This window comes from Ixodes scapularis, unplaced genomic scaffold (genome assembly GCF_016920785.2).
Source record: "Ixodes scapularis isolate PalLabHiFi unplaced genomic scaffold, ASM1692078v2 PGA_scaffold10__122_contigs__length_95168666, whole genome shotgun sequence".
Taxonomy (NCBI): domain Eukaryota; kingdom Metazoa; phylum Arthropoda; class Arachnida; order Ixodida; family Ixodidae; genus Ixodes; species Ixodes scapularis.
In genome coordinates this window covers 27,596,332-27,668,420 of record NW_024609836.1, presented here as the reverse complement: position 1 = coordinate 27,668,420, position 72,089 = coordinate 27,596,332, and the positions used below count along the sequence as shown (strand labels likewise).

Below are 72,089 nucleotides of genomic sequence, written 5' to 3'. Positions count from 1 at the left end.
AAATTCAATCAGTGGAGCTTTTAGCGAGAACCGCTTTCCATGTAGCCAGCAAGCGGCAGCCCCGATTTTGGGTCTTCCCCAGAGCATTGCCGTCCGCTGCTCCTGTTTCGCACACGCCTGCCGTTTTTCTAATGCCGTCCGCCCGCGGCGGATGTGTGGCGGGCGTCGGCGTATCATTAGTACACCGGGTGTCATCATCTGACAAGACTCAGCAAAATTGTCCCCGTTCCGCTAAAAGCGCCGCAATTAACGACCTTAGGAAAATTAACGAGCTGAAAGCGTAGGCTGACAACCCTTTTTCCTTAATCCTCCATTCGGCCACTTGTCGACGCGTGCTGGAAAAAGAGAGAGGGGGGATTCCTTTCTTTGTCAATTTACTCCGAGGTGGGTTCGATTAGCCGGCGCTCAACCAGTGCGCTTCCAAGTAACATCATTAGGAGCTACCCTCCAATTACGTAATGAAGCAACGCGAAAAACACAAAAAAGAGAAGTAAACTGTGGGCCACAAAGGGGCACTGGTCTAAAGTGAGACAGGGGGACGCTGCTCCCCAATTAAGCAATATTCTTCCGCGTTTCTTTTTTTGCTCATCTTGTTTGTATGGTATTCCTTTGTGATTTGATAGGATCAACTGAAGAGTCGATTGAGCGTAGCTATAGGCCTTTATTTATTTACAGAAACAACCTGGCAGGGCCGGAGCATTATAGCAGGGAAACACAAAATAAACACATAGTCACGTAGATAAATACAATGGCAAAATACATTAAATACTGTTCAAGAAATAAAATACACAAACTCTTGAATGTTAAAAATTTAGGAACGCCCCTTATCACCCGGGCTAAAAATCCTGAGTCATTGAGCTGTGGGCGCATGCGCAACATCTGATAAACCTCACAGCAGAGCAACGGCACACGTTCAGAAGGCGTACCACAGCACAGTAGAAAAAGGTGGCAGAGCGCAGAATGCGACTTTTGCGAAGGTCTGTACTCCTACGCCACTATTCAAAGTAGCCAATCAAGCAGTGCCAAATGGGCATCGTCATAGCGCTCGTAGTCTTTCTTTAATTTACGTACCACCGACTAAACCAATTACATACAGTAAAAGCGTCGTGACTCAATTTTATTGCGAATAATTGGTTTCACCGTTGATTGGCGGGGAGATCGAACTATAGGGGCTGCCCTGATCCGTTTGTTGTCCCCCGACCTCGAGGTTTACCCAACACAAAACCTGTCGACATGCCCACATACCTTGTGGGCATGGCTTCGTCATCTTCTTCAATAGAGCGTGGGGGACAGTGCAAAGTAAAAAAATGCTAACAATAAACAAAGTGACGTTTATTATTATAGTTAGTCACAGGTTAAGATAAGTTATCTTGCTGGTAGGAGGAAGTAGCAGGAATGCCGAAGAAAGAAGGAGGTTACCTCCTCTCCTCTCCAGCATTCCGTCTGCTTCCTCCTCCCCTGACCTCCTTTCCCCCGAAAACATTTCATAACCTGTAACTGTCTATAGACCTTTTCCACAAGGGCGCCGCCATCTTGAATTGTCGTCACTTCCAGTATGGGCGACGAAAAAAAAAGTAAAACGTTTCAACCTGTAACTAGTAAAAAAATAGAGGCGAGCCAAAACGAGAATGTGTGACGGTTAGGCTTATATCCTAAATGTCTTCTATTGGCGTGGCAACGGCAAAGTTACGTTTTCGCCCATACTGGAAGTGACGTCAATTCAAGATGGCGGCGCCCTTGTGGAAAAGGTCTATAGTTTAGGATCTCTCCCGAAAGTAGCCGTGTACTGAGCTGAGCATTGTGCATGCTGCATTGTTTGTGAAGGCCGGAGTGGTAAGCCCGTCCTCCCTCTGGCGACCGGAGAACACGAAGTCCAGCCGAACACTGACACGGCGTTCGGCTACGTAAGCCAAACGCTGAGTCATTTTTTTTTTTTTGTTGTTGTCCCTCTCCGTGTAGTTCTTAAGTTAGCCGCTTGGAGCACCACGGTCTGATCTCCTCCCATCCGTAGACCTGGCAGGAAGAAGCGGAAACTGCGATCTTGCACCGACCATTCATCGTTAGGTGCGCTTGCGGAGTGACGGACCAGCCATGATGACTGCATTCCTGACTTCCTTGTCCCCCGTGCGTGGCCGAGTTGGTTGCGCGCGCGGCTCTACACGGATGGACCAAATTCAAATCCCGCCAGCGTGTTTCTTTGTTTTGCTTTAAGGTTTGTTTCATTGCTGGAGAGTTTTATTACATTCTACTCAGTTATCGTGTGGACTAGTTAAGAGCCTTCTTGATACTAATGCAGGCATGAAAGCATTCGCTTCGCGCCGTGTCGCTTTAGGCTTACAGTAGCGCACTTTTTTGATGTGCAGTTGGGGTAGCTAAGAAGACCGCCGTGATACCCCTTTACCTATAGCCATTTATACAGTCACGGGGAGCTTCAAATATCGAGAACAGTTGACAAAGCCCGCAGCAGAAGCAGGCGGCGGGGTCCCTGCCATTTCGCCACACAAATAGGCCCACTAGAATACTACAATTATTCCAAGAAGCGCTGCAAAAACCTTCGGATTTAAGAGAAAAACGAACGGAATTCGCATGTTTACTTTAGTTAGCTTCTTATTTCTTCGTTGATTGCGCAGCGAGAAACAGCAATAGTACGGCATCACTTCCCCATAGCAGCGCCCTGTCCCTTACCTCAAACATGGGTCGCTATGTTTGAGGGTACGGGAGAAAGTTGGCGAGACGTCCGACAGACGGAGCGCAAATCTGGATAAAATTAAAGCCCCTTGATAAATGCGTTTTTTACAAGTACCGCCAACCATTGTTGTGGAAGCGCGCGAGACACGTGCCATGAGCGGGTGCTCCGCCGCCATTCGCTTCCAAGGCCCGCTCATTTCAGTGCTGCGCCGCCATTTGCTTCCAAGGGCCGCTCGAGACATGGGCCTCGTGCACTCGCGCATTTGACGCTACTTGCAAGACAAGCGCAAACACATTGAGGGGCTTTAGATAAAATGCCATATCTGAATGTGCGAGTTCACAGTGCGTGCTCGGTCAGAGTGGCTACTGACACCGGCAATATTGATGGTGGAAAATGGACTTTACGAAATTGCCCTCAGCGACCATACACTAAGTTACAGCCGCAAGTGAATACACCCTATTGTGCTTCCGTTTTCGTAATAGTCCTCAACAATAATCCCTCCATTTTCCTAGAAATTCCGCCTCGTCACCTGCTATTCGTAAAAGTATTACTAAGTGACATCGAGTTTTTTTTCCCTTACTAAAACATAAATAATAAATTTGCCTCTCCCGATATGAGTGAGACTTTTTAAAGGAATAGGAAGACTACGTTAATTGTGTTTGCTACTTGTATTTGTCTTGCGCAAATTCCCGGAAAGAAAGAATCAAAAATGCATTAACTGATCACGTGCCCTGATGATTTCTTTTAAAAATATAGTTTAGTATTTGAAGTAACTACGGAACCCTACACTGGAAGGATCATTTCACGCCTATTTTAACTCGCATTAACTCGTTTTTAAAGACAATATGAGGAACTATTACGACGCTTCATTAGCCAAGTAGTGTCCTCGCTTCTCTAGTTTTTTTTTTTTTTTTTTTTCTAAATCCTGCAATCAAAAGTTTATTTAGAGCCCTCGATCCAACCCCTCGTATCACTGGTACAACTCGAGCCCAGAGCCCCTATTATGCTTCCCGAAACGCGCCTCCAGCTGGTTTGTTTACCATGTCCCCAATAAAAAAAAACAACTAAACAACACTCTAAAAAAAAAAAGTGCCAACTAGCACCTTTTAGGGTTCTTTCGCTTGTCCAATGTGCGGCACCCTTAAAGGTGCAGAAAAGAACCAACAAAAAGGGTTCTTTCTAATGAACCCTATTTCGAGGTTCTTTTCGGATCGTTTATTGGTTCTTCTTAATGAACCCTATTTTTGGTTCTTTTCAGAACGCTTCTGGGTTCTATTTAACGAACCCTATTTAGGGGTTCTTCTAAGATCCTTTTTCGGTTCTTCCTAATCAACCCTATTTCGGGTTCTTTCCCGAACCCTTTTTGGTGCTCTTGATGAACCCCATTTCGGGTTCTTTCCAGAACCCTTTCTGGTGCTCTTAATGAACCCTATTTCGGGTTCGTTCCAGAACCCTTTTTGGTGCTCTTAATGAACCCTATTTCAGGGTTCTTTTTGTATCCTTTATTGGTTCTTCTTAATGAACCCCATTCGGGTTCTTTCCAGAACCCTTCTTCGTGCTCTTAATGAACCTTATTTCGAGGTTCTCTACGGATCCTTCTTTGGTTTTTTTTTATGAACTCTATTCCATGTTTTATTCGGAACCCTTCTTGGGTCTTTCAATAAATCCCGAGTTCTTTAGATTATGTTAGCGTTATTTTAGTAAATCATATTTTGTAATTCTAACCCTCTTTTACGACATATCAGTTTTTTTTACATTCCTAGTAAGATTTCAGTAAATCGGATTTTGTATTTCTTGCTCCACAAGGTGAATTTTTTTCTACCAACCAAAGTGTCTTTAGATTGTTCATTAATCGCTAGCACAGGGCCTTTTCGACAGTTTGACAAACATCAGTATGGCCAGAGTCCACACACTTCATTCCTGTAGTAATTAACTAGGTGACAGGCAAAACGTAAAGATCATGTCCAATCATATATTTTATTGAAGTCGCAAAAATTGATTCTTCTGTTCGCAGTAAGAAAAACTAACAAAATTCGAAACAGTTTCAAGACGAGACGGATATCACTGCCAGCAATGTGCACACAGCTTCTACTGTCGTTCTGGTGCCGCTCACTGTCAGGACACCGTCCAAAAAGATGTCAAATTTATTTTCGTGGAGATGGAGTAGTGGCATCAGTGTCCGGACTTCCTACAACAAGAAAGCAAGAATATAAACACATGTATTTTCCTCTGTATAATTATGCTGCGAATTACTTATTCGCCGCGCGTTCAGATCAATTATAATTGTATAGGTTTCACTAAGCATTTTATTTCTCGTTTAGCCTTACGCTCTAAAACATACCCGCAGATGTCATTTCCTTTAAAACATTTAGTGGGTCAATCAGTGCGATCTAGAGAGCGCGACCAGCGGATGACGAAGCGCCCCCTTCGAAGCCCCTTTCGCTACAGCACTGTGTAAAAGCGAAATATGGCACGCAGCATCAAGTGTTTTCTTTCCAACCAAGAAGTAGTAAAGGAATAAAATCGGAAGTCAATGAGTTACAATATATGTACAGTACACTCGTAAAACAATGCCCAACGTGCCACCGCATTTTCTCTGCTCTTAAAAATGCCCGTGCGTCCACTTCCCCTGAGAATACTCGACGGGCCGATCAATGCAATCTACGAAGAAAGCTCGGCCAATGGAGAAGCAGAAAATATGTTTCGACTTAAAAATGAAGACTGTAACGTGACACTGAGCGTGAAGTCAGTACGTGAAACGTCATGCCAGTGACATCTCTCGCTTCATTCATATGTCTAAACATGCTTTGGCCTTTTTATTCGCCGAGCTCTCTTCGTGGATTGGTGTGATTGGCTTCTCGAGTGTTCTGCGGGAAAGTAGATGCACAGGAATGTTTCAAGCATGTTTCAAGAAACGTTGGTTTTACCCGTATTTAATCCTTCTTGCCCTATAGTCAGTAAGAGGTTAAGAAAAAATCTACGAGCTGGAGAGGAGGAAGCGGACAGAAGCTTGTAGGGGAGAAGAGAAACCTTCTCTCCATTCCAAGCCTCCATCGGCTCTCTTCTTTTAGATTTTTCTTAACCTGTCATTGACTTTAGTCGCTTATATTTTCTTTAAATTAATTTCAGAAAATAAAGCAAGGATTGATTTATATTACTAGCTCGTATATTGAAAATATAACCCTGACAAGCTTGCATTACCATCTGTGACAATGCACTATACTCGGAGGTGACTTGGGCAACTTTTGTTTTGGCAATGTAGTCGAAGTTGAAAACGCCCCCGCATCTTGAGCGTTAATCAAGGCTATGCACACGCACTCTTCACTTCAGAAACGCCACAGAAAGTTGTTTCCAAGTATAATTTAACCCTGTCTTAAACGAATGGCGTCGATAAGCGGTCATCAGTTCGTAATGAGGTAGTAAGTTAACCCAGCATATTTATGGTGGACGAAGGTAAACCTCTGCGTCGTCGCAGTCTGAAACTTGTGAGTGATTACAAAAACGCCGGCTAAAGTGTACCTTCAAGCAGCTCTTCGAGGTTCGAAGTGACGTTCTTTTCATTTGAGGAACACCTGTGTAGAAGCTGTAAATGCCTCCATTTTGGCTCTCATGTCCTCCGGATGTCTTTGCCGAACGGCAGTTTAACGTCTTGTAGTAACTGAAAAATAAACAACGAATCGAGAGTGTTCCTAGTTTACAAAAGTACATTTATGCGCTATAGATTTGTACACATGGATTGCTTACACACACACATACACCACACACACACACACACACACACACACACACACACATATATATATATATATATTAACTAAATGACCACTTAATGTCACTATAGTGGAGTAGGGCTGGACGTCAATTAAAATAATTTCCATTTATGTTTTCTTTTATATTGATTAGTTAATCGATTTATAGCTCGCGCTGATCTCCAGGCAAGATATTGTATCTCAGAAAAGGCCTAGAACAACCGATTTTTTTCCTTGACAAGTTTTTACTAGGTCTTATAAGGGGTAGTACATAGCAACTTGTCATTGTGCCTCATACAGAAGTAAGGCATGGCTAACATTTAAAATAAAATGTCTGTAGATATTTGTACAATAACAAGTTCAAATAGTAACTTGCCATTGTACCTCATACACAAGAAAAGCATGGCAAACATTTAAAATAAAATATTTGTACGTTATTATTCAAACTTCAAACCATTCCAGATAATAGTCATATAAAACACTTAAGTAGCCATGAGAGACAATTGTGTTATAAACACACAAAATAATTAAATGAATATTCTTCTTACTTTTTTTGTTTATAAGACTTTTCGTAACTCTAAATTCAACCAATATGCCGATTAAACTCACTTGATTCAAAGTAAAACAATAGTTAATTAACCGGAATGTTAATGAATTCACTGCCTAGCCTTATTACGAGGTAGAATTATATCATTTAGCACGTATCAAAAGCCCTTATCTTATTCACAACCGATAAAACGGGTAGTAAGAAACTTTTGAAGTCCTGATGATCTCTAAAAATCTCGAAACTTTAAGACTAAATATAAAGAAGAGAATATTGAATTACCATTCCGGGAATCGTAATTGCCGGAAATTCCTCAAGGACTCTGAGGTCTCCAGCCTCGCTGAGGATAAACTCTTGGCAAGACTGAAACGTTCGTATTATGCGGTCTTGTATCAGGTCGACGTTCAGAGGCGCTTCAGTTCTCTCTTCGTTCATGAGCACAACATGACGGAGAGCGCTCACGGCGTCTTCACATTTGTGAGTATCAACGAATCCCTAAAACAAAAACAATTTGTTACGTTGATGCGCCGTTTACGCATGTAAGCTATTTACATAATAGTTGCAGCACTGAATACAGGACCAAGTAAAACAGTTATTTTTATCAAACATACATCCACATTTGTGCAAACATAAAATGCACAAAAAGTTCGCGCCTGTCGATTTCCGCACAACACTCCGAGAGCCAATCGTTGCGACCTGCGAAGTCCGCTCAGCGAATGATGACGGGGAACATACGTTTAGACAAAGAAATGCAGTCTGCGCTGTTACGTTAAGCAATGCAAGCGGGACGTTTTGCATACCTTAATGTCACAGCGCAGACTGCATCTTTGGCCCTAACCAAATGTTCGGCATCGTCATTAGTTGAGCGGTGCCGTAAACTGCAGTGATTGGCTCTCGGAGTGCCATGTCCCTGGCCAGTCAAAAAACGAAAACGTTTACAGCACCTATTCGCTCACGTTTATTGGGGCCATAAATAGGGATGCATTAGCTAATTATAGCCCAGTAACATAAGTTTTTACATTTACGAAGAGATATCATTGCTCATTTCATTCGCGCGGTAAATTCGAAGTTCTGTTCTTGAGATCTTTCTGGCGGAAAGCTTGAACTCAGTATTTTGTCATATTATATAAAGTCAGTATTGTAGTAATGAGATCAGTGTTCGCTTCAAAAACGGTTTTTTTCTTGTGTAGTTCAGCATACAAGACTGTCAAAGTAATGTTTTTTTGTTTTGTTTTGTTTTTTTGCAACGTGCTTGTTTGGACAACTTCAAGCCAAAATAGCATCAAAACACAAAAAGTTCCCCGTCAGCGCCATTCGACGGAATGGCGCTGACGGGGAATGACGTGTCTGACAGCGCTCCCCCGAAGGGCGTATGCGGCGCGTGTGCTGTGCGTTTCTACGGGAAGCAACAGTTCCTCATCTGCTCCGCCGGTTGTAACCGGCGTTTCCACTGTAAGTGCATAAACGTAGGCCAAGAAGATTACAACGTTTACATGGCAAGTGGTAAGAGGACCTTTAAGTGCACGGGCTGTACCAGGAGACGCAGCCTGTCACCAACGAACGCCGGCACGAGTTCTCCTTCGGGTGATGTGAATACTACTGACGCAACGCTGGACGAGGATGCGCTCACCGCACTGGCTGGAAACTTCCCCCCACCCGGTCTGTACGTGTCATCGAAAGCCTGTCAAGCAAGCTCGATGTACTGAAGGCTGAGATCATGTGCCTCAGGGCTGATAACAACAGTCTTCGTTCAGTGGTACAACAACTGCGGAAAAACGTCATGGAAAGGATGCCACTCCCGTCACCCTCGCCGCCCCTGTACGCCTCCGTGACCGCACATTCGTCTGTCGTGTCATCTGTCGCGTCATCCTCGAGATCGACTCGGGACGCGCCAATTCCATCGTCTGGGCCTCCTTCAACGCGTGAGGCTTTCGACGCATCTCCCCGACGGCCTGCTGGGACCACGAACCCGGAAATACTTTCTGGAAATGGTGCGCATGCAGCTACCGAAATCACCGACGATGACGGCTTCACCATGGTTGGACCAAGACGACGTACCAAGCCGTCAACTGGAACAGCTAAAACAAAAAAGGTGACTGCTGTTCCTCGGTCAAAACGCCCTTCAGCGTTGTTTGTTTCTAGGCTTGCTCCGGACACGAGTGTCGCCGACGTGATGGCACTAATCGCTCCTTTCTTAGAGGGAAAGCCAGTCATCTGCTCCAAGATGATAGCTAAATTTGATTCCTACTCTTCTTTCCACTTGTCAGGCGACGAGTCAGTGTTTAATGCTATCAACAATCCTGAAGTGTGGCCAGAGGGCAGCATTTTTCATCAGTTTTTTGGCCGACTTGACAGCTCCCGTGTTCACCCTGTTAGCGAGGTAGATAGTGGAAATGGCCCAGAAGGTTAGTGTTTTCTATCAGAATGTAAGAGGCTTACGTACGAAGGCTGTCGAGTTTATGTCAAATTTGGTAGGTTCTCCGCACAATATTTTTTGTCTTTCTGAAACGTGGCTTTGCAATAGTTTACCAGACACTAATTACTTCAGTCCGAAATTCAATGTACATCGCCGAGATAGAGACTATTCTTGTACAGGGCAGAAGCTAGGCGGTGGTGTTTTGATTGCCTGTGAAGTCTCTGTTGCCTCGCATAGAAGGTTTGACCTTGAATCTTACTCGGAATGTGTATGGGTGGAAATTAAGGCAAGTGACGGTTTTAATTATCTTTTGGGTACGTATTATTTTCCGCCTCTTTCTGACCAGACAGTTTTATTGAGCATTTTGAGGCAATCAGAAAACAAATTAATTTCGATAAGTATCGTGTGCAAATATATGGAGACTTTAATTTACCAGGTGTTGACTGGGCACTTCAAAATGTGTATAGCAACAGCATCACAACTAACAAAGCATCTTCGTTATTATCTTTTATAAACTTCTGCGGGCTCGAACAGCACAATACGATACAAAATAGCGTAGGAAATATTCTTGATCTTGCTCTTTCGAATATACCGATTTTAAACTTGAGTCCTGCCTTCGATCCCCTTGTACAGATCGATGTTTTTCATCCACCTTTTATTGTCCAGTTTTATCTTCCCTTCAGGTCACGAGTATCGTGTATGCCATCAAATTATTGCTTTTCGAAAGGTGATTATATGAGTGTTTATAGATCTATCGAGAATTTTGACTGGAGCAATGTTTTTGCTATGTCGGATGTCGATCGCGTTAGCGAGACGCTTACCTCAGTTACTAAAGATGGTATCGATAGCTTTGTGCCTAAAAGCATAAACAAAATTTCCATCTATCCTAACTGGTTTTCGCAAGAACTTAAAGTATACCTGCGCAAAAAAGAACATTTTCACAGACTCTTCAAAAATACTGGTTATACACTTTGGTACACCAAATTTAGCATATATCGTGCTTTAGCAAAAAAATTGTTCAAGCGTGATAAACGTTTTCACCTCGATAGCGTTGAGAATAGCTTGATTCGTCGACCAAATAAGTTCTGGCAGTTTGTAAAACACCACACGCGCGATGCAAGTCGAGGCATCTGTTTACGTGATGATGTAGTGCACACACCGGCCTATCATTCGTCGCCTGATGACGTTGCAAATATTTTTGCCGATTATTTTAGCAAATGTTACACTAGCTGCCACGGGTCTTTCCAGCCTGGTGACGATAAGATAAGCTGTCATGACTTCTTGCATTCCGTACAAGTGGATCATGTCGAAATTGCGGAAGCGATAAGAAAATTAAAACCAAAGTTTTCAAGTGGTGTTGATGGTATACCGAGTTTTATAATCAAAGGATGCGGTGATTTGTTTATTCCCATTTTAAAGCACATATTTAATCTTTCGCTTAGTTCTGGGGTCTTTCCATCTCTTTGGAAGAAATCAGTTATTGTTCCGATTTTAAAGAGTGGTGATGCCTCGGTTGTTACGAATTATCGTCCTGTTTCTCTGCTCTGTGGGTTTTCTAAGGTTTTCGAGATTGTGGTACATACCCGGATGCTCTTTTATTTCCGTCAAAAATTAACACCTTTGCAGCATGGGTTCCTGAGTGGTAGGTCTGTCCAGGCTAATTTGTGTACTTTTCTTGATTTTTGCGCTCCATTTGTTACAAATAGGGGGCAGGTAGACACAATATACTTTGATATGACTAAAGCTTTTGATAAGGTCAGTCACAAATTACTCTTGCATAAATTATTTTTATATGGTCTATCCCCAGAGTTATATCAGTGGTTCCAGAGTTACCTGTCACTCCGCTCGAACTCTGTTCGCGTTGTTGATAGTTATTCCCATAGTTACTTTTCAACGTCAGGTGTTCGACAGGGGTCAATCCTGGGCCCTCTCTTGTTTTTAATATTCATAAATGATATAGTATCTTGTGTCCAGAGTTCCCAGTTGTTACTTTTTGCTGATGATATCAAGTTGTTTAGAATGATTCACTCTCCTGTGGACTGCGAGATCCTACAGCGTGATGTGTCCCTCATTTTTCAGTGGTGTGAACAAAATCTATTATTGCTTAATCCTGCAAAAACAAAGGTCCTATCCTTGTGCCGACGCCATGTGCCTTTCAGTTTTACTTATCATCTTGATATCATGACAATTGAACGTGTACTGTGTGTGAAGGATCTTGGCGTGTACGTTGATAGTGCCTTGTCTTTTAGAAATCATGTATCTTTTGTGGTAGGAAGTTCTATGAGAGTTCTGGGAATCATATCACGTTTGTCGAAGAATTTCAGGAGGCCTCATTGTTTGTTACATCTTTACAAATCTTTAGTTAGGTCACGTTTGGAATTTGCCTTGGTAATATGGAACTCAATATCTAGGGCACAGGCCTTGATCATCGAAAATGTTCAAAAAAGATTGATTCGTATTGTTTACGATTGGTACTTTGAAAGGCGCTGTTATTATGACTATGAATACATACTTAGGTCATTTTCGCTTACACTCTTGTCTGAAAGGCGAACGATTCATGATTTTGTATTTTTGCATAAGGTTGTGAATAGTGTAATTGATTCGCCATCAATGCTCAGCAAAGTTAATTTTCATGTTAACTTACGCCATACTAGACATCCCGTATGCTTTGATGTACGTTCACCTTGTTGTACTTCACCGCTTTCTCGGATTCAGACATTATACAACAGCATTGCTCCTAAGCACCTCGATTTCTGTACATCCATTTCATTGTACCGCCATCAGTTGAATAACCTTGTAATTTACTGATAAAATTTTGTTTGTTTATTTGTTTTTGGGTGATGGTAATATACCAACGTGTTTCTAGGATTGAACAGGTGCACCAAAGTGAAGACCGCTGTGGTTGTTTTTGGGCACTGAAAATAAAGTCATTATTATTATTATTATTATTATTATTATTATTATTAAAACAAATTTCAAACGACAAGTAGCTTAATTAATAAGAAGCCGCCCGCTGTCCTACTTGTTCTGCCTATGCATCAAACAATTTCTGACAATATTGAGCGCTACTGTACTTATAGCAATTTTTAAGAGAAATTACAAATAGTGCCTGCTTAAAAAGTTTTACCTTGAAATGATGAACAGGCCGACTACAGTTCGTTTTCAAAAAGCCACCTGCAGACGTCTCCAATCGTCCATGTGCTCACGTCCACTGACATGTTGCAAGTGATGCTAAGAGGAAAAGGAGGAAGGTACTTCCTTCTAGAGCTTCAAACCCAAAGGGAGAGGATGTCAAACATTGTTCCGATCCACCACTCGGACGAGCGAGTGCTGGCACTCCCTCGAGCAGCGAAGCTAGATCCTGTTGGATACCTTCAGCGACCCATCCCTGTTCACCGCTAAGCTGACAGCGTGGTGGGAGGTACGTGCTTGCCGAACCAATTAGTCCCCTGGTTTTTATCACCTGAAACCTTTCTCTGCGGTTGTGAGCACGTGGTGCAAGACAGAAGATTCACTGGTCAAACGAGCATGACGATTCCAACGAACTGTCAGCCTAGTGGTGATCAGATTAGCCCCCGAAACGTCGCTTTTGAACGCATTATGGCTTATCCTCTGGGGTGCCGTTGAGCTGTCTGAACCATGGTTCTCTGGCGAAGATAATATGCACATGTCATCGCTTTTCCCTCCCTGTCTGCCAGGAAACACGGCGATCACATCACCAAGCATGTCCGCAGCCGCCGGTAAAATTGTTGGCAGTTCACTCTCTTGCCCAAAAGAAACACAAAATAAACAAGAGCGAAATTCTCGATTCGGTGTCCCACCTTCCGGCAACGGAAACAAGCAACACACTGTGTTGAGCAACGCGTGTTGGCCTATTTGGTGGCTGAGCGACTTTTGTACCGGCAATACGACAACGCACCTAGATTCGATGAATCAGTGTCCGGTCAGTGACGTGTTTCTTATAGGAATTTACCAAAATAGAGGCCTGGAAAACAAGATTGAATGATAATCGAGCCTATTTTGGAACTTGAAGGAGAAGTGATGATAAATCAATCAGACAGAGCGAATAGATGTCGCTGACAAAAATTTTTATTTCAATCGGAGCGACCTCGGAACCGTCAATTGCCATTTCTGAACAAATATTAGCTCAGTTAAGCGCCACGTCACGCAAATCCTTGGGCGTGTAGTCGGCGCTTACCCTTTTTACACTAGAGATGGGAATCAAAAACACAAAACCAGCCCGAAAACCAGAAAAATGGCCCCGGACAAAATTGTTCGAATAGTAAACTCGGACAAAATGGTTCAAATAATTTTTTTCGTATCTTTTCTTGCTCCTTATTTTTATTAGCTTTAATTGGTACAATCGCAACATATAAAAAGATAAATAATCGCACAATGCAATAATTTTTTTTGTGAAATAGACATTTCATTACACAAAGGAACTAGTTGTAAATATGCGCTACGTATGGCTTTACTCAAAACGTCTTCCTGTAGCTCTGTTGAACTAACGAGGGAACTCCTTTGAAATAAAACATTAAGTTCACAAAATGTAACTGTACCGCATCTATTTAAAGCTTCGAGCGGGAGATCGGAAACAGTTGTATCAAGCAGTAAAATAGATTGTTGGGCTAGTTGGTTGATCGGCATAATGAAAAAGAGTGCAAAATGAACGGTACAAAGTCAAAGAAAAACACACACGAGACAGGCGCCTGCCTTGTGTGTGTGTTTCTCCAACATTGTCGCGTCATATCGAGCTTCTTTTTTTTTTTTTATAGTCTCTACAAAAGTTGCATTATAAGAGCATTGAATGTACGCTTAATAGAACTTCAGAGTAGCACCTCATTAAAATATGAGTGTCTAAAAATCACTTGGGTACATGGTCTCTGGGATTGCACTTGGGACTATTTTGTCCGGGGCCATTTTGTCCAGGCCATTTCGTCCGAGGCCATTTTGTTCTGCATCCTACCATACCATATTGCTCGCGAAAAGTACGAGAACAACAGCGACCACGTTTCTGTTTTTTTTTTTTTTTTTTTTCTTATGCCATCTTATTCTTTTAACTTTTGGTGGGCGACCTCGAAGTAGCGAGCGGGGTTCACCGGCTCATTTTTTACACTGCGTTATTATTCATAAATTTGAACGCACAACATATCGAAGTTTAGTTTTGCTTCACTCAAAAATAAAGATGACTGCAACAGACGGACACTAACCTTCCGCGCAGCAGAATTTTTGCTGTCACTCGCGGATGGGTCCCAACTCTATTTTTGCGGCTTGACGCGTGCGGCGAAACAATCAGAGGCGCCGTATTGGGAGACGGGCGGTGTCATGACCACAAGCTAGGGCAACTGCATTCTATACTAAACAAAAAACAAAAAAACGTTCCTCTGTGCTATTCATTTTTCTTTCATACGCGCAGTTATACGTAACGTATATTGTTTAAACACGAAAGCAAGTTCAAAATGGTTCTTGTTACTAAAAAAAACACGACGCCGCTTAATCTCCATAACACACATTCAACACGACACGCACTTTTTTGTGTGTGTGTTGCTCATTCATCGAAGTTTTGCGCCTTCGCAAATTTGTATGCAGTTTCTTGAGGGGGAAATAAAGTACACATTCGATTTCCGCAGGTACAGATTTCTTCAAATAAACTTTAATTTAATGACCCGTTTGATTTATACAAATGAGTACCAAAGATTAGCTTTATACTAACATTTCTTAATAAATAAAACGCGGCGAGCAGTTACGTTTGCAAACGAACGCCAGTGCTCAGACCGCTGAAGCAGGTGGCTCGGGAGTCAAAGGCATCGAAGCCTGTTTCATCTGTGGTCGGAGGCGAAGATTATCTCGGCCTCAAACTGCACGCGACTTGGTAAATAACTACGACATTCCACCTCTCTAAGCTTTCAAGGACTTGACAGCTCACACGGGCAGCTTTGTTTCCACAGAATGGCACACCCAATTTCTCGCGTGCAAAGCCCTTCGAGCCTGGTCATTGTGTCCCTCTATCCGGTAGAAGCCTTAAGTGACCGTCGTTTTCTAAAGATCGCTTTATCTCTTTCCTGGCTGCAACAAGAACCTTTTTCGCTCTTTCCAGGCCGGAAACTAGCTCTGCATTTCTTTTTTTTCTTTTGCATGGGGTGCTTTTGGTTGACAAAGCACGCTTCAAAGGGATCTTCCCCAAAATCGGTACTTTTTTAGCGAAAAGGACCCTTTTTTGCTCATTTGGCTCCTTTTTTTTCTGAGAGTGAAGTAAATCGATTTTTGTTTTGATGGCGTCACAGTTTTGTCATGTTGTCACCGGCTGCCATTTTGGCGTTATCGCAGCGGCGTCGGTTGATGTGGACGACATACGCCTGTTCTGCTGGTGCAGGTCATTCTCCAGCCTGGCAGTCGAGGGAAGCTTCATTAGCCACCCATGAGTTGGCAGACCCCGACGACAGCGACACATATCGCGGGCTCGTATACCTGTTCTCTGGGACTTGTATAGCACCCGCCGCAAGGATAGCGACATTCGTCAAAAAGGACATGCCACCGTCTGTGACGTCATTTGCTGCCACTTCTGGACCATCTTTGATGTATGGTTGGGACAAGACGCTACACACTAACTCGTGTCCCTGACGTCACACCGCGGCGGGGGCGCTGCTATTGGCGTGGCAGGTGTATACCTGCTCCACTCCACGGGAATCTGTTTCCTGCGCACGCGCATTGCGCTAACAGCCTGTGTAGGAACTGTGTGACGTTCACCCACACCTCGTCTGGGTGTGTTCGTAGACAGCGCGTCGGCCGATACACTCATGCGGAAGACGTGTTCGAGGCACCGTATACACCTTTTCCGCGTAGTCGTCGCCATCTTGCGTGTTGCAGCGACAGCCGCGCCGTCTGGCGTCTGGCGTACGGTTGTTGTGCGCCCATTTTGGTATGCGGAGAGCAGCGTTGTTCCTAGCTCCGCGTTGTCCCCATTGACCCCGTGCATCGTATCTTCATTGTTTTCCTTTTAGTGAGTTCTTAATTTGTTTGTTATTGAAAGTGTGAATTACTCTTGTGTTCTGGCGTGTTTATTCGCCCTCATGGCGCCCGTTGTTGCGCCAGCAGCACCGAGAGGTTCGTCGCCAGCGTCGCCGGTAATCGAAATCGGAGGCATGTTCACTTTTCCTGAGGACGTTTACCAGTGTTTACTCTTCGCGTGTTGTTGTTTGTGAAGAATGACTGCCTTCTGCGAATGACTAACGGAGGGTTTCTATGCGCGAGCGAGGGCGACCCTGGGCATAGAAGTATCATCGTTTAATCGTAGAAATACTCACAATGGGAGTTGGCGACGCGGGCCGAACGGTTTATTGTTATGGTGCACCGTCGAGGTACGATCGCTAGTACCGGGACATCTCTACTTCGTATGACGCCCAGATGCTTCGGAACTATTCAGGAGATGGGGGTGAAAGGGGGGGGGGGGGGGGGGGGGGGGGGAGGACGACGACGATTTTGCGCCCTCTTTTTGTATTGTTTCCATTAACGTACTTTAACGGGCGTCGCTACCGAGCAACACACAAAATTATAGTGCACATCCTCGTAGGAATGAACGGAATGAAAAGCAAAACATGAGTAGACAATAACAATCATTACACCCAGGGTCTTACATTTGCACCACAAGCTGCAAAATTCGTTCTGCATTTGTCTTATCGAGGCCTGTTACTGCACTTGTAGATGTCCGTTTCTATACTGCCTATTTGCTTTTTTTTTTTTTTATGTGCTGATATTTCAGAGCTTCCCCGCTGATATCAGCGGGGAAGCGATGCAAAATGTATACGTTACAGCCGCATTCGCTTTGCGGCTTCTTGTGTTCGGTGCACAATTCGTCGCGCGCTATCTTCCGTTTTCGGAAATTGCTGCTGCAGCCAACGACTGCGCAGTGGCAGCCCGATGACCAAATATGCGCGGACATGATACATCGACGTATAACCCACGTTATTACAACTCACTTTGCTGTCAAGGGCTTCAAAACCCATTTAACGCGCACCACTTCAGCATCTTGCCAGCCGGCTAGGCCTGCTCCCGCATACCGGAAGTGTTAGAACCGGAAGAACTATTCCCGCTGTGCGCCGAGTCGCCGAGTCGAGGCTACGCACGTTACGCGCTGGGTCGAGGTTAGACGGAAAAGGTGTATACACCCATATCATTCCATCTGTGGTTTCTTTTGTCCGCCCGTCCCGACAACGTTCGTCAGGGAGGGAGGGAACGATGCCGGCAGGAGGCACCCTCCTCCTCTTAACAGGCACCGCGTAAACGGATCAGCCATCAGCCCCAACTCAAATTCACGGCAGGAGCCCCCCCCCCCCACCTTCCTCATAACAACGGTCGCACTCAAAACGCGAACCGATAAACTACGACCAAGAGTCCCGGCAAATGCTGTTCCGGGAAACCCCTTGTCCCCGCGTCAATAAGCTCTAAGCTCCAAAACCTGTAAGTACTTAGGAATATATCTTCCCCGCTGTACTCAGGCTTCCTGGATACTTCTTCATCGAAAAAGTGACCACTCGGGCAGAACTTTGCGAACACTACACCGCGAATGCAAGCGCGGTCGGCAGCCGATGATGCGACGTAAAATCAAAGTCGGAACAAAACCGTAACTATACGACGTCGTTTGCCCGATAACTGGCCAAATGTCTGCCTAATCCCCGACGCCCGGTGCTCATGAAACAAAAGGAATTCAGCGCGAAGAGGAACGGGAGCGAGCGTAACAAAACATCGGGGCTGCTGTCTCTAGAATGCCTAGGTTTCAGAGTTATTCCAACTACTCGATCGAGGTCACGTGATTTGTGGGCCATGTTTACAATACGAGCTTCGAAGAGGCGATGAAAGCATCGATCGTCTGTAAGCGTTTTCGACTCTCCGACTCTCCGCTCCCTCGCCACGTTACAACGTTACGCATGCGCAGTTGCGACGAATCTGTGCCGGAAGCCATGTAATATCTAACGCTCCTCGTGGCTTGAGTTGTTCCCTCTCTTAAATTAAGGCTCTGCCCTACTGGAAAAAAATTATATGATTTTATTTCTGATATGTTTATTGGACACATTCATATCAGTTAGCAAATGTTGCATATCAGTTTTGGGGTATTTCGTATTAGTTTCATAATCGCATATCAGTTTTGTTATATTTTATATAAGTTTCATATGTCGCATATGAGTTTTTGGATACTTCATATCAGTTCTTATATAGATTCATATAATTTTTTTCAGTAGGGTGGGGGTCTGCGACCTGAAAAAAGTGAGCTGGAACGTGAGTTGTTACACGAGCATAAAATTATGCTGTCTACGACACCGATGGCCCGAGAAAGAAAACAGCGGGGAAAATTAAGTTCGTCAATCGCATCGTCATCGGCAGTAATAACTCTCTAACAGACAAATCGCGTTAGAAGAAGGTAGCCAAGTTCTATTCATTTTTCCGTCCCATAATTTAGCGCCCGTTTCTTTATTGCAGGGAAATCGCCATTTCCCCTTCGTACATTGTAGCAAAGTATCCGGCTATGCATTTTACGGCCGGTTCGCGATCGAGCCGATATTTTGCTTTGAACGGTTATGACCGTTTCATCCATTTCGCTTTGAGGATTTATAGACTCTTTCAAAGATTACGCCCTCTTACGATCTATCTGAGAATACTGAAAGTGGCATTGCTCGAAAAACGCCATATACATGGCAAGTCTATCAATTATATACAGTTTCTTGGAAGTGACTATTATATACTTGCCAGCTTGTTGAGTTCCTTGTGCACGCCACTTCGCAGTATCTTCAGATCGACTGTAAGAGGGAGCAATTTTTTTAAGGGGTCGATAGACGCTTTGCAGCAGCTGTACATGGGCGCCGCCATAACCGACCTTCAGTTTTTGATTTCAATTATTGTCATCACCTCGCTCCATCATTACCACAGCAGCACAAGTTATTGCAATTTTAGATTAAACTGTGTCCTTCTGCCCAGCAATGGCGCTTGTGAAGGCTCTTCCAAGCACCCTTCAGTGGCTTGGTATCTCGGTAGGACAAAAGAAGTTCAGCAATGGTGGCTGTAATCTGGCGCGTCTGCAAAGCGCCTATAACAACGGAAGCTGGCGAGCTTATAACGTTACGTACAGATTTTAACTTGGATCAGGTAGTGGCATTTCCGACAAGAGTATCATCGTCATCATCGTCTTTGAAAAACCTAGTGCTTACCGCTCACCCGCAGAGTATTTCATCGATATCCCACTTGCCTGGCCTTAGTGACCATTCTGTACTACACTTCTCGGTTCATGCGTCCTAGGGCTCAATGTTATCAACAGTAAAATGTATTTCAGACCACAGTAAACGTGATTTTACTTCCATCAACAGAGATCTGCTACCTAGTAGGTTTTCTTTACCGCTCAGTTGAAAGAAATTGGAATATGTTTAACAATTTTGTCGCTTTCTTAACGAATAAGTATATACCTTCTAAAGTAATTCGCAATCATGCAAATGCGCCAAGGTACAATATAACTCTAAAGATTTTTCAACAAAAAGAAGGGATTATTCCGTGCAGTCAAATTTAATTCCACCGAGATCCGCTGGGCGGCATATCTTACTGCCGCTTCCGAATATGGCAAAGCAGTAAAAAATGCGAAACATGTTTCTTTTTTTTTTTTTAATACCACACTTCCTTCTGTGCTTTTGAATAATCCTAAGCAGTTAGGAACACTGTAAACAGCAGTGATAACGGAAACATATCTCTGATTTTTCCTGATGGGCAAACCATAGACGCCAACAAGTGTGCTTCTGTGTTAAATGATGGTATTGTCAAATCATTTTCTGCTCAGAGTAACATAAGTGCACCTCCACTGCTTTTGCATGACTTCTTACTTATGAATTCTGACGTTTTCGATGTTGTTGGTATTTAATCTGTAAAAGATAAGATTAAGATTTCTTCATCTACGGGTGTTGACGAAATTAATTGAAAATAAAAAAAACACCAAAATGTATTCGTCTATTATGCTTCATAAGCTATTTTCACAGTCACTAGAAACACCTATAGTGCCCAATGACTGGAAGATCGGGAAGGTGGTTCCGTTGCACAAGTCAGGTGTCAAACACGATCCATGCAATTCTCGTCCCATCTTATTAACAAGTATCTGATGCAAAATCTAATAACATGTCATCTGCTCTCATCTGACTACCTTCTTAGAATCTAACAACTTTTTTACGTCAGCACCACACGGCTTCAGAAAATAATTCTCGTGTGAACCTCAACTCGTCTCCTTTACCCATGATCTTCGTCGCTTTCTTGACTCTGGCTCTTACACTGACTGTGTTTTTCTAGATTTTTCGAAGGCATTTGATAAAGTTTCTCATTCTCTACTAATTCAAAAACTTCGCACTTTGAATATTGACCCACATATACTCGATTGGATAAATGCCTTTTTCAACTAATCGTCTACAATTTGTAAGTGTTGACAGCAACATTTCCTTTATGGCGTCTGTTCATTAACGGGTGCCCCAAGGCTCCGTAATTAGCCCTTTACTGTTTCTTACTTAAATTAACGATCTAGTATCTAACATTTCTTCATCAATCTGCATGTTTGCTGATGATTGTGTTCTCTATCGCAACAATACTGACTTATCTGACATGGATCATCTCCAAACGGATCTTAACCATATAGCTCACTGGGGCGATGCTTGGCTGATGGAATTAAATACCAATAAATGCAAGTCTATAAGAGTTTCACGCACTGACACTAGCTGTCCTACATATCACATTAAAAATACACCCCTATCACCTGTTTCCGTTTACAAGTACCTCGGCGTCAACCATCAGATCAACCATCAGACCATCAAACAAATCAACCAACAGCACCCTCAGTTGGTTGATTTCGTTGCCTTGATTTTTTGTGTGTTCACTCCCCTCTGAAATGTACTATGTAGCTTGAGGGTAAATGAATAAATTAATAAATAAACATACTTCAGTTTATGAGTTCGCATATTGGTTCCATGTTTGATTTGTAAGCACCCAACACGCAAAGGCCTCATAGCATGCAATACCTCCGTGGCTGAACCCTATTTGTACGAAGTGAAGCACCGTTCACTGTCCTTCATAACCTTCTTGTTTTGGATTCGCGGTGGATTCAAAAGTCCTTAGAGAGACTGCAGTTATCAGCAACAACTTTGATTATGTTCGGAGTGTAGCGAGACAGTGTTTATTGAAGCTAGCCACACGGTTACTTCTTTATCAGTTGAAACGGAACATGCGGCAGTCAAAGTGCACCTTTAGGAAAAGTGAAATTTGCTACTTGGGCCACAGAGTGGACCACGAAGGGCTTCACCCTATCGAGAAGAATCTGGACACCTTCCGGCAGGCCCCAAGCCCTACGAACGTAAGCGGGCTCAGTGCCTTTATTGGATTGTTGACGTATTATCATCGGTTTTTGCCAAATATGTCTACCCTGCTGGCACCGCTTTACGAGCTCTTAGGAAACAATAAAGTATGGCAATGGGGACCGAGACAACAAGACGCCGTTGAAAAGGCCAAGACACTATTGCTAAAGTCTCCGGTGTTGACGTTCTTTGATCCCGCTAAACTACTCCGTCTGGAATGCGATGCCTCGCCAACAGGAGTAGGAGCTGTGCTGTCGCACCAATTGGGGTCTGTAGAACGACCAATCGCTTTCCGTTCCGGAAGCCTGACATCAGCGGAAAAAAATTATTCCCAATTGGAGAAAGAGGCACTAGCCTTGGTTGTCGCCGTGACCAAGTTCAGGGATTACGTGCTAGGTCGACAGTTCGTCCTCGTTACCGACCACCAACCCCTGGTGGGTTTGCTGAGAGAGGACCGGCCGATTCCTCTGCTGGCATCAGGAAGAATTCAAAGGTGGGCACTTCTACTCAGTGACTTCCAGTACAAGATCTAATTTCGTCCCGGAAAACTCAACGCGAACGCGGACGCCCTCAGCCGGTTGCCCCTTCCACAGACCGAGAAGAGCCGAGAGGAGGAGCTGCCAGAGTACGTGTTCGCGATACAGTGCATGAATGAAGCGTTTCTGCCGGCACGGCATCTAAGAGAGCTCAGTGCCAAGGACAGAACACTTACTGCAGTAAAAAGCTTCGTAATGCGTGGCTGGCCAAAAAATCTAACCAAAGAACAGCATGAGCTGCATCCTTATTTTTGCAGAAGGCAGGAGTTGACTGTCGTCCAGGACCTGCTCTATTGGGGACAGCGAGTCGTCATTCCAGGGGCAGCCCAAAAAGAGGCTCAAGCTACTCCACGAGGCTCACCAGGGGGTGACGGCCATGAAAAGGGTAGCCCGGACATTGTTTTAATGGCCCGGATTGGACGGTGAGGTAGAACGACTGGATCGTCTTTGTCACAACTGTACACAGGCTGCTCCTATGCCGGGTGTATCTCGGAACAACCCATTCCGATTTGAACCCATCTCGTTTGAACCTATTCGCGAAACGCCCTTCGCGTTTTAACCTTTTGCGTTTCAACCCTTTCTCCTTTATACCCGTCTCATTTGAACCCATTCTGGTTTGAACCCTTCTCGTTTGAACCTATTCGCAAAACGCCCTTCGCGTTTTGACCTTTCGCGTTTCAACTCTTTCTCATTGGAACCCGTTCTCATTTGAACACCGTATTTGAACAACGTGCTCAAAACAAAGGGCAGTGAGGTACAGAAAGAAGGAGGAACAGTTGAGCATAAAGGTTGAAGATGAAGCGAAGGTGGTAAATATGTGCTGCAAAGTGGCATCATATCATGCACAGCCCATGAAACAATTTTACTCATGCCTGCGTGCCGCCCCGAGTCTGTTGACGTAGACACCTGGGCACATGGTGACGTGGTGACGTGGTTTCAAAAGTACTAGTGCTGTTTCGATACTTAATTTCTCCTCTGGCGCTGTTGATGTTGTTAATTTGTCGTCTTGTGGAGCGGATGGATCATTGTGCTCGTCGTGTGTTATTGTTTGTAAGTACCGCAGAGAGATTCCGAGATCATGATGTTGGATTAATTCGGGTTCGGTGGTCACGTCGAGATTGCGAGTATTATATGCATAGTCTTTGAGATTAGCACGTCTACGCTGGGGGCTGTTCATTGCTCCAATGCTGGGGGGTGTGCACGCCATAACGCGTTGGGATGCAGACAAATGTTGAAAGCTGCGGCGGTTTTTTTTTTTTTTTTTTTCCGAAATGTGTAGGTGCGGATGTTGCGTGGCTTGAGAGCTTTCTTACCAGGCACAGCTTTTTTTTCTTTATTTCAGTCATGAATCATCGGATGCAAATTATGCTCATCTGGCATGCCCTGTGAGGATATCGAAATATTTACAACCGGTGTCGGAGTGGTCCTAAAAATCTACGATCATTGTATATTTGCCTATGTGTCGTCCATCCTGCCGCGGATTGGCATGACCTCTAGATGCCATTCTCCAAGATGCATTTCAAGGAGCTATTAAGCTTCAGGTGCCTGGAGTTCATAATGACATTGGTTCCTTTATTTCGGTTTCCCATGTGTGTATGCTGAAATTATTGTTTTCCCTAGGCTGATCGTGTGCACGGTTAAAATAAGAAAAGTCGTTTTGAGAATGGTCAAAACCAGAAAATATGTTTTAGTAAGTTTGAAATGGGAGAAAGGTTAAAATTAGAAAAAGTTTCTCTGAGAATGGTTAAAACCAGAAAGTATGTTTTGAGAAAGTTTGAAAGGAGAAAGGTTAAAATGAGAAAAGTAGTTGTGAGAATGGTCAAAACCCGAAAGTATGTTTTGAGAACGGTTTAAGTGAGAAAGGGAGAAAAGCGAAAGTTGTTTTGCGCTGGGTTGAAATGAGAAGTGAAAATGAGTAGGTAGAAATGCGAAATGCGAACGGGTTCAAATGAGAACCACCCCCTATGCCACCAGCAAGCACGCCTGTTAACTAGCCAGAAACGGGAGAAAACTGGTCGCGGTTGCACATAGATTTTGCCGGGCCAATTGAAAACAAAATGCTACTGGTGGTAGTAGATTCACACAATAAGTGGATCGAAGTATGCGCAATGCGCTCTGCCACCACTGAAGCCACCATAAGGAAGCTCAGAGATATGTTCAGCCGATTCGGCTTACCACGTACGATTGTGTCCGACAACGGGACTCAGTTTACTAGTTCAGCAGTTTGGCGAGTTCCTGGAAAGAAATCACGTGGAGCATTTACGAACCGCCCCGTATCACCCACAATCTAATGAATTGGCAGAGCGAAAGGTCAGGACGGGGAAAGAGTCCCTAGCAAAGTTGTCAACCGGGAATTCGGAAACGAAGTTGGCGAAAGTATTGCTGTCTTACCGTCGCACTCCATTGTAGGACGGAAAATCACCGGCCGAACTCTTACTCGGTTTCCAAGTACGCTCGCGCGTCGACACTGCTGTGCCGTGAAGACGAGTATGCTCGCCTGACTTGCAGGTCCCAAGAATTCGCCCTCAGGCTGCCGTGTGGTACCGGAACTTCAGGCAAGGTGAAAAATGGTTGCCCGGGGTGGTGGAGAACAACCACGGAGCTCGCATGACTGTGGTCGCTACTCCCGGAGGTGACGTCCGCCGTCATCTCGATCAACTACGGCTACGGGAGGTCAAGGCGGAAATCAGCGAGGCCCCCGCCGCCAGCGGTTCAGCGGTACCTGCACCCTCTCCCATGAGCCCTGCTGACCAGTTGGCCCGAGCCGCGGTACCTGCAGCCTCGGCCAGGAGCCCTGCAAACGGGTTGTACAGTGACGCAACGACCTTCAGCGAGTCAGAAGACAGCTGTGTGCCGTTCGAGCTGCGACGATCCACCCGGACTCGGAAACCCACTGATCGCCTTCAATTATAAGAAAAGGAGAATTGTTATCACTTCGGCAGCGTCACCGGAGCATGACGATACTGTTACCTACTATTTGTTTGTTTTATTAACTGTTTTGCCATTGGCCCGCGGCAGCGCTATATATACTTCCACGCCTGCCCGGAATAAAGCGTTCTTACCCTGGTAGCCGGCCTACCTGCTTGGTCTTCGCGGTTCGGTCCTACCGCGAGATGACAAAGTGACAACAGTGTGTTCACTCCCCTCTGAAATGTACTATGTAACTTGAGGGTAAATGAATAAATTAATAAATAAACATACTTCAGTTTATGATTTCTCATATTGGTTCCCTGTTTGATTTGTAAGCTCCCAACACGCAGAGGCCTCATAGCATCCAATACCTCCGTGGCTGAACCCTATTTGTACCAAGTGAAGCACCGTTCACTGTCATTCATAACCATCTTTTTTAGATTCGCAGTAGATTCAACAGTCCTTAGAGAGACTGCAGTTATCAGCAACAACTTTGATTATGTTCGGAGTGTAGCGAGACAGTATTTATTCAAGCTAGCCACACGGTTACTTCTTTATCAGTTGAAACGGAACATGCTAAAATGTTATCTTATACGGCTTTCTATAGCTGCTTAAGTCGCCAAATTGTCTGTTCTGTCCGCCCGTCACGCAGGTGTTTCAACACTTCCTTATGACACAGATTTACAAAAATAACGCTGAAAATGTACCTGGAAGTTCCTTGTCACGTTCATTAGGCAACATAGTCCAGCTACTGCTTTCTCGATCAAGAAGGAAAGAAAACTCCGTACTTAAGCCCTCCTACGTCTTTTGACTCAGCGAATTGACGCGGTGAAAACGAAAACGCCGTTGTGGAAACATCAACATTATCAGAATAGAGACTGCAATAGACTTCCGCAAGTTGTTTAGAAAAATCTCGGTCACGGCCAAAAAGGGCTGAGGTTAAAGAGAGGTTGTAGTTCGCTTAATTGAAACCACTGTTACGTGGGCGCTTAGTTTTACAGGAAGCAAAAAAAAATTGTGAAGCACATTTCCTTCCCGTGAAGATGGAAAACCAGCGAAACTGTTCTTTTTACGCCAATGTTACGACAAGTTTACGAAATTTATACGATTCGCATATGAATGCAATGAAGACACGTACACGACTTCGTTGTTAAATTGTCTTTATTTAATTCTTAGTGACTAAAGTGGAATTTGCCCATAAGTGACCTTATGGTCATTTTTATGGGCAAGTTCTACACCCCAAGTTTTCGAAACACACCTCAAAAACAGTTTTTTTTTTTGATTGAGCCCAAGTCTTTTTATAAAATCGCGGAAGCGAAATAAACGAAGGTTTGATCGGCGCCGTCTGCCCTCGGCCTCGTCACAGCGCACTCTTAGCTGAGATAAGTTGGTGACCGTAGATGACAACAAAAGATCACGACCTCACCATCTAATACTGCCAAGAAAAGGCTGACTAACGCGGGTTGCCCCCTCTTTTTATTTGTACTTGCCTCGACCAATCGGAACGAAGGAGCGCCGTTTAAACGGGAGTTTTTCGTTAACATCCATGTACGCATAGGCGTAGGGGGGCAGTGGGGCTCGTGCCCCCCCTGGTGAGATCCGGGGGAGGATCTGCCCCCCCCCCCCCCGGATCCTTACTGAGACGCTGTTTACGTCTCAGTAAGGCTTCTAGTAGTGACATGTAAACAAAATAACGCACACAGCGACGGACACATGGCGATATACATAAAATGTACCCCCTAAAATAAACTACTGATAATTGCGATGTAAAAAATTGCGCGGTAAGCACCCCCCCCTCCCCCCGGGACAACTTTTCATTCTGCCCTTCTGCCCCCCCCCCCCCCCCCCCCCCCAAGTCTATGCCGCTGCATGGACGTATTTTTTTCCAGATCCTACCACATAACAGCTTCGCTGTAAAAAGTGCATCCCAGGAAGAACGAGAAAGGGAAGCCAACTAATGAACGCCATTTATTCCAACCGGAGGGGTGAACAGCACCTCAACACATCAACAAAGAGAGACAAGCAACTCGACCAACCCACTCCCACCGGATAAAACGACCTGGGTACTCGCAGAAGTGGAGGACCTCGCTTTAGAACCAAAACACAAACTAAAACAGACAATCGTAGAAAAAGGGCAAAAAACAACACAATGGCGGACACTCGACATAGGAGGAAAGGGAGATGACAATTCTCGCCACCGACAGCGCCCTCTAGAGATCGTGCGCTGCATTGATGGCTCGAAATGGAGGGGTTATGGGGAGGGGGGGGGGGGGGGGTTACTACGGGGCTAGAGGGTGGTAAGGGAAAGGAGGTAGGCCTATGTAATGCCCATTTCGAAACCACGCAAAGGCAGAGGTGGCCCAGAGAGATCGGGAGGACCGAGAGACTAAAGCAAGGGAATTAGATGAGAAGACGCGTAACAAAAATAATAAACAGGAAGCGCTAAACAGAGCTGCATTTAGCTCCCAAACAGGCACCCCCTGAATTCCCTTAGCTGTTTTTTCTTGTCCATTTATTCTGCGACGGGGGGGGGGCGGGTCTCTGTCAGTCCGATCTGGTCGTCAGCCCTCTGTGTTGTCTGTCATCCCAACTTTTTTCTATCCCTGCCGGTTTATGCTGTCCAATGTTTTCTACGCTTGTCGGTTATTTTTCTGCGGTTGCAAGACTGCGAGCTCGCTTGCATGTACGTAGATGTGTCTATGTGTGTTTGTTTTCGTTTTTCTGCTTCAGAGGCATTGTTCCTAAATGTGTCCGAGTAAGCCTTACCAACGGTCTTACACTCTCCACGCAAAGTAATGCACGTCCCAAGCATATATAGCAAGGAGTTAAAAAAAAAAAAACATTAGTTGGTCTTTTTAAACTTTTGGCGTTCAAGAAACATGTTCAATTAACATTCTTGGAACAATAACCACGAGAAACGAAAAGCGTTTTATCTTCTCGCTGCACATGCACTTTTTTTTTCACAAACAAATGCCTTAAGGGGTAAAATATTTTATCAGGTAATTCTGGGTTTTATTTTTAGTGTGATTATTTTTAAATGTATTTGAGTATTAAATATTAGGAGGTTAGTTACCCCAGGCTCTTCACATGCGCATTTTTTTAAAATTTAAGTGTGTCGAAGGCAGAGAATACCTGACCAATATGCTCAAGTAACCCATGAATTCCGAACGCAATGTGCTATTCAAATAGGCGCTGAAATGCTTCCTAAAAAATCTGAGGTGTGTCTGCCTTAAAAAAGTTAATGACATTCCAAAATGTTTTGTTAGACGCGAGGCGATTGAATGGGGTGTCAAAACTCTACCCAATTAATTGTTTTCTTCAAATACGCGTAGTTTCTTTTTTTCTTTTTTTTAAACCCTGGAGATCAAGCCGAAACTCAAATGCCCACGTGGTACAAGGGCTCCAGGGCTTTCACGCTGCACACTAGGACATCGGGCGTCTCCGGATGACGTCAGGCGAACTTCTCTTCGAAAGCGTGGCGCTTCTGAAAGAGTGGTCACTGCGATCGGAAGGAAGGAATCGTCGAAAGTCACGCGGATTGCTCCACTCCGTACTCTTCGGGACCGAGTAAGCCTTTTTATTTATTATAATTTCAGCGATAGCTGTTATGGGCTCTCCCCGCCGCCCGCCGCCCTCGGAAATAGAGCCATAGTCCGCTGCGCCGTACGTGGAGGCATCGCGTGTCAACACGATTTGAAGATTCGGGCCCAAATATGGTCAGCTCAGGCGCTGACGTTGCCTTACTTCTTAGTGGCTTAAAAGGAATCACTGCATTCTTCATTACTTGTGCAGCAGGCAATTCAGATGGACGAAATATTATGAATGTGCTTCAAAATACAAGTATGAGGAGGAAAAATCTAAGAACAAGTATTTCGATTACGATCTTCAAAATCTTCTAAAAACTAACCCTCAAAAGTTCTGGCGAACTATAGAAACTCCCAAAAGCTCTCTACCAACCAAATCTACCGATTCTGACGGAAATGACGGAGGAAATATTTCCGTTGCCTTCGCTGCCCTCTTAACGTGAGATTGCCGATGAAATGGCTAGCTTTGATGTCTCACCGGCCTGTATTGAAAAATTAATAAACCATCTCCCCTTCAATTCCGCCTCTGGTCCTGACGGAATCTAACAAATGAAGTGTCGTCTACTTATTATCCAGTTCGTTTAATCAGTCTCTTAATTCCGTTGATGTTCCAGCTGACTGGAGACACGCTAAAATAACTCCAGTGTTTAAAAACGGATCTAAAATGTGTTTAACAAATTACAGGCCCATTTCCTTGACTAGCGTGCCTAATAAACTGATTGAACATGTTATATTTTTACAGACAATGAATCACCTTTCTTGCTATAATTAATATACTGTCTTTTAGCCAGCACGGTTTCCAGTGGTCCCTTTCATGTGAATCACAGCTCTACAAATTAACTACTGACATTCATAGAAGCTTACAGGCCAGGATAGATACCCATGCCATTTTCATCGATTCTTCTAAAGCATTTGATAAAGTTCCCTATTGCCGGCTAATTCAAGAACTTTTTTCCTTCCGTATTAACCAAGGCGTTATAAGACGGGTAGAATCATTTTTAACACCTAGAACGCAGTATGTTTTTCTTCATAATCAGGCCTCTTCATCAATGGAAGTACGCTCAGGTGTACCAGGAACCGTGCCAGGACCATTGTTATTTCTGCTTCATATTAATGATTTGCCTAATTGTATTAACTCAACTTTAAGATTGTTTGCTGATGACTGTGTTGTGTATGCTAGAATTACTAATATAGCAGATTGTATTTCCTTGCAAGATGACCTTTTAGCATTGAGTCTTGGTGTCGGAAATGGCTGATGGAAATTATCGTTCACAAAACTAAGTTCATGGTATTCAGCACTAAACAAGTTGCCTCTGTATTCAATTACACTTTATTTAACGCCTGTGTAGAAAAAGTTATGAATTATAAATACCTAGGAATTTTTCTAACCAGTAGCCTCTCTTGGGAATGTCATATCAATCATATGGCCGCTAAAGCTAACAAATCTCTTGGTTTTCTGCGTCGTACTTTATATCTCGCATCTGAAGAAACTAAACTTTTACCTTATAAGTTATAACACCTTAATACGCCCAATTTTAGAGTATGCTTCTGCCATTTAGAACCCCTACCAGGTCTTCCATGAAAAAGAGTTAGAATCCACCCAAAATAAAGCCTGCACGTTTCATCCTAAGGAATTATAACCACTCTGTAAGCGTTACCTCTTTGAAGTCAATTCTCAACCTTCCTCCTCTAAGTGAACTTAGAGCTGTATGCGAACTACCGTAGAATACCGTGCATCCGCCCACACCACACTGAGCGCCATTCCCAAATTTGTAGGATCTGAGAAGATACACAAAGTACATTTATATGTAAAATTGATGAGCGAAGAGGGGCCCATCCCCGATTTTTTCACGATTATCTCCAAAGTTTGATTGGGCGCTTGCTCGGTATTTTACGGTAAAACTACTTCATAAACTTTTCTATCACTCTCCATCTCGTAAGTCTATTTATTGCATACCTGCCTCTTTCATCTCTCGCCGACTTGACCACTCCTGCAAACTTCACCTAGACATTCCCAGGACTAATATTTACAAGTTTTTAACCTTGCAGCTCGCCATTAAAAATCGAAACATGTTACCCGAAGCCGTTGTCACAATAACGGGCCCTCAAAAATTCGTCGAAGCTGCTATTGTTTACCTGCACCTGTGATGCGCCCATTGAATTCATTCTTTTTCTCTTGTGGCATTATTTTATTGTGCTTCTTGCCAAGGTCCCCCCTTTGTAATACCCCTCGTGGGTCTTAAGGGGAACTAATAAATGATTGAATGAACATGGTTACCAAGTATCAGATGAACTTGCCATAGTAGTGGGCCAAGCCCAAAAAGGAGCGCACTTCTGCTTGCTTTTTGTGGTTCGGGTGCAACTCGAAGAGCAGCCACGTCGTCTTCCTGTGTCCGTGGAGCCTCGCAGCTCCACGGACACCTCGCTGTCTCGCTGCTGATAACGTGGCCTAAGTACGACAATTCCATTATTTCTAAGGCCTTGGAGTACTTATAAGTTTTTCAGGTGTTCCTTCTTGGTTCTTTTTGTAACCAAGATATCGTCAATAAAGCATGTAGTGTGTGCCAACGCTAGAAGTACCTAATGCACTCTCTGTTGGAAAATGTAGGAGCTTTTGCTACGCCAGAAGGAAGCCTTTTCACTTGAAATAGTCCCAAATGTGTGTTCAAGGTTAAGTACTTCTTGACTCTTTCTGCATTCCAGCTTTCAAGTAAGCTTTCGTTAAGTCAAGTTTTGTGAGCAGCTCTCATCCTGATGAACTCACAAAAAAGCAATTCCATCCTAGGCAAATGATGGCTGGCGACATCGATCACAGGACTAACGGTAGACTTGTAATCCCTGCAAACCCGAACCTCACCGCTCTTATTGCCGACTGGCATAATCGGAGAGGCAAACTCACTCGCTCCTGCAGAAGCAGCAGTTCCTTCGCTACCGTATCCTTCAATGCGTTTGGAACTGGTCTAGTTTTTTGGAAAGTTGAACGGATATCTTCTTTAAGCTTTCTTTCGGCACCCTTAATGGAACCCAGCTCAACAAAGAATACTTCCTCATACTCTTTCATCCGAGCATCACCCTCCTGCCTTCCCGGTTCTTCAGAACAGCAAATGGCTTTAAAGGAGCTGTGCAACGATATTCAATTGAAATGTTTTTCACTTGACACGAGCTTACTGGCACACCTGGGACTCAAGGATACTCGCACGCAACGCCACTGGCCAAGAAACTCCTTTGTTGCGGTGTAATTTCAAGGACAAAAGCGATCATTTTCATTCAATCTCTCCTTCGCAAAATTTGGTGACGTACCGTGGGGATCGCAGTACACCCAAGTGACGATGTTTGAATGCGGTTCATAGATTGGTCCCGAGCATTGCGTGGGCACTCGACTTGGGCTCGTGATAATCGCTACCTCGGGTAGTGACCCGTGTCCAATCGCTGCAACGACGACAACAGCCGAGCCATAACAATGTCTGGAACTCAGCGCGTGTCCTGCGCTTTGCCAACCCCAGCGCGTGGCTATGATCAACACTGGCGGCATATAATCGGCTTCAGATCACGTGGCCGCTTGTACTAGCTGCGAGTTGAGGGGGTGAACGCTGCTCGTTTGTCTTTAATTTTTTTCTTGGACTTCTATTGCGTGGGGTGAAAAACGAACGCGTGTTTCATAAGTCATTAACGTTAGGGATCCGTTTTAAGCGGTATTTGCGCAAAGTACAAAAATTGTTGCATCGCTCCTTTAATGCTTGCCTAGTTCCATTTTATGGCTCGTAGACAATCAAAGCCAAGCAGAGCGGGTCCTAATATTATGGTATCCTAAGTTCACAGTGTTGGGACCGGAGAGGCTCGCGTGAGGCGTCTGGTGTAAATCGCGATAGGTGACGAAACCGGCGCGGGTGGCAAAACCGACGATGGGTCAACGATAAGAGAAGTGCATGACTCAGAATCCGTCGTCCTTGTTGTTTAGTCAGAGGTTACGTTGGTGGAAAGTGGCATTCTTTGGGGTTCTCACCCTCTCCCCCTTTTTTCTTTTGTATCGAAGTGCGTATATATCCAGGTTTCGGAAAATAGAAATTTTAACTGTGATGGAGACTTTTTAGTGTTGTGTCGTTTACCCGCAGTCTCGGTTTTTTTTTCAACCTTGTGCAATGTACACCAGCTCGTTTGTGCCCTTACATTTTGTTCAGAATATATTAACATTAAGAAATGAATGGTTCGACAGTTCGTACACGCAATAATTGGATGTTTGTTTCAGTGTTATAAAAATAGTAAGGTTGGCTTTATTGATTGTCTTCATTAATTGGCTTAATTATATCGTAGTGTTGGCTGCGGTCTGACCTAATTGTAAACGGAGTGTAGCCGTGCGTGTGTGTTCTCTCGCACTCCTTCATCTTTCACGGCCTCTCTATTATGCTGGAGCTGAACTCTCAGTTTTCTTCGCAATATAGGAGGCTATGCCCTGAAACAGTCGCCCTACGATTTGGCCTCTCCCCAGCGCGATTAAACCCCTTTCAGCACATGAGTGTCACGTGCAATCGTAGTCACGTGTCACCAAAGAGATCGCAGTCCCACGAGTCTCTCCTCGGGGCGCAGTGGTGGGGGCCGCCGAAACGCCGACAATTAGTCGTGGGAAACTTCGGTTGACATCTTTATGGCGCTGCAACAGCTTGGCACCACTCTTGCTGCAGCTGCCTCGTAGCCCGAAGTAAGCGATGCGAGTGCTTAATGCCGCCCGTTTTTGTTTCATGTAAATCAGTCTCCACGTCCTCGGTATCGTGAGAGCCCTGACCATTCAACCCGCTTCTCCTAGCGTCTGAAAAAAAAAAAAAATCATATGTAAATGACGATGAACCCCCGTGAGGAGTGTCGACACCATAGGACTAAATGTGTGACGGTGACTGGTGTATCCCCAACCATAAATTAGGAGGCACATGTGCACAACAACCGAACCTTGCCGATTCCGCACAAGAAGCGCCGCCTGCGAATAATGCATGGAGCGAGATGCCAAAAAAAAAAGGGTGTCCACTTCTAAAGACCCGCCCCCCTCCCCACACACACCCACCACACACACATTTCTTGTATTAACTAGTATTAGTTCAGATTGTACGGGCATTTATTGTGAGCTGCGGATGCAACGAGGCAAGCAAAAATGTGTAACCGGAGCGTTGTCTTTTGGGGCTAAAAAATGTTTCACCAGTATACCGATCTCATAAGCTACTCTGAGTACGCCACGGTTGTTGCCATGCATTGTAGGAACTGTAGTCTTTCTTCACGGATGAGACCCCGCTGGGGCTTGCACGAACAGAGCCCGAAATGGCACGAGCTGTCTCTTGGAGGGCGCCTACCTCTTGTCAACAACAACTATGTCGGTGATTCGGATATGTGCAACGCTTAGTGAGATTGGTCTGCTACGCATCGCAAAATGATCCTCTACTGAAAAAAGTTAAAGCCGTTTGCAATTCCCTGTAACGCCGAATGAGAGAGCAGCTCTTGAGGAGGAGGAGGGAAGGATACTGAGGAGAGGGTATAGCCCTCCTCCCTCCTCCTCATCTTCTTATCCTCCTCCTCCCCTCATTCTTGAATTTCCTCCGGGTGGGGGGGGGGGGGGGGGGGGTACGTGGCCTCGGGGGGAGGGGGTCACGTGACCTGGGGGAGGAGGGGGGTCATGTGACCTCGGGGGCAGGGGGTCACATGACCCGGGGGGGCTCGCGCGGTGTATTTTGGGACTTTTCCCATAATGCACCGCGCGGTCACGCCGACGCCGCTCAAGCCGCAAACGGGCGCAAAGAGCTGCGCTCTAAAAGCAACACAAACTTTATGGCTAGAAGATCATACACAGAAAGCTCAAGCTCCTATAACAAGAACTCGAAGTTCTTCCCTGGTATATTTAGCAATGCGGAGGGCAAGTTCGTCTGCTTCTTGCGCAAGGGGTAGCGGTGACGTCAGAACGCCGAGCCCTGATTGGCTGATCGCGACCCCCTATCTGAGCGTCGTCTGCTCCTTTGCAACGTCGTCTGCTCGCAACGTCGTCTGCGTCTGTCTTACCTTTCCTGCGACTTGTCTTACGCCAAAAATGTGCGTAAGACAAAACTTAAGAACAAATTCGTATTCACGCAACGAAATTTTCGTAAGTTTTGCGCAGGTTACGACCAAATTCTACGACAGCTCCGAAGCTGTCTTACGCACTTCTTACGATCAAATCGGCATGGCCGACAGCGTCGCGGTCGCGACGACCCACGGACGTTTATTTTTCTACGTGCGCTTCTCACGCGTCCCGACTTCAAGCAGCAAGAAAAAAGTAAAAAGTACTTGAAACAGATCACGACAAACAAGAACGATGGATCCACAAACACCCGGTAAAAGCTCCGACGGCCACGATTCCACCGAACGCGACCAAGCGAGCACGGCAGTTAGGCCTAGCAGGCACTCCGCGACTCGGCGACCGTCTGCCCACGACCGGCTGGCGTGCTGAATGGAATATGCCCGCGCGAGCCTTGTGATTCCTTCCCGTATTATACTTTGATCGCCGACCTCAATTTTAGATTAAGAGGTCAATTTCTTCCTCTTGTTATCTCCTTGTTTCCCGAGGCAACGGTGACTCTCGCCGGTGAAAAAGCGGTGAATCTCCGACAGACGCAGGAAAGGTAAAGCAGCCATCGCTTTGACTAGCAGACGTAAAGCAGACGACGTTAACTGCGCCAACCCGCCGACGCCGTTAAAGAATCAGGGGTCTCGCCGCACACGAAAGGAAGGAAAATGTATTTGGGAGGGAACTTGCGGACCCTGACACGCTCACCTCTCGGTTCTTAGCAAACAAACCTTGGCGCCTCGGGACACCTCGCGAGTGAGTCCTTTGACTTCCCTCCTTGATGTGCGTCTGCTAGTTGTTAAACAAAAACAACAAACCACTCGAGTTATTTCGTCTGCCCTCTCTGAAAGACGAAGTCGAGCTCGCTCGTAAAGACCTGCACTTCCGAAAGTCGCAGGAAAGGTAAGACAGACGCAGACGACGTTGCGAGCAGACGACGTTGCAAAGGAGCAGACGACGCTCAGATAGGGGGTCGCGATCAGCCAATCAGGGCTCGGCGTTCTGACGTCACCGCTACTTCCTTTCTCATGCGCAGAAGACGAAAATGAGCCCACTTGCGAGGCGTATAGAAAGAAGTTTACGAATACTGGTTAAATGTACACATATGTGTGTGCAAACAGTATACACCCTCAGAGAAAAGAGTGTATTCTCACACCCTTTGTCCCATATAACACACCCCGAGAACTTCAATTCGACGTACAGCGTCGTATAGTCGAACCGACGGCCCCAAATTTTAAGAGGTGCTTGATTACAATGCGATATAACTTAAGAAAATTGCTAATGTGCGTGTTACTGATTAAAAAAAAATCGGGGTTTTCTTTGCTTTACTGCAAAAACGCAGTGTTTTTTTATGTTGTCGTTGATACGTACTTTAGCTATTTTAATAAGTTATATCGCACCGTTATCAAGCCCCTCTTAAAATGTAAGGCCGTCGGTTCGACTATACGACGCTATTCGTCGAACGGAAGTTTTGGGGTGTATTATATGGGACAAAAGGGTGTAAAGTGATATTCTTTTTTTTTTTTTTAGTGTAAACGTTGGTTGCGTTCGCATGCAACCGAAACAAGCGTAACAACAAAGTCACCGGGACAAGTGTTCGACATAGACAGCATGGCAAGCGATGCAAGGGGTGGTTTCGCGAAGCAATCCATGAGTCAGAGTTGTTGCTGCGCTTTGATCATTACGGTCGTCTCGGTCACATCCGAACGCGACCGTTCCAAATGTGTAAACCAGCCTTAAAGGGACACTGACACCCCCCAAAACTTTTTTTTTATTTTTTGCCAGGCGCTTCATTATGGTGTTGGAGGACTACCTAATTAATATTTTGCAACAGAGTAGCGCATTTTTTTAATAAAGCCAAAAGACGCAACTGCTCGAAACCGAAACCGAAACCCCACGGAGGTCGGAGAAGTGGAGAGAAGAGAGTGAGTGGCGGAAGTCACGTGGCTTCACCCGACCGTGCGTTTTTTTTGTTTTTTTGTTTGTTTTTTCTTCTCTCCGTAGCAGACGACACGACATGCGGCGTGCGATGCGGCGTGCGGGAACTGCTCGCCGTGCGATTCTTTTGCAGTTATGTTTGTTCCGCTCGTTGTTCTGTACTCCAAGATGAGTTGTTTTGTACATTGAGGAGTCGGAGATGAGTAGTGAGTGCCCCTGGTGAATTTCCATGATCGGCTCCGAAAAGAATACACCCAAGATGTTGCGTGAAGAGCTGGCTGGGGGGATCGGTGGCCGAGTGGTCTAGCGCACACCAGCTCGGAGGACGTGGAGCGAAAGCTCGCGCTGCAGAACCCTGGGATCCTGGGCTCAATCCCCACCCCTGCCCGTTTCGATCTGGATGAGCATCGTACCGGCGTGCGGTCGTGTATCACTACTGCGTGGTGCACGTTAAAGACCCCAGGTTAGCGGTTGTACCGCACTGGTTAAATTGCTCATCTACAGCTGAGACACCAGACGCCCACTGAGGCAGACTAACTTCCGGCTGTATAAACATACACACAATTTTTTTTTTTTTTGAAGAGCTGGTTTACATGTCCTGCATCCGAAAAAAAGTGGCATTGTGCGACAGAGTTTCTGAAAGATCAACGGGATCGGGACCAATGGCTGGCTGCAATTCCTGTAGAACATATACGGGCACCTCGGAAAGCGGGTGGATTTATATGCTCCTTGCATTTTGTGGAAAGTAATTACATTGAGTTCGCAGGTGTCAAAACGGAAATCCCATACCATTTAATTCAGCGAAGTATCGTCCACAACATTTGTCAGTTATTTTTTTTTTTGTTTGGTTCTTCAGTGATGATTGTAAAAAAAAAAGACAAAGATATGTAAACATCGAAAAACGATTGAAAAAAAAGTAAAGGTTCACGGGGGATCGAACCCGGTCCTACCGCGTGTGATCCGGACGTCGTCCCACTGAACTACTGGGGCATCTTTTTTGTGGTGGATCTCTTACCTTAGTAATAATTCAGCCGGTAAACTGTAAGTTGGAAAGTTTGCTGTTGATTTTTCTCTAGCAAAAGCACTCCCGGGTCGAAGTCGGGAAGCACCACGCTTCGGGGACATTCGCACATAGTAAAGAAATCGTACGCGTGCATATTCAACTCGAAGTAGACACGTCGTGCTTGACGTTTGCGCAAACGATGTCTTCAGCCACGAGAAGGGAGTGACGGCTCGGCGACGTCTTCTTGCAAATCGGCTTGGTGGCCGGGCGTGTCGTACGGGATGAATACCAATTCTTTTGATCAGTCCCAAATTTCTCTTTTAAAGGTAGACAGAATTCGCCGGTACCGCGAACGACAGTTCTAAAATAGAGGTCCCACGCCCGTCGTCCGCTGCCATCGCCGTCCCCGCGAGTCCCACGATACGCGAAACGACGAACGCACAGAATGCTTCCGGTTGTCTGTGGAACTTTTTTTTTTCAATCAACGTATTTACAGCTTTTTAGAAGCCGCAAAAAATGGGTTTCATATTTTTTTCTATTTTTAATATTGAGTGTGTGCCTTCAGTGACCCACGACTCTGATTAAATCTGGTGGTCGCATCGATACCTTAGAAAACGGCCCGTGACCGCGAAAAAGAGAGTGAGCGAGACTCGAACCGGCCAGTTCTTGATCGGCGGTTTTCAGGCGGAAAGAAACCGAATTTCGAGCCGCAAATTTTGTTCTGGGTAGTTGAGCTCTCATATGTCACGTACAACTAAAAACCTCGGCGAGCATAAATACCCTGTCAGTGTCCCTTTAAAAGGCCCCTGAAAAGAAAAAAAAAAGTTTTTTTTAAACAGTCTGGTTTGGACACGCGTGTCAAAAAATAATTTTTACGCGAAAAAAAAATTTTTTTAGAGCAATATTGGCTGTGCCAGACACAATTTAGTCGGTAGTCACCTCCTTTCCACTTCTCTCTCTCGGCATTTCGGGCGCGTGGAGGAGAGGTACTCCCCGCCCCTTCGTAGTGGATCGGCTTGGCTGCTTGGCTGCGCCCCGTACGAGAGCCATCGCTACTTCCTGTATCTGCCGGTCGCACGCCGTACCACGTCGTACCGTGAACGTACCGTGGTCACCGTGGTGCCGTGGTCGTGCAGACCAGACAGTACATAGTCGTCGCAATGGACCCTGACCTGAAGCGTCGGTTGCTTCAACGCTGCCAGGAATTGGGCCTTCGCCCGTACGAGGACACGCCTCGCCAGCCGGAAGGCGTCCGCGCCGATCGCCGCGAGACAACCGCGCGCGAAGAATCTGCCGCGGAAGGCGGCGAAGCGGGTGCCTCGACGAGCTCGTCCGAGCCGCACGACCCTTCAAGCCGCCGCGAGGACACGCAGTGGTAACTGATATTTTTTTATTAAACGGTGAGTGCGGTGTCGCGTGCCTTCACTAATCAGCCACTAACTGTCCCTTTGGGTACCGTAACTGGCGAGGGTGGCGATAAATGTGTTATGCTGGTATTGACTGGCACGATATTGTATGCTACAAGGTGCAGTTGCGGCCACTGCGTTGTGATGCCCACGACGCGAGAGTGCCTGTGCTGTCAAGAGGTCAGCCAGGTCACCGCCAAGGCCGGCAACAAGTGCATCACGCGCCACAAAGACTTTTTTGGTGCCATCCTGAACCCCGTCGTCCTCCAGATTGCTTATGGCATGAGGGCAATGGAGCTGCACGACGGGGAACTCCTCAGGCAGAGAACGACCCATAAGTAAGGTTGAATATGCAGAATGTAGGCCTGCATGAATGTTTTTATCTGCAAGTTTGGCCTAGTCTAATCTGCTGGTTGATATTCAGTTGACTAATTCTCCCCGAGATCGCGTAATTTTGTGACAATTTTATGCATGCATACTTCTCTTCCTTCCAACAGGAAATACAGGTATGTGGCATACCGTCAGTTCTCCAGGTGGATATGGCAGCGGCTTGGCAAAGGCAACAGGAAAGTCCTGCCCTCCTGTGTCATCCAAGCCATCCGAACTGCCTATCCGTCTGAAGTATATCGGGGGTTTGCGTATCCCGCTCTGTAAACGTATACAGAGCACAAGCTCTTCTGCTTCATGCACACAGGGAGTTATAATGTCAGTGCACCGAGAACTTGTTGGCTTATTGAAGAAAATAGTGGGTAGACCTCTAAGCATCTAGCATTGAGGTCTACCCACTGTTCTTTCTGACAAAGCCAATCTGAGCTCGGCGCCGTCCTCACGTCACCGTAACTCATGCCCAAGAAGCAGGCGACTTTCTTTCCGCGTTGGTTCCGCTAGGATCTACTGGACGACCTATTCCTACTGGACCATAACCCAATACACCGAATACAGATAAAAAACCTTTATTGCAATTTTCGCTAGGGCTAGCCACAGTTAATTTTTAAACTTTTACTGCACTAGCAAGTTATCAAACCCCCATGAAGGTTTGCCTCCCCCTAAGCACGGTTCATAGACCGCATTTCCCCCTCCACTAAGCCCGCAACAAAGAAGCTGCTACTGTGCCTGCATGCCATTGGTGTCTTCCGCTGGACTTGTACTCCAGTCATGTTACTGTACCTTCAGAGTGAACTGGTGTATTTTACGCAACAGGAATGCAGTGCTGCTGTGCTGAGGCCTATAGAAATAAAAGAAGTTGCAAGCTGATCGTTTTGTGACGTATTCTTTATTATCAAAATGAAAATGTTTTGCATATATGCTGGGGAAGGGGTGTTTAGTGTATAAAAAGGGAGGTTGTTTTAGTAAAGCCTCAGAATATTGGCCTCTGCATTGTAGGCTCCATTGCATAGTGGTCTATTGTTTCATCACTGGCACTGGGAGGGTTGTTTTTTTTTTGTTTTTTTTTTTTGGGGGGGGGGGATGTTGGGGATGTGAGAACATGCATAGTATAGCCACTCAAACTAGAGACAAAACAAGGGCAGGCACAAGAACATACAAATAATCAGTCACAGCTTATGTGCATGGAAGAAAAGTAATCGTAGAGAGAACCGCCTGGGAACTTGGGGTCTGCCTGCGACATAAAAAAAGGCACACACTGGCAGCAAACAAGAACTTACCTCTGCTGTAAAGAAAGCAACAAATTATTCGAATAAACGTGACTAGACAGAAAGCGAGGCAAGAATGCATGCTGAAGAGACTGGCCGCCCTTGAGCTCCAAGGGAACGTTCAGGTTCCGAGCGTGCACCTGCAGCTTGCAGGGATAAAAAATATGCTTCGTTATCTTCCCTACCTCATGGCCAGTGACTAACGTCTGGCAGCGGGGAGGAGAGTCCTCTTGTGAACCTGGGGTCTGCCTGCGACATAAAAAAAGACACACACAGGCAGCAAACAAGAACTTACCTCTGCTGTAAAGAAAGCAACAATGCAACAAATTATTCGAATAAACGTGACTAGACAGTAAGCGAGGCAACAATGCATGCTGAAGAGACTGGCCGCCCTTGAGCTCCAAGGGAACGTTCAGGTTCCGAGCGTGCACCTGCAGCTTGCAGGGATAAAAAATATGCTTCGTTATCTTCCCTACCTCATGGCCAGTGACTAACGGCTGGCAGCGGGGAGGAGAGCCCTCTTGTGAACCTGGGGTCTGCCTGCGACATAAAAAAAGACACACACAGGCAGCAAACAAGAACTTACCTCTGCTGTAAAGAAAGCAACGAAGTAACAATTTATTTGAATAAATACGACTGACAGTGACACCAAAAAAAGGCATGCTACAAACCTTGCCTTGCAAAGTTGGGTCGCTTCCTCTACTTCAGTGAAAACATGTTACACAGACAGACAATACACTCATGCAACTTGCAGGAAAAAGAAAATCTGCTTCATCCGTAGCATACCTTATGCCATAAACAAGTAACTGGTTGCAGTGAAGAGAGTGCCGTAGGTGGTTCAGATGAGCTTCTGAGATGATCTGCAGTGCAAATTTCAGTGTGAGCTACACCACACAATAGCCAGCAGCCACCGACTATTGTGGAAGGCAAAAAACTCGAGGTACACCTAAGCATTTCTTACGAGTTGTAAATGCGAAAGCATGCAAGCCGCTCCCTTTGTCGTCTGCTGCGTACTGAAAAAACTCGATCTTAGTCTTTCTTGTACAGTTATCGCACATTACGCCATCCTAATAAACATTGTCATCTTCTTGCTTGGCTTTTGTTCAAACATGGCTTACGGCTCGTTCCTCGCGCCAAAGTTCTATCACGTACTAGCGCGCGCGCGCTTCGGGAACTCGGAGGCCATGGATCTCGGAGGCCGCAGCGGCCAATGGGAGCTCCGTCGACGCACGCCAGTCAATGTAACCGAAGGCGAATCGCTCTTATTGGGGTCGCGGCAGAAACTAGGAGCCGTTTTTGCGTTTCGGTCAGCTCGCTCCATGAGACCAGTTAATGCTTTCGCATTAAAACACAAAACAATCATCTGTGCCTTCACTTCGATGAAGGGGGGGCTACGCTTTTGTTATATTTTTGCTGTTAATCAAGCAGCCACGCTACCAGAAATGTTCACTACTCGTGTGAACATACCCGGCATGAGAGGCAAACCGGGTTCGTCTTGCCACGATCAGCTCGCTCTTGGGGGGCCTTGGATAGCTGGCACACATGGGCGGCGGATGTTCCGGTGGATTCGCAGCGACGGCCTCCTTCAAGGTGGGCCATTTCCCCAGGCAGACCATTAACTCGTCCAGGAGCTCATCACGGTACTCTGCAAGTCGATATCTCGTGTCACGGTTTTGTCACCCACTGTTTCCACAATAACATACGAAAAGTTGCGTCGGCTGGCTTCGGGCGTGCCGTTGAGTGGCCCTTCCGTGATCTGGGTGTTGCGATCTTGAAGCAAAGCTCCCCTTCCCTGGTTGTGGCTTGCTCACGCCCGACATTTTCGTTGAAATGAAGCACAGCCACCAAGGTCCTACAATAAAGACAGACACAGCATGGGGCCGAATTAACGCAAGAGTATAAGGTTTCAACAGGGCACAAATTTCATACACTAAATGGAGTAGCACATTCAAATTTGAAAAGCTAGTCCAAACTTGATGATAAATTATGAAGCCTTGTTTACAGGGTGCTGGCTTGAAAACAACCAACGGAACTTTTGACCTTGCTTTGCTCAGGCTTGTTCTCCCAATTACAAGCAATGCACAACAGCAGAAGTGCGCAAAGTGGGGGTCGTGGGGCCTCAGGGAGCCGAGGGCACGTTGGCATTATTTCAGATATTTTACTAGCAACTTCCCAAGCAAGCCATCTTCAATACACTGCACTGCAGGCTTTACAGCATTGGGCGCGTTCAGTAGCGCCTCCATTGCCTCCGAACGGAGTGACTCGAGTCGGAGTCCTACTGAACCTACTGAACGGCAAAAAAACCCGCGGCTCCAAACCCGCTTCTGCACAGTTTCTGCTTCCTCCCCTGTGCCAGACGGTCTCCGAATAAACTGGAAGCAGGCGATGGCGAGCACGATCGCTTCTATTTGACGCCGGTATTGAAGAAGCCTTGACAAGGTCGTTGAAGAAAAAGCGGGTGACTGTACATATCAGTGCTGCTGTTCGAAGTGATGCAACGCGATCGAGCCCTTCGCTTGGCGGTGCAAAGGCAGCTACTGTTATAAAAGGCGACAAAAAACGTCGTCGGCACACGCAAAATAGAGAGCTCGGTGAATCTACGCCGCCGGTTGCGATACTTTTATACAGCCATACATTGTTCTGCCCTTCGTAACGAACTTCCTATAAAATGTATTCGTATACACAAGGGAAGTTCAGCCGTGCTCGGTTGGTCAGGAACTGAAAGCAAGTGCTTGTGTGCCCTCTTCTAGCACTTCGTCGTCTCCCGCCTAACGCTTTCGAAATTTTTTGTTCACATTTGAAAAGGAAGATTTTGTGACAATATACTATAGCAAATTTTTTTTGAGAAATGGTCAACTGAATAGAGGAAGGAACCATTAGGCCAGTTTAGCTTTACCTTGCTTCCATCCCTTCTGGTGAAAAAACCCGAGATTTGGAGGCGAACCCTAGCAGCAGGCTGTTGAAGGCTTCCACGTAGTACGTCTGAGTTCCGGGGGACAGGTGCTGGATATCCTTGAGAAGCCGCGGGCTTGCAACGATACTCCTGAGCTTTTCGTAAGCTGGTGTACCTGAAATATGTAGAGAGCGTGACAGTGTTAACCCGAACAAGTTGTTGCCGGCTTTTCTCAGACCTGAAAGGTTCTCATAGGAACTAATAGTGCAGCGAAAGCTGCTCATTAGGGGCAATAAGTTAGGCAGCAAAACTGACCGCTTTTCAATACCCTGTTTGAGGAAAACATGGAAAAGCACGGATGCCATGTTTGTGCTTACTGTGTTCTGCAGTGTACATATACAGCTATGTGACATCATCAAGGCATGTCCATTCTCCCTCTCCTCACCCCACCACATCAGAATCGCAGCACGGCTATGGTGAACAATGAACAAAATAGTTAACTCACCGACAGCTAGCCAAGCGCGATCGGAGAGCGGCTGGTGCAGGCACTCGTGGTAGGGTCCGTCGTGGCCGTCATGCGTGTTGACCACGTGGTTGAGGAGGCTCATCCACATGCTTACCATGAGTGGGCCATTTCCTTCCCGCAGTGCAGCACAGTGGTACAGGTGGTTGTTTACCGGCTGCACCCACACCTCCAGATCCTTGCAAGGGCCACTCCGGCTTGCTGCGAGGAGCTTCTTCACGCCTTGGAAAGGGGGCATCTGTTATCCACAGCATGTAGGAACCCAGTAGGCAAACAACAATGCGCACAACAAACCTTTGGAGATGTGCCACGTGTCGAAGTAGTGCTTTGTGCCACTCTCCATGGTCCTCATGTGGCACTCCACACCTGGGTGGCGGTCTGCAGAAGAGGGATTGCGTGGTAGAGAGCCCAAGAGCATAGGCAGATTCGAAATTCTTCTGGTAAATTTTATATACCTGACATGAAAGAGGCAATGGTGAAGCCTTGATCCTTGAGCTTGGCAAGGCCGCGGAGGAAGGCCACCTTCTCCATGGCGTTGCTCGAGGGCACTTCAGCTGTCTGATTGCAATATGTATACATTTAATGGTTCAGCAGTCGCTGTCAATGCCATATCTGATGTTGTCAGCTGCATCAACCGGCAAAGACAGAAGGTCTGTCGTGTCTACCACTCTCTTTGGTTCACCCATAAATGCTCATTGCACTGACTAAATACATTTAAACTATACAATTTAACAAAAGATGAGGGATTGTAAATAAGAGATATATCAGTCCTACAGTAACCACTTTTGCCTTGGTTAGTAAATCTTACCTCACGAACTTGCACTTGCTCAATGTGGATCAGCTTCTTGGTGCTTGCCTCATGGAAGGTGTATGTGCAGTACTTGGCGCAGAACCCCGGAGAGTCGCAGCGGCCATCGCCAGCCAGATCAAGGTTCTTGCCTCGTAGTTCTTCCAAGAGCTCGCTGTTGCGTCGTTCGTACACCTGGCAAGCAATAATGGCATTTAAGTGGGTAAGACTGTCATTTCATTTTCAGAACCGCTTTCAGTACTAGCTGACCTGCTTCACCACAGGCAGCAGGTAACCACTCTGGTAGTAGTAGTACATGCGCTCCGTGATCATCGCAATGTTAAGTGACTCGAGCACCCTGAAGGTAGTCGCGACCTGGGCACCTGAAAAGAGAATGCCGGCACAAAAGAGAACATTTCCTGCTCCTTTGCCCCCCAGCATCGGTTGACTCCTCCACTTTCTCATGTGCTTGTTCTCACAGGTGCTTGTCACTGTCAGCAGACTGCCTTTCACTACAGTGGTGTTGCGGCAAAGGGCAAGACACGTGTGGCACACCCGGAAGAGCTCCAGGAGCTGCCCCTCAAAAACAATGTACTTGCCCTCTTTCTGGGGTGGCACCTCTTCACGGTCCTGTTGATCACTAGAAATGTAAATTCAACTTTAATACACACTGGAATTTTTCGAAAACTGTTACCTCAGGAAGCTCTCATTTGCAGAGAGCACGTAGGAGCTGTCGGGTTCACCAGGCGCATCATAGTCGTCCTCCGTGTCATCGTCTTCAATGTAAGGATATTTGAAGTGATTAGGAGCTGGCATAGCATTAGTATGGGAAACACTGCTGAGACAGTGGTCTTCTGACAGATTTTTTTTCCAATGCTTCATTTTTGCCCAGCTATCATCTCAGACCAGTCACACCAGCAAAGTAACCGGGATGCTTAGCCTTCTTTAAACAAATTTCTGTGTAAACACCTCCGGTGAAGTAGCCCCTTCTCGCATTGTATGAGCCATGCGGAACTCCTCACCCAGGCCCACGTCGCTCGCAGCTTGAAAGCAGAGGTCTGAGCCCTCTTCCATGTCGGAACTTGTTTCACTGTCCGAGTCACTGGAGTCATCTGACATGTCCTCCAGCCCATCGTTGTTCTCTGCGTACCAAGGCATATTCGGCTCATCGCCAGAACTTACCTGCTCTGCACTTTGGTCGTCCTCAGATGGTTTGGGTGTGGAGCTGCGACGGTTAGCGACTTCACTGGTGGGCTCGTCCGGGGCTCCAAAGCCGGGGGCCGTGCTGGGGATTGGCGATGGCAGCCGAGCCTTGGTAGCTGTCGCAGGTTCGACTGGTCTGGGCGCTCCTGGGGACCCTGCATCTGGTTGTGGTGCGAGCACAGCGGCGTTGCACCCTTGGTCGACCGATGACGCTAGAGATGCAATACATAATGCAAGCTTAGTATGAAGTCTACAGAAAAGACTGTCAACATGCTGATGCATTGCCAAAATAATTAAATTAATTAGATACTCTGTCATACTCACACACTGGTGTCAGAGGGTCAACAGTGGCCGTTCCTGTAGCGCCTGTCGTGCCGGGGACTGGCAACAGCACCCGAGCCTTGGTAGCTGTGGCAGGTTCGACTGGTCTGGGCGCTCCTGGGGACCCTGCATTTGGTTGTGGTGCGAGCACAGCGGCGTTGCACCCTTGGTCGACCGATGACGCTAGAGATGCAATACATAATGCAAGCTTAGTATGAAGTCTACAGAAAAGGCTGTCAACATGCTGATGCATTGCCAAAATAATTAAGTTAATTAAATACTCTGTCATACTCACACACTAGTGTCACACAATCAACGGTGCCAATTCCTGTAGTGTCCGTCTGTGTGCCAACGGTTGCACGAGGGGCAGAACACCGGGAGCAGTAAGCCTACAACACAATGCAAGGGAGGCTGAGTGCAATATAATGCTCATGCACACAGAGTCGACTCTATTTGGGTCAGCTGAGAAGTTGAGCAACCTACAGAAAAGTAAACATTTGCAGCTGCTGTCTGTGTGCCTGATGCATATAAAAATCTGCTCTCAAAATCAATGAAAGGGTTGAATGGCCACAGTAAAAAATGTCACCAGAATGGTACAAAGGCTTCGTACATCTGGTCCAGCTCCTTGACTAGCATCGCAGGATCCATGTGCAGCCGCTTGCCCTTGCCACGCTTCTGCCGGTTGCTGCGCGCAAGATAATTGTAGTAGAACATGCAGCTTGCACCCAATATACATTGCACACTGGGAAGCGGTAGAAAACTCACTGAAATGGAGCCTCCAGCAGGGCTGTCACTGCTAGACGCAGCTGCTAGCCTTTTCAGTTTTGATCCCCTTGGCAGCTGGTTGGAATACATATAAAAGAAGATGTATTGATGTATTATTGATATTTCGTTTAGTGGAGAATCTGGTTGCCACAGAAGGCCACTGATGGTAAGCTGTGTTTGCAACTTCTTCCTTATGTAAAAGTTACGCAGTGAACCTCAGTTAGCAGCGTTACAACGATTTGCAGTTGCACGCACAACAGTTTGAAAAAGCGACAATGTAATACTAGAAGCTCTATCATAGCAAAGTAGACAATGAAGTTTGACTGAGTCACTTACCAATGATGTTGCACTTGCTGCTGTTGCCGTCGGTAAGAACAGCGTAGGGATCGCCCCGCGTCTCAGTTGCAGACGTCCCGTGACCTTTGTGCGCGTCTTGAAAGCATCCGGAGCGAAATGTCGCGAGCATACCCGAAGAACTGTGTCGCTAGACAAACCCCCGATTGCCTCCAACCAGGTAGCTCTCAAATGATCTGGGACAGCATGGCTGCTGATGCACTCGGCATCGCGATCACTAGGCTTGCAGCAACTGACGGAACAGCGCCGTCGCTTTACGGAAACCGACATCGCCGCCGCTTTACAAAAACCAACATCTCAAAAAAAAAAAAAAATATTGGCACTGGCGCGCACCACCAAACAGATTAAAGATGGGGTAAACGGGACACACGAATCACGCAAAGAGCAGAAAAACAAAAAAAAAACCTGGCACCCCGCGCAACTTCCTAAGTACTTACGATGACTAACTAACACAAGCAACAAGCTCTCTTCAGGAGGTCTTCACATATAAACGCGATAAAACTATAAAACCACCCGAGGTACACGACGTACGCGAGACGCGTTACGAAACGGCGACCATGACAGAAAACAAAATGGCGAAGCTTCTGTTTGTTCCGATATCCGAACGGAAGTTACGATTTTGTAGAACGTTTGGAAACAATTACGACGTTCATTCAATGGACTGTTTCTTAAACCTAAAAGTATGTAATTCAACAGGCGATTTCAAAAAATCACGAAGATTTTAAAACCAACATCTAAGCTGTCACTCATTCTATTGGCCAATGAGAAGCTGAGTTGAATGACCATCACTACCAATGAGAAGCCGAGCTGAATGACCATGGAATTTGCGCGCAAAACTTCAAATAAATCTCTCGCCGTCAATATTGCTCTAAAAAATTTTTTTTTTCGCGTAAAATTCATTTTTTGACACGCGTGTCCCAACCAGACTGTTTAAAAAAAACTTTTTTTTTCTTTTCAGGGGCCCTTTAAAGATTCCCGGCAAACCGAGAAAGGTAGAAATAGTCAAAAGTAGGTTCCCTCTACCTTTTTCTTTCTAATACTAAAATAACGGAGAAAGCGAGGCTGTCATAAGGATGTAACTCCGCTTACAACAATAGATGTGCACGGAGTTTCCGAGAAAACAGAAACGTGTTTTTCGGCCCGGTACGCATCGTAGACTGTACAAACTCTGTGAGAATGTGACGCTAGCGGTTGGGATAGAATGCGCAGATTTCGGAACGTGATGTTACCTGAATAAAAAAATAATTGAGATAAACCACCTTTCTCTAGGATGTCCACCTAAACCAAATTTCGTCAAAACAAAAATTGACATTGTGGGAGCCTGTAGCATTTATTTTAACGCAGCAAACTTGTCGCAAGAAAAAAAAAAAAAAAACCTAAATTCCTTGCTCACGAGTGTTTTTAACTGATATAAATTGAATGAGGGTTCACAATGTCATTTTTGTTTTGACGATATTAGGCTTAGGTGGGCGTTGGCTCATAGGGAAATTGGGTTATTTCCAATTATCTTTCAATCCAGGCAGCGTCATCTCAAAACTTTATGCTTCATCCCAAGCGCAAGATTCACATTCTCACGGAGTTTGAGCTTTCTGCATGGCATAATTTATTTACCCGGGTCAATAAACGCGGCTTTTTTTCTCGGGAACTCCCTTCCCTGTACTTAGACATCTGCGACGTTCAATGACAGCGTGTGTCTACAACGCGCAAAGCATGTAACTAGGACTGTTTGACTGTCTTGTACGCGTCACTAGAAAAAAAATCAATCAATTACCATTACGATTACCCATGGCTAAACATATTTTTAGGTTACTTGATTACTAGAGAAGAACAGTGATTGGCCATTACTTGAAAATGTTGCCGTTACTTTTTATTTCACTTCAGATGTTGAGAACTACAAAATTTTCCACAGTTTTGAAATATAAGAACTAGGACACAGGACGAGCGATAACTTGCAACTGGATGGCTTATTGAAAATTTCACTGAGAAAGCATATCACGCGCGCACACATGTGGCACAACGTTACAGCTATTTAGATTAATAAAGACCACACAGCGTCCACACGAAAAACGACAATCTTATCTACATGGCTAAAGGCGGCAATAGAAACAACGTTGTAATGGTACATGCATCAACATGCAGCTTCATGACATAATAGAATGGGCGCAGATATATCATTAAAAGATTAAAAACAATCTGCATCGAGTAAACAGTCTGTACTCTACGCAACCAAAAATTATAAAAACTAATCCCTACCGATAAAATCGTGCTCTATTTCCATTAAATGTACAGGTGCATGACATAAATGTACATGACATAAATGTACGACGCTAATACACGAGTCTTTGTCACATTCGTATATCAGAGCCACTTCTAGCGTCTCCCTTTCCAATCTTCCTTTTCTACGCCCCGCCACTTTCACGCCGTTCAATGTAGGTTAACACCCACAAGCTTCGCAGGGCATCGGCAGGTGTGAACCAAAACTGTTGATAAGTGAGGCTGCGTGTGTCTCTAGTTGTCACTAAGACAGCGTCCGGTTTGCCATATTGACACCTACCACAGCTCAAAAAGATCATATAAACTCCTTCAGGGACACAGGGAACAAACTGGTTACCACGCTTCTTACCACAAACCGCCAACTTGACCATTGGTCCGCGGATCATTGCATATATATGTGACAACTTGCAAGGAGCTGTGAAGACGACGTCCACACAGAGTTTGGCAGGTATCATTTTCAGGTTGTTCGATACTTTATGCTCATAAGGCACGACTTCAAATTTTTTTTTTAACGTTTCTTGGGTGCAGTGCTTTGGATTTTCAACTCCTCAAGAAGGGATTCCTCTACTCCCACGAGAACAAACGGTGGAAACCCTGACTGTTTCCGGCGTAACGCCTGAAGGTCGAAACTCTCGCGAAGGATGTGCGGGCAAGATTTCAGAAGTGCCGACCGTAGGCATAACGAAGCGATGTCTTTCTTAATCAACTTCGGATGGGGTGAGTCGTAAGGCAATACGACCTTTTTCGTCCGTGGATTATACATCGAGCACACATGTTCAGCCGAGTTGAACCAAACTGGACATCTAAAAACTGTAAGAAAACGTCCACCGGAAGATCCAGGGCCAACATCAAACGGTTGAATCAGCTGCTAAAACATTTAAAATAAACTGAGCTAGCGAGTCCAAGAGTTCGCTTGACTGAGTACTAAGGAAGACGATAAAATCATCAACATATATGCATATCTTTACAATATAAACGTCGACTGTTGCAACTGAAATCAAGCGGTCAACCTTCACTAGAATTATTTCACATAGCACCGGAGCCACACATAAACAAATGCAAATGCCGCGCTTTTAAACGTACTTTTTGTCCATAAAGAAAACAATTTTGTGAAACGGGTCTTTCAAACTGTTCATTTTTAAATTAAGATCACCGAATTACAAACTACTTGTCTTTTTAATCCACCAATTTTGGTGAAGCATCCTTCTAACGTTCGATGTTGCCTTGATAGGAAATTTTTAGAAACGAGGAGACCCATTATAACAGAAAGGGGGAAATTGTAACGGTTGCAAGTAATTTTGGTGCTTCCAAAATTAATCACATATTACTCCTGTGATTACTAACTCGTAAAAGGAATGAAATTATTACCAAAATACTCCAAAAATAAATAGATTACGATTAATTTGATTGCTTGTATCGTTCACGTCTGGACAGCCATGACCTCTCATACGTCCCTAACTCATTTATAGCTCATTAACTATAGATGCATAGGTCTACTTACCATTTAACAGCTTTCTAGGGACATATCATGGTAAGCAAGATCAAGATTGGGCGATGCCGACCACTGATCTCAATTGTAGTAGGCCGGATCGCGGACCGCGGCCTCGGCAGCTGGGGCCGAGTGTCGCCACCGGGGGCCATTGATTGAAACCAGCCAATGCGTGGGACTCTATGGGAAAAAGAAGAACCAAGTGCCGTTTCCCAGCTTTCTAAGCTGTTGTCGGCACTGAAGCTTTTTGGCTGCTTTTCGACAAGGCGATCAAATAGCTTGCGTACAAACATTAAAACTGACAGCCCTCGCAGTTCTTATAAATAAATATTTTGTGGTCGAGAGTACTCCGCTGGGCGACAAATGTCGAGCAGCTCAATGAGGCGAGAGTTACCTAGAGTTACTGCGGAGTCGGTGGCGGTTTCGTTGAGTTGGGTTTAGCAGACGGCAAGCTCGAAGGCTTTGCTACGCGGAATTCGCTCACTCCCGGAAAACCGCTGTCGAAATGGAACTTTTTTGTCATTCATCAACTTCTGGGCTTCAATAAGGACGGTCTTATTGACGGCCAGTTCCTTTGTTTACTCCCGTTACGATAGCAAGCTTGCTAGCTCAGCCGTAGGCGCTACGGTACGTTTGATTTTTTTTTTAATCGGCGTTCAAACGTTTGACAAATACCGATTATATCTCCAAACACCCAACATTAGGAACGCAGCACACCATAAAATACTCGCCTCCGAGCACAGCGTACATACTTCTATATTCCTACTTTTGTGCGTTTCTCCCATAGGCTTGCGTGTATTGCCTGGTGTCAAGCAATGGCCGCCGGTGGCGACACCGACGGGCTCCCGATCCGCGATCCAGCTACACTACAATAGAGATCATTGATGTCGACACAAACACGCAACAAGAGCTCAAACATAAAGACGTGAACGAAGGGGACCGTGAAGGTCATATCTATGATACTGTAAAACGTCCGTGTACAAATCGTGCACTTCGGTTATTGTTAGCTACTGTACATTATTTTTGACGCACTTTAATCGCACTTTAATCGCCAGACAACAAGAATCGTATTGGAATGTAAAAAAAAGGTCGTACGATTTGAAACGGCGTTGTAGCATCGAGTAAAATCGAGTCCTAATGCGAATCCACAAACCACCTTCATCATTCCACTTCGGATTCTCCGTCATTACTGAGCTAATTTTTTCGCTGCAAGTGTGAACCGGCACACGAATTACGCGCGATGTGCCATCCTTTGGCCATTTGGCCATTTTGTTTTAATGCGAAAGCATTAACTGCCCCATGTAACGGAGCTGGCGTTTTCCGTAACCGCGAAGAAACGGCAGAGAAATTCCCTCCGCGGAACGCGGAACGGCTCTTAAAATAACTGCGACGCGGCCCACGCGCCGGATAGTTCCAAGAAACGCCACTGCACAGAGAAGCCCATTCGGCGCTGCTCCGGCGCACCGCCGCAGCAGCGCACAGCGGCTGCTCCCCAGAGCCCGGTCGGCTGGCGTCCACAGAGGCTGCCCCGGTGGCCTCTGCGGAGGATAGCGGGGCTCACGGCTTGTAGGAATACGCTACGTATAGGAATGCTTTCGCATTACTACACGTAAGCGGTCTTAAAGGAAACCTCCGCCGATTTTTTGGTAGACTTCGATTTGGCTGAAAATTTGCAGACCGCGTCAATAACCCTTTCTCAAATGATAACCAAAATATTTTAAGAAAAGAAACATTTTCCGTGAAGTTATTGAGTTTTCAAATTACGCCGGCCGCGAGGGTTCCAGGAGGCAACTCTATACTGGCAACAATGAAAACTCCCTACCTTTCCCTACCCGCGTACGTCACGAATGTGCTGGCAGACGAGCGACTCGGGCAACCGCGGCCCGCGAAGGGGCTTTCTGGACGCCAGCGATCGAGATAATTTTTCCGCAGCTTCAAGGTTGAAAGTTCCTTTGCAATGGGTAGCAATCTATGCTCCGCGATAGATTGTAGAAACAGTGCCGGAAAAAAGCTTCTTTTTTTACCCTTGTTTTCGTGGGAGAAAAAAAAAAAGCGTTCCCCGGCAGCAATGGAGGCCAGCCGCGTCAAGGTGCTTTTGCGCGAGCTGTGTGCCGAGAAAACTAGTGTCACGTGAAACATTTTCACTTTTGCTCGGAATACTTTATAGCCGCGTGCTGCGAGTTGAGTTTCCTTCAGCAGCTGGAGCAGCTTCAAGAGCGGCAAGCGCAAACTCAAGCCGGCTGTGACCATTACGACACCCGTCTAAAGAAGGGCGCTAATAATATCGAGAAATATAGTACACGATCTAGCACTATAGTCGACATTTTGCACAGTCATATTTGTTATTCACAACTGGTTCAGTGATTTTTTTGTTTTTTTAATTTGTTTTTTTATAAACACTATATTTGTTTCGGACGTCGAATCCAGCTCGGGCTACTCTCGGAGTTCCACTCACGCGGCCGATATGTTGAAGACGAGAAGTGAAACGTCTAAACAAAGTTCAAGTCTGAATTTAGACATGAGTTTCGACACATTGCTATTCCTGTCTGATATTACAGAAGTTTATGGAGCAGGTGTTGAGCTCGATTAAAATACGATAGAGCCTTGCCTGGTTTGTTTAATGGTTGGCGGGTAATATTCTTTGCAGAAAAAGTGGTGAAAACGTCTTCAATTTATTCTATTGCGGAGAAATTTTATATAGGGCTGAAAAGTTTTTTTTTTTTACCATGAAAATATCAATGTTGTTGAGGGGAGGCATTTCAGATTTACAGCTGATAAAAACTGTGCTAAACCAACTTAATTTTAAAAATCTTAATATAATTACCCTTTTCCCAAGTGCTCTCGTGGATGGGTGCTTGAACGCGTTGCATTCTACTCAAAGAGTAAAGAGAAAAAAATACGGGTACATGTTTTTAGCAACGTTTTTTAACTTATTTTCATTAAAAGATTTATGATGTCTTTCTGCACCTCACGCACTATTGTATCTTCAAGCAAATAATCTTTATTTTGAGATGACCAGTGTATTTGTGTATTTTATACGCATTCCAAACCAGTCCCATGAGCTGTGTTCAACACTTCTACAATACCCTCGAGGGAGCAGATATTGATGCTTTTAACCCAAATTTCGTAGCTTTCAAGACTGTTGTAACTAACCTGGGAAAATTTTGTTGTGCATCATTACCAAGGCGTCAAGCTGTTCATGAGCACAGAAAATAAACAAATGAATGAATGAATGAATTCCATTGCACCTTGATGCTTGGCTTGTTGGTTGCGAAGTTCTTTTAATCGTCATTTTAACACGATCTTCATGACCAGTAACCTGCCATCTGATCTACACGAATGCAGTTCATTCTATTCTATACATTTCATTGTTTACGAGAATCACAGTCTACATGTCTTAGGTCCCAGCCCAGCACGAACATGTTCATCGCTTTGGAAGGCGAGCAATGTACGCGCCACACGCACGAACGCTGAAAATGGCATCGACCAGAAGCGCTTTTCAGAAATGGTCTACAGATCTTTTCCTAAATTACTTAAGCACCAAGGAGCATATTCATGCCACATGAGTAGTTACACGTGCTGACGCCTGCAACAGCAACTTTTCAAAAGAAGATCTAAAACAAATGGCAGGTTCCTTAAGGTCATACGAGCGTGTGGGGCATCTGTAGCCACATTCCGAGCATTTTCCGCGGTGCTTTGGCAATTCGTCAAAAAACGTATTGCGTGACTCTTCGACCTTTCTTCGCCAGCCATCTTCTAGTAAAAGGAGAACGGGTTTACTGGAGATATGAAACTAGCGAGCCGCGGCTTGAGTGTAGCGAGTTGCAAAAACGGTTTTATGAAAATTCCAATTGCTTCCGTTTTTCTTTTTATTTTTTTTTTTTACTTTCTTATAGTTAGGCACGTAGGCCAAGACCATACTTTGTGCAAATATAGATAATTATCAGCTTCAAACAGCACGAACGGCCAGGTTCTTTTGCTGTTAGACGCGAGAAAGGCGGGCGCGAGCGTACCCGATTGCCGGCCGCGCGCCTCGCTGCACACAAGTGACGTCACGCTTGGGCGGCGGGGAAAACTGGAGAAAAACTAGGGAGAACGATGTTTCGGTTTCGGCAGCAAACAAAATATCACTTTTTTAATTAACTAGAGTTAATCTGGGAGAACGACATAGCATTTCGGAATCAGGAAGCCATCCGCATTCAGACTATGCCTTTGGATTAGGTAGCTCAAAATGTCGGCGGAGTTCCCCTTTAAGTGTCCTTCTGTAATATTTTCATTTCGTTTTCTATTCTTTCTTTCTTACCGACTTACTCAAAAGTCACTGACGCACAACAGTCTAAAGTAGTCAACTGGCGCTCGTCACCGCTTGGCCCTATGCAACAAAGCTTTCGTACCATGGTTGTTGCCCAAAACGGGCCAACAAGAAGAGAAAAAATCGTATTTTTCGCCCACAGTGTGCGAAGAAACGAAAACGATAACTACAGCACGGTCGCGCAATGCGGGTTGAATGGTGCTGTCACGAACCTGAGGACGGAGGTACGGTTAATTCTCCTAGCCGTCTTGGTTGGCGTCGTGCATATCACTGACGACTGCCACCAGAAGATCCGTGAAGTGGATAAGAGCGGTGAAAGTTTCAAAAACCATCGAGCATTACGCGTCGCAACCGGATAGTGCCAAAGTGGCATTTTGCATAACGCGAGTACTGTTTGAAAACAAGTCTTTCATGCGAACGGCACGATAATACTCTCTTCGTCGCGCGATGGACCCTATTCCGGACTCCCGGTTCAAGGAATTCTTGAATGGATGGTTTTTGGGCGTCGCACGAGCGCTCGCGAATATTCCACTCAAACATCTGGCACCCAAGAAACCGTGAAACCGTGAGTTCCGAAAAGGGTCCATTTTTGGCAAGACGCCAGGGCCGCCCTTTTCGCCCTCTTCATCCGGCACTGCGGACATGAAGCGGTAGCTACAGCACGGTCGCGCAATGCGGATTGAATGCTGCCGTCACGAACCTGAGGTCGGAGGTACGGTTCCCCATCACCTCATGGCGGGGGGGGGGGGGGGGAAATAATTTTTCTATTTCTCGCACGCGCGGCGGCGACGACATGAGACAAGGTTGTCTCAGCTGAAATTATTATTTCTTTATACCGGAATGAAAGTTCTCTGGTTGCTGGACCACTAACTCGCTGGTCTGGTGCCACTCACTGCGTGCTTCTCGAGCGTTCAGAGGGCGCAGTTACATGGTGCGGCACTCGCTTGGTCCGGCAATCACCTTCCGCTCCGCTATCAACATTTGGGCGAATAAAGTGTGCAGGGCAACCAAGGTGTCCACTGCCATCGAAAGTATTAGTCCAGAGCCCATATTAACAAGGATAACTCGCGCCGCCACTGCGGGATACACGTTGCCAATCTAACTTCACAAAGATGCAGGATACGCGTCCCAACTGGTCGGCCCGGAACGCTGCGTCGTTCGGACGAGCACGCGCCGGACACGTGCACTGCCCCGTTGCATGCAAGATCTTTAGCCCTCAATAAGCACAATGTTTTTTTTTTTGTTTTGTTTTTGTTTTTGTTTTTGTTTTTTTCGTGAGGGATTTTTGATGTTTTTCCTCTTCTTTGTCAAACATGACTACAGGGCAGTATTCACTGGCGGCTATTGGCGATCTGCGTGACCAAAAGTGTTGCTGTGGTTGTCCTTCCACGATTGGCAAAACGCTCATTATGACGTCTTAAGAAAGGTTATATCTGCTCTCATCGGCTGAAATAAGATCAAAATCAAACTCTCAACTCTGACGGTGTTGATTTAGTAACGTGATTACTAAGCTTTAACCGCGTTTTACGTACAATCGAACTTGTCGCTTGCTACTAATTATCTTGGTTTGACGGCAGGGATAAGAACCATAAGGGGACACCACCGAAACATCTCGAAGCCAATAGTTCTGTGCTGTATGGTGAAGTGTGTGCTGACAGCGAGCGCCTTCCAGGCTTCTTTCGCACCATGATAAGTTCTTTTACCCACAGCACTAAGTTCCTTTACCCTCAGCTCCTGCTGACGACGACATCTGAATACTTTCTAAGTTACCTACATCTTTAAGATGATCAACTATGTTGTCAGGCTTCCCAAGTTGACCATTAATCCTTTCTGCCGTCGTTGAATACATGCGCTGTGCTCGATCGCTATGAGGTAAGTGCAAAGCCTCTCCCGTTTGAGTCACCAGTCGATGTGGGGGAGATGTCGGTTAGGTCGCACGTCGGAAAAAGAAGAAACGAACAGTGGTAAAAAGTAAAATTGGAAGTATCGAAATAAAAAAAAAGAAAACTGATCTGGTTCGTCTGATCATTTATACGCAAAGATGGGAGAACGGGTGGAACAAACAACCAAAACATTTTAAATGGGGTTAGATCAAGGACTCGGAATTTAGGAGAAGACCGCCGTACAAAGAACGCCGTACAAAAAACGCCGTACAAAGAACGCCGTGGAAGCGGCATGGCCCACTGACATATTTCAAGGCGAAACATCGCCCGCCACTTAATTATACATATGTTATGGGATATATAACGAGACGTAATGTGGCGTGACTAAGTAAACACGTCACGAAGAGACTACGTCCAAAAAGTTTCAGTAGGATAGCCAAAATGAGCTACAAGATTTATTCCTGCTTCAAATAAAATTTATAGACACAAAATTCGCAAATTTGTTATAGTATATTTAGTGTTTACCTTATTTTAGGTTGTGTATGTTCGGTGGATACATATCATAATGTGTAAGAACTGATTCCAAAAGCCGGTGGTGGAGGTGAAGCGATCCGAGAGCGCTGAACATTCGCTCTTTTAGGGCAGCACATACCAGCTCGTGCTTCTGCTTGCACAGAAATACGTCGTACTGAGATGCATCACTCTGAGACTACGAAAACTGCGTCCCGCACTAGACGACATCTCTAAGTTCACAGGGCCGGCCTGCTAAAGCTTCTTCTTAGATAAAGCGGTACGAGAGGAAGCCCCCACAAAGCCAGTGCACGAGCTGAGTCAAGCAACATTGGCGGCCGCCATTTCTTGGGCAAGCAGCGTCCGATTGGATCCGAATCCTTACGAACGCTGGCGCAGAACTACTTCTCGATGAGAACTCTGGCAGAGTTCGCCTGTTAGATATGTTGCGTGAAGACGTGCTCAAACTATGGCGGAACCGTATAATAGACCTCTTGCAAAATCGAGGCGATCCTAGCAGCGTAGCGCCGGGGAAAGCATCTTGGAAAGCCTTGTCAACAGTTTCGGTTTTGATTTGCCAATCTCACTTCACGATATCCCGTTACAATCAAATAAATTTCTTTCATTTGGAAATATGTGACTTTCCTTAACTTTATATTAATATGTAGGTGCATGTTGACTACCAATAAAAATAAAATAATTAGGCACTTTTTTTAGAGAGGAGGGGGGGGGGGGGGGGCTCCCGGCGTGCCAGCATCTGTGGACATGTAAACAGGACTACGGAAGTACATAGGGAGGAAGAAGAATCACTGGTTCGGTCATCCTGTTCCATCTCCTCAACGGGCTTCTTAAATTATCTGTTCGTCTGGTGGGTCATGCTTCACTCTGGGCAGGTAGCCAGGTCGCCCGAAAGGAATGGTTCCTCGGTTCCTCGACTCTTACTTCTCGTTTAGCTTAAGCAGCTCCTTACGGCCGCTGGTGGTTCGTGTTTCAACGGTTGCTCTCAAGAAGGTGAATGTGGGCAGCAATCGAAGCGACCGCAGACTTTATTTCCATGCAGTTCTGAGGTGCATGGGGCGATCGAAACCGAAAGCATGAAACCCCAGTCTATGGCCAAAGAGGTGCCATAATGCAACGCGTAAAGTGATGCTAGCAAAAAGTTTTTAAAGCTGTCTCTTTACACATCACGTTCTAGATGGCGCCTATTTCTTTGAGGGATCTAATTATTCGCGTCTTCAGGTTTAGACACTGCAAAGACGTTTAGACGCCTTTGCAGTGCTTCTTTTTTTACTACCTTCCTTAAGGCGCTGCTTCTAAAAAGCAGTATCAGGCCATTAAAATATGGCCTAATACTTTATTTTTCGAACCATAGTTTACTTTTTTAAGTGTACAGTAGGCACTAAAAAAAAATTAGCACAAGTGATCGACAGCCGAAGCCGTTAAGTTGCCACACGCGGCGCTGCGTTGTCGTGAGTACTAAAGCCCCTTGATAAAAGCGTTTTTTACAAGTAACGCCAACCATTGTTGTGGAAGCGCGCGAGACACGTGCCATGAGCGGGTGCTCCGCCGCCACTCGCTTCCAAGGCCCGCTCATTTGAGTGCTGTGTCGCCATTTGCTTCCAAGGGCCGCTCGAGACATGGGCCTCGTGCAGTCGCGCATTTGACGCTACTTGCAAGACGAACGCAAAGACATCGAGGGGCTTTAGTGAGTACAGTACACAGAGATCCAGAGTGGTTGGGCTGTTCCCAATAGACCATTTGCTATTGGCGACGTGCGCGATCAAACGCTTCGCTATGCCTTTCACAATTGGCCGAATACTGACTATGACGGAAGCAAAGGTTCTCTCATCAACAGGAATAAGAGCAATGTTAGAACTTCAATTTTGAGGGTATTGGCAGTGTTGGTTTCAGGGCGCAGTGATTTTAAGCGTCCACCATGCTAATAATAAACACGGTTGAACTTGTTCTTCGCAAGGTAATAATGACGTCACCAGAGGAAACCATAGGAGGGCGTCACCAAAAAGTCTCGCTGCTAATATTACCCAGGCATCAAGGGGAATGCAGGGATTGGTGTTTTACGCGCCACACGCGCACGCGCTCCCCGTATAAAAGATTCGAAGTGAATAACCAAAATAAAGCGTTGACGAACACGCGTGCAAGATGCCATTTCTTTTAGGTTTTTGCTTTAGAAAAATTACTACTGCTGAGGCCAGCACGTGCGGCGCGTGGAACACCAATCCCGGCATTCTCATTGATGCTTGGGTAAGATAGGAAGTATTCACTGGCGGCCATAGCTGTGTGCGCAAATGCTGAGCGCGTGCTGATGGCGAGCTTCCACAGTTCTTTTGTAACGTGCATTCCGCACCCTCAAGATTGCCGGTCTTAGCAGCCTATTGATCTGGGCTCGTTGAGAGCATGCGCTCCAGACAGCACCCACAAATATGGCACCCAGTGAATACTCCTTATAGCAATAGGTCTATTTTCAATCTCGGGGATGCTGCGGCAGACGGTAAGCTTTTCCGAATATTTATTTTTTTGCTTGCTACAATGGTGTTGTCATCGATGATGATTGACAATTCAGTGTATTAAATCATATAATGACGGTAAAGCAGTAAATAAAAAAAGATGTTATCGACGCTCTCAACGAACGAGCAAAACGTGAACAGCCATGTAGGGGCGGCGAAGGATCTACAACACAGCCGCGTTCCCAGAGCGTGCTCTGGGAACTGCTGCTGTCTGTCGACCTCCCACGTGTTACAAATATGGCACCTCCTATTGGCGACGTGAGCGATCGAAAGCGTCGCTGTGGTCGGCCCACCACAATTGGCCCAATGCTGACTATGACGTCAGCAGAGAATGTCTCATCGACGGAAATAAGAGGAATGAAAGACCTTCAATTTTGACGGTGTTGGCAGCGTTGCTTTGAGAGCGTTATGATTTCAGGCTTCCACCATGCTCATTACAAACACCATTGAACTTGTTGAACACAAGGTAATGACGTCACGAAAGATAACCAAACGAGGGCGCCACCGAAACATGGTGGCGCCGTCCTATGGTTCCCTCTCCTGACGTAACTATCTTGTTAACAAGTTCGATGGTATTTGTAATGTGCATGGTGGAAGCTTGAAATCATTGAGCTCTGAAAAAAAAAAAAAACACTGCCAGCACCGTCAAAATTAAAGTTCTTACATTCCTCTTATTTTCGTTGGAGAGAAATTCTTTGCTGACGTCATAGTCAGCATTCGGCCAATCGTGGCAGGCCGACCCCAGGGACGCTTTCGATCGCTGACGTCGACAATTGACCCCGTAAGTGATGACGTCACAACACGGCGTCTGGGTCCAAACAAACCGTTGCTAGGGACGTTGCTATGGACTAATGCACGGAGACTCTATATGAGGCTAGATTTTGGCCTACAAGTATTAGTCAATATTTTTTTTTTTTGTAAGCAACCTAACTTCTTGATATCTCATTATGAAGATGTTCATGTCGTCTCAGTGTCGTATTTCAACAATGAAAGCCATTTCTGAAGTATTACATTCCGCTTTTCTTTGGTAGCATACGACACGATAGACTTGCTGGCCTCTGTTGCAGCGGGCGTCTTCATTGAAATGCGTCGGTAAACAAGCGACAAAAAAAAAGTGGATTGCCGTGGCCGTAAAAACCTCCGCAATGTGGGTTTTTTTTGTTTTTTTTTTTTCTGTGAAGAACGTAGCTTAGTCCAGAGGGGTGAAAACGCCGTAAAATCAAACCACGTCATGCAGATCATTTACGACGACGACCTGAAGTGCGTTACCGGCGTAGTGTAGGCCAGTATGAGAAACAAATCATTCGCCGTCAAGGTAATTGTTTATTATTATATTATTATTAATATTGAGGTTGTCAGGTTATAAAGAATTCCATGTCTATCGCGATTTTTCAGTAACCATTGCAGCGATGGTTACAACCAGTCACGACGCACCCTCGCATAGCGCGAGTCCACAAACAAAATTTGGGATCAGGACCGATCGCCTGAAGTGCTTTTCTCACGGGTCCAATATGCGATCTTCTAGGAGACGATCATCTCGATCGACGCCCGGACTTTCGATAAACCATATTTTACATCGCACTCCACCATGAATTATTTTAAGTTACTAAAAATCATTATATTTCAAACAAATTCAATATCAAAATATTGTCCTTATTCAAACGATTGAACGACGGCGCCGGCTTGGCCGGCCGGCGTGTGGCAGTCGGCATACTTCTTGCATTCGTTGTCTGCTGCAGGCATCTTGAGGACCGGAAGTTGCAGCCGTAAATATTTCAGAAACAAGCGATTACCGGCACCACTTCTGTCGAAACATATATGACATTCAAGCTTTCTATATTTGTGATCTTGAGAAGTTTAAATCCTACTCCTAATATTTGAACGTTCGGGTTTTCGTAGCGAAACCTAGTCCATAACAACGACCCTAGCAACGGTTTGTTTGGACCCATGACGTCACACTTACAGAGTCAATAGTTTTCGACAAGGCGAGAACGAAGGAGAGGGGCTTCGGTTGTCCCGGCTCCAACGTGAGGTTCGTACCCTCGACAACGTTCGGGCAACTGGTGCACCTCAAACGCTCAAGCGCAGTCATATATAGCACGGCAGGAAGGTATCGGGCGCGTGCTAGGAGGTAGGGCGTTCAAAAGACACGCTTTGCCGTTTTCATTTTGTCGGTGGCTATGTCGAGCGCAAGCTCTTCTGTTTCTGGCAAAGCGGTCGCGATGATGTCAGAACCCTGAGCTCTTATTGGTCGATTGTAACATATTGTGGGCAAAACCCAAACCATCTATCGTTAAGGCCTGCCCACTATCGTTCCAATCAAAGCCAATCGAAACTTGGCGTTGTTCTGACGTCACCGTAACCCCCGCGCAAGAAGCAGACGACCTTGCTCTCCGAACTGGCTATTTTCATCGCGTGTTTTTGAACACACTTTTTTGGAGTTGTCTTCATACCACCAAGCGCTGTGAATGTCTGATTCGCTCGTGGAGACTAGCGACTGACCCCGCCGCCACAGCTTTCCCTTTTTGCCGTTAGGAGCCGTCAAGGTTGCTTGAATTGCCAATCGTCGTGTCCGTCGCTGGAGAATGCGAACTTGGGATGAGCTTGCACAACCCTTCCGCATCGCGCATTCTAGAGCTATTAAGTAAGCAACGCTTCAGAGTAACGACGCTTCGGTCATCTCGATGCTTAAGATCACGGTCGCCAGTTTTCTGAAGCGTTGTCTGAAATCACGGGAAACGTTTTCCCCTTCTACAGAAATGTTAGCACAGTTTGCGACGGAGCAAAATGATGTCGCCTGAGCTTCCTGTCACTAAAGCTGAGGAAATCGCATATCTAAATTGTGACGATCGACATTTGCATCTCATTTGTTTAAAGTACCAAGATGGCGGCACCCACTAGCAGATCAAGGAACGGAGTGTCCCCGATAAGTGCATTCCACGCAATGAAGATTGTAGTTCTCAAAAGATAAAAAAAGGGCCGCTCTGAGCTTGCGCTGTGAACTCTGTGCTCAAACACGGCGCTCAGTGAATACCGCCTATAGGCAATCTTGCTCACGCCATGTTGGCGCGACTGAAGCGCCACGTGACGCCCTTTCGCTGACCTAGCAATCGCTCGTTTCTGCTATTTATTTTTAGGTACCGAATGAACGTGTCTATGTACGGAATGGCAAGCTGCTCAGAGCCACCGCTCCGCCGCCAGCCTCGGCGTGCCGAATGGCGGGCAAGCGTGCCTGCGGGTTCCCAGCAGACCGCAGTTCCATATACGTACGCGATGTCCATTGTGCCAGCTCCCCGCCTCGGCGTCCTTTAATTACCGCAGCCGTGTACAAAGCGCCGACGCATAACCAACCGAAACCGGGTTCTTTTGACGGGGGTCTTAACCCTACAATTTGCTCTCTCTAGAATTCCCAGCTTGAGAGAAAGAAAAAATAAAAAGGTTACGGTTTCATTTTGAATCCAAATCTTTTCAGTGGAGCTCGCTCCCTACGGAACGCCGTCCGAACCGTAGGTGAAAACAAAAGTAGTAAAGGAAGGAACGACGCGGTGCCGACTGAGAAATGGGGACATATTCTCCCACCGCTTTAACAATACGCGAGGCGAAATGAAAAAAAAAAGAACGAAATAGAGTTAAGAAATAAGTTGAAAGCAATATAAAAAAAGGTTCAACATTTTTTTTTCAAAGAGTGCTTCTCAAACTTTACTTGGACCAGTGTGGAAAACCAGATCCAGTGGAGTCCTGTTGACAGAGAAAGGCCGAAGCCTGTGAATAGACCGACCAAATTAAGCGTTCGGTGTATGCGTGACGCTGCCTAAATTGGTGTGTATATACGTTTATACAGCAGGAAGTTAGTCTGCCTTAGTGACCGTCCGGTGTCTCAATTGCAGCTAAGCAACTTAGCCAGTGCGGTACAACCGCTAGCCTGGGGTCTTTAACGCGCATCACGCAGTAGTGATACAGGACCGCATGTCGGTACGATGAACATCATCGAAACGGGCAGGGGTCGGGATTGAACCCAGGGCATCTGGGTTCTGCAGAGCGAGCTTTCGCTCCAAGTGTTCCTAGCTGGTGTACGCTAGCCCGCAAATAGAGGACGGAGTGCTCTGGGGGAGGGCGGAATTACAGCAGTTCATCGAACACTTTCCAACAGCGTCACTGCATCAAGCACTGCTTCAAAGTCGTCAAACGCCACTAAGACTCAAATAAAAAGTAACCGTCTGCTTGCTAAGGCTCGTATGCTGCGTCGCGTTTCTCAACTTTCTCTCCTCCTCTTTCCCCATCTTTTTTTTTTATTATTATTATTCCTTCTTTTGCTGTTTGAACCCGTCAATGTACTGAAGACCCGTCGATTTGACTAGCTGCGCTCTCATTCGTTGTTACGCGGTTTTCAACAAAGCTCAACACAAAATACAATTAAAAAAATAAAAAAACAGCAATACAAAGAAAAAAAAAAGCGAAACTTTATTGTCGTTCTTTTTTTTTTTATTAAACAAATCGAGCCGAGATTAATCTTCGCAAGACGTGCACCTAGGCCCTCGTACCCACATTTCTGGAGAGAAAATAAATTTTACCTCCCAGTTTGTTTCTGTTTTCTTTATAAACTATTAGTTTATTCAAAGGTGGTACCGATGCCTCCGGACAGGCGCCAAAAAAGATAGCTTTTAAGGCACCCTCACTTTGCCCCCCGAACACTTAAAAAGCGTTTGCACTCAACGAACCCTTTTGGATAGAGATGAGCGTAAACAAATTTATTGACACAAAAGTTTTCGAGAAATGTTCTTTTAAAAAAGAGAAAAAGAACAAACGCGCACTTTTTGCGCGAAACATGCAAACTTCCGCCGTTTCATTCTTAGAAGAAAAAACGTTTGGGGCTATGTACCCGTCATGTGGGGGCTTTATAATTTCGTAATAAGGAATAATACAATCAAACAAGTATAATTTTTTTATTTTTTTTTTTTTTTTTTGTACGGCCTGCATCTAAAAAGGGTTTCTGAGAAAGTTTGTTTGAACGAACGTCAGATCATGTTGCGACGTGACAATTTTATGAGGAAGCAGAGGATTTCTTGTTTCCCAAGCTTCTACCTGGTCTTACGAACGGAGGATACAAAGTCGACATTAAATCCGACCGCAGACCACTCTGCGTCTCAACAGGGGCAATCTGTAAGCGCCAAAAAGGGCATTATCGTGGCGCACGTCGTCTTTATGCGTTTTCTATCACCGGAGACTATAGACAAATCAGGCACAGAAAACAGCCCAGGATCACGCGGAAATCACTGTGCGCGAATGTTGTAGCCGGTGAGAGCGAAAGCACAAAAACGACGACAGCCACGACGACACACTTTTGGCGCTCTGTGATTAGCTCCATTCTAGCGTTGGCTGCGGTGGGGCCTAAAGTGAAACGGAGTATCTAAAAAATAAGGAGTGTAGTACTTACACCCCTTGTTTCATCTCGCCCCAAAAACCACTAGTCGAAGTTCACGACAGACTTTCGGTGCTCCTTGATTGGCTCCATGGAAAGCGTTGGCTGCGGTGGGGCTTAAAGTAAAACGGAGTATATAAACTCTCAGAAATAGGGAGTGTAGTACTTACAACCCTTGTTTCATATACAAATCGCCCCAAAAAGTACTAGTCGAAGTTCATGACGAAACACTTTTGGTGCTCCTTGATTGGCTCCACGGTAGCGTTGCCTGCGGTGGGGCTTAAAGTGAACCGGAGTATATAAACTCTCATAAATAGCGAGTGTAGTACTTACACCCCTTTTTTTATATATAACTCTTTGCTGCTGCCGCGGCCGGGATTTTTTTTTTCTGTTGTTGTTAACATAAATAAGGAAGCGGATGCAATGCGCGATGATCTAAAACGCGAGTTAAAAACGGAATGAAAACAACTAAAGGACTTACTTGAGAGGGATTTTCGAAAAGAACTGAGGGAAATTAAAAACAGCATGACGTTTGTGAACAAGAAGTTTCGGGACATGAAGAGCGAACTGAAAGCTATTCGCACTGAGAATAAGGAACTAAAGGCTGAACAGTAAAATGTTGCACGTCAAGTGCGATGAGCTCGCCAAAGAGCAAAACACAACAGCGTCTTGCATATTGTGAAAAGTATTTCCGAAATGCTAACATAGATCAAGAGAATCCCCACGCCCAGCCAAACGAAAACCTTTACGCCACATTATCGAAGATTGGTGACAGGATCGGTGAGTCGATCCCGGATACCGACAGCGAAATCTGCCATCGTGTGCTTGTCAGCAATAATCCGGAAAGCAAAAACATAGTTGCATAATTCATGCACCGATGGAAACGAGATTTGATTGCAGAAAAGGCACGCCCCCTCAGACTGACGGCCCATACCGTAGGACTTCCGTTAACAGTGCCTATCTCCATCAATAAGCACTTGTGCCCCGAACTTAAGAGGCTGCTATAGTCGGTTACAAGTTAAGAAGGTAGTAGAAGCCCCTCCCCATTAGCGTGATGCGCCCGCTTCAGACGCCTCCGCAGTCGAAAAGATAGTTCGCTGAAAACGCCCCTTCTACTTCAATGGATGGATATTGACTACAGACAGACCTTGTAGCGGGCGGCAGCTTGTGCCACCAAGCCGAGGCAAATTACTCGCTCCGGAAGGTTGACGTAAAAAGAAGGCTTCAGGGCAACGAAAATTGTAGCTTTTATAAGTAATGCATATATGGTTGTTGGTTTTAGCTTGATAACCTTCCTACTCGAATTAGGTACATTCCGTGTATTTTCTGCGTTTGTTAAAAAAAAAACCTGCGTTTCGGGTTTTGAAAGTTCCTGCGATTCGAGTTTTAACAATGCCGAAGTCGCCCTTTTCCGTTATGAATCCCAACGTGGAGACAGCGGAATGCGATTCCTCCAATTCTTCTTCGTCAAGAGAGTCTGGTGCAGCCTCGCCGCCTACGCCAAGGCGCCTCTACAAGAAGCATAAGAGCGGCGATGTCCTCAACCGAGCTGCACGGCAGCTGATAATGAACGCGTACGTTTAGGTGCGACACGAACCGCCCGCCAAGCCCGGCCAGCCCGGCCTCACTGTGGACGAGTCCTGCATCAAAGTCAGCAAGCTGCTTGGCGTTGGTGTACGCACCGCCCTCGAGATTAGGGAGCAGGCGAAAGAAACCGAGGGACAAGTTGTGACACCTTCTCGGAAGCGCCCAGCAAGTGAAGGCAAGAGGCGGCGCAAAGTCAGGTACGGCGAGTTCACGTTGTGCGCGCTAAGATCGTGCGTCCATCGTTTCTTTCGACGGAACGAGGTCCTCACGGTCAAGAAGATAACGGCCGAATCCTGCGCGAGCACTGAACTTCCCTCGTTGAAGGCTTGGACTGTGCGTCGCCTTCTCCACGACATCGGATTCGAGCATGACAAGAGGGAACGAAACTCCCGGTTGATTGAACGAGAGGACATAGTCGCCTGGCAGCAGAAGTACCTGCATGAGATCGCACGTCACCGACAAGATGGTCGGAGGATCTTCTACTTGGACGAGACGTGGGTGACGGCAGGGCAGACTGTCTCAAGGGTGTGGGTAGACACGACAGTGGCCTCGTCTCACGACGCCTTCATGCGTGGTCTCTCGACTGGCCTCAAGCAGCCATCGGGGAAGGGCCAGCGTCTTATTGTCACCCACATCGGCAGCTATGAAGGCTTCGTCGATGGCTGCCTGGACGTGTTCCGTGGACAAAAGACCGGTGATTACCACGAGGAAATGGATGGCGCCCGCTTCGAGAAGTGGTTCGACGGTGCCCTCGACAAACTGCCAACAGAAAGCGCTATCGTCATGAACAACGCTTCTTACCATTCACGGCGGTTGGAAGCAGTGCCGACGACGAGTTCCCGGATGGACGACATCCGACAGTGGCTGACGTCTAAGAAAATTTCATGGGACCCCAAGATGGTGAAGAAGCAGCTGCTCGACATTGTGGCCTTGATGAAGCCACAGCACCTAAAGTATCGTGTGGACACTGCTGCCGAGACAGCTGGCTGCACTGTGGTCAGGCTCCCACCGTATCACTGCGAGTTCAACCCCATTGAACTGATATGGGCGCAGATCAAGAACGGCGTTGCTGCCCGAAACACGACGTTCAAGATTGTCGACGTGGGGAGACTCCTGAACGAAGAAGTTGACAAGGTCACCACTGACAACTGGATTAATGCTGTCAGGCACGTTATTGACATTGAAGCAACGTTCCGACGAGGCGGTGCCACAAGTGCCCACATCCAGCCCATCGTCATCCACCTGGATGGAGAGGACACCCCATCCGAGAGTGACCTGTCTGGTGTCGAGCCCCTTGACGAAGCTTAAGGCCACCATTATGGAGAAAGCGTGGAACATCTCGGAACACAAAACGGTCCTTTTAAGGACCACTTATTTGCTTTAAAATCGGATTGTTGTTCTTAACCACCACTAACCTCCCGTGTTTCATGTTGTCATGCTTCTCTGCTCGTTGCCGTATAGCATTTCGATATGCAGCCACCAGACAAACTTTTTTATTTTTGTTGCGATAATGTCTAAGCTGGTCTATACAGTGCACTGTGCCTTAAATCACCAGTATAAATTTCAACTTCACGAAAACAAAAGTTTGCAGCCCATCTACGGCAAAGACATCAGATGCCATATTGACCCTTCCCGCTGTCTAAAAATCTTTGCTACGCAGCAAATGGAATTTTGATTGCAAATAAGCTCTTCTTTTGTCTAAGAAAAACGACACAACATATCACTGCCAGTGCTCTGCTTTAAAGCATAAATGGGACGTCTGTGGCCATTGACATGACTGAGGCTTCTGGGAATAACAAAGCCGTGTGTTAGCACAGCGGAGAGCGAAATCGCAGTACCAGTACTCTGTTTCTAAGTCTAAAGGGAACGCCTATGGTCATTCACATGACCGAGGCCCCTCTGAAAACAACAATAATGTGAGTCAGCACTGTGGGAAGCTAACTCTTAATGCCAATGCCCTGTTTCGAAGCATAAACTGGACGTCAGTGGCCATTCACATGACCGAGGCCACTCTGAGAATAACAATAACGTGCATCAGCGCTGCCGGCAGCTAACTCTAACTGCCAATGACCTGTTTCGAAGCATAAACTGGACGTCAGTGGCCATCCACACGACCGAGGCCACTCTGAGAATAACAATAATGTGCATCAGCGCTGCGGGCAGCTAACTCTAACTGCCAATAACCTGTTTCTGAGCATAAACTGGACGTCGGTGGCCATCCACACGACCGAGGCCACTCTGAGAATAACAATAACGTCTGTCAGCACTGTGAGCAGCTAACTCTAACTGCTAATGATCTCGTTTCGAAACATAAACAGGACGTCTGTGGCCATTCACACGACTGAGGCCACCCTGGGAATAACAATACCTTGTGTTAGCACAGTGGAGAGCAAAATGCCAGTGCTAGTGCTCCGTTTCGAAGCTTAATAGACGCGTCGACAGTTCCCTTGAAGTCGACGGCCATTATGACTCTTGGGTCGCACTTTGGCGAGTTGGCCAACACCTCGTGGTGGATGAGGAGCAGGCTCCCCTGTGCGCCGAAGTGCGGTCTGAAGTAGTGCGGCATAGATTTCCTGAATTTAAGAGGCGCCATTGTACTCGCTTGAAATATATCGTAAAAACAGCAATAATTGCTTGACGTGAGAAAACGTCGGCTACAACATTGATGAAGGATTGGTGAGAGGACGGAGATCTGGGGAATGCCAATGCCAGTAACTGGGCCTAGCTCAAGCTTGATATTGTCCGTCTTGCAGAAACGCTGTGATGAACTAAAGCGGTCTTCCATAGAGACCTCAGTTTTGAGCCTCCCGGACTAGTGCAATGTACAGGATTAAATCTTACGTTTTCAAAGCTGATAAGAACCACAATGCACAGATTGCAGCCAGACTTGTTGCCAAGGGCAGAGTTGTGAAGTACCGAAAGGTTGTCTTGTCCAGTCCAGAACCATATCAAATTTGCCTTATGGCCCCTTATCCAATTCCAGGTCGTGAACTTTAACAGCAGAGGGGCGTGAAATTCATTTTCTTCTTTGTTTAGAGTGCATTTGTTGTGGCAATGGGTATCTAAAAATGATGCCCGGGATAGTGTTTAAGTAACGCGGCTCGGGAACAGGCTTTTTGTGCGGTGCCACTCATTTCATCAAATGACATTTCCCCGACAGTTTGTTTCAACGCTGCGACGTTTTATCAACATACTGTTTCATCGACACTCGCTCATCGACATATCCTGCTATGTTTTGTCGACAAGATCTTGGTTTGGTTAGGGGCACGCTGCTTTGTTGGTGAGCAAGGGTACGGGTACATGCAGGGGGTAGGACCACCCTTACACGCTGCTGCGAAGCGGCATGTACGGGTGGGCTGGGTGGGTCCACATTTTTGTAATGAACTGCTGGAGACTGTCGCCGCAAAGCGTCGTGAACTGGGTCGGTCGGATAGTTTAATATGTGCTTCAGTGATAAACGCACAACAAAATGTTCCTACAGCGTGCAATTTTTGTGTCGATGAAACTTCACAGCCGTGAGGCAGTATCGATGAAACGAGAGTCCTAAAAAGTTGATGAAACGTGTCGATGAAACAACAGGGACCCTTCTTTCCAATGGTCCCATGGAGGCTCTGACAATGAGGACTGCAAGGTTGCCTCCAAGAAGCTCAATGTTTTTACACGAGTCTGTCTTTGCCAAGGTAGACCAGAAAGACGATGGCAGATTCTGAAGAACTCGTTCGCGGCTACGGCCTGGTATGATCCAGAGATAAACATACATCAGAAATGTAATTAGGCGGTTTGAGCTGTTGCTTGATTCAAACATTGTTGATTTTATTGTTATAAAGACAAATCATTCTGCCACTTGCATTCGGACTAAGATCAGGACATCAAGAGTATTCGGTATGTTTTCAATTCTTGATTTAAACAAATATTTCGCATATAAGAAAGCCACAATTCATGAAGCGGGAAGCTGCCCTTACAATCAATTTTTATTGACATACTTTTCATATTTTACAAATTATTAAACCAATGCTGCGATCCAGTATTGTGGACACATTTTCCTTCTAAAGTAAATTGGAAAAATCGGTGCGTGTTTACCGGTAATACCTCAGGCCGCGACGCAACGCGAGTGGAGGTACACACGTCACGTACCCGGGTTTCGAAGCATAAACACAGGGCTGACAGCGCCTCGAGAGCAAGCAGAATGTTCGGAAGCATTTGAGAGAACCGAATCTGCTTCCCTCAAATTCTCTGGTATTTCTTCCAAAAGAAGACATCAGCTTCTTAACGTCCAAAACGATAGCAATTAAATGTTCGTAACATACGCATCACTGGCTTTATCATTTGTGTGCCACCTGTATGTAACAGTTCATTATTGCGAACGAGGG

The 72,089-nt window shown here is 45.8% G+C and overlaps 1 protein-coding gene, 1 long non-coding RNA gene and 1 pseudogene across 2 annotated transcripts; 1 reads left to right on the top strand and 2 right to left on the bottom strand.

Annotated features, from left to right (window-relative positions):
* Window positions 1-41,569: 41,569 nt before the first annotated feature.
* On the bottom strand, window positions 41,570-45,893 carry LOC115327431. The gene is made up of 10 exons (XM_040222807.3): window positions 45,772-45,893; window positions 45,348-45,717; window positions 45,099-45,272; window positions 44,746-44,848; window positions 44,585-44,668; window positions 44,273-44,512; window positions 43,771-43,942; window positions 42,578-42,726; window positions 42,342-42,519; window positions 41,570-41,734 (listed from the first exon to the last, which is right to left on the bottom strand). Exons 1-10 carry the CDS (start codon window positions 45,891-45,893, stop codon window positions 41,713-41,715), a joined length of 1,614 nt encoding a protein of 537 aa, XP_040078741.3. The 3' UTR covers window positions 41,570-41,712.
* Window positions 45,894-47,187: 1,294 nt separating this feature from the next.
* Window positions 47,188-47,798, bottom strand: LOC120850339. Its single transcript, XR_005718115.3, has 3 exons — window positions 47,703-47,798; window positions 47,367-47,441; window positions 47,188-47,286 (listed from the first exon to the last, which is right to left on the bottom strand). It is a non-coding gene; the product is annotated as an uncharacterized LOC120850339 (long non-coding RNA).
* Window positions 47,799-66,555: 18,757 nt separating this feature from the next.
* Window positions 66,556-67,139, top strand: LOC120850341 (annotated as a pseudogene).
* The last annotated feature ends 4,950 nt before the right edge of the window (window positions 67,140-72,089 follow it).

Excerpts from the sequence above, each read along its gene's own strand:
- LOC115327431 (XM_040222807.3), bottom strand. The coding sequence starts at position 45,893 with ATGCCAGCTCCTAATCACTTCAAATATCCTTACATTGAAGACGATGAC. Across the intron at positions 45,273-45,347 it reads TGCTGCCTGTGGTGAAGCAG|GTGTACGAACGACGCAACAG; the intron begins GTCAGCTAGTAC and ends ATTGCTTGCCAG. Across the intron at positions 42,520-42,577 it reads GCCAGCCGACGCAACTTTTC|AGTACCGTGATGAGCTCCTG; the intron begins GTATGTTATTGT and ends ATCGACTTGCAG.